The sequence below is a fragment of the Nicotiana tabacum genome, chromosome 17 (genome assembly GCF_000715075.1).
Source record: "Nicotiana tabacum cultivar K326 chromosome 17, ASM71507v2, whole genome shotgun sequence".
Lineage (NCBI taxonomy): Eukaryota > Viridiplantae > Streptophyta > Magnoliopsida > Solanales > Solanaceae > Nicotiana > Nicotiana tabacum.
In genome coordinates this window covers 125,832,592-125,892,029 of record NC_134096.1, presented here as the reverse complement: position 1 = coordinate 125,892,029, position 59,438 = coordinate 125,832,592, and the positions used below count along the sequence as shown (strand labels likewise).

Sequence of the window (59,438 nt, the reverse complement as noted above, 5' to 3'; positions counted from 1 at the left end):
AAAAAAACTAAAAAGCAATTTTCTAAAGCAATATTTTTGTAAAAACTAAAAAAACAAATATTTTATTTTTTTTTACAGTTTTTAGTTAAAAATATTTCAGTTTTTTCCATTTTTAGTTGCTTTATAAAATTATTTTTCAGTTTTTACAAAAATATTGTTTTACAAAATATTTTTTAATTTTTTCAAAGTAGTTTTTTTGTAAAAATTGGAAAAAAAAAATATTTTCGTTTTTTTGCAGTTTTTACAAAAAAAAAAAAAAAATCGAGTATGGGTAATGAGTCTTTTTAATTAATTAGGAGATATTTAGAATTGACCAACCAGAAGATGACACGTGTCCCTCCGTTTAAATGAGTGATATATTTGAACCCAAAGTATGACTACAGGAGTATAGATAACCCAATAGTATAACGAGGGGTATTCTTAGACCATTTTTTAAAGTAGAGGGGTATATTTGGCCCTTTGCCGATCATTCTATTACTAGTGTTAGAACCCATGCGATGCGCGGATAATTTAACAAAATATTAATCTTATAAAATTATGATCTAATATGTCATATTATTTTAATAAATATTAGTTATTATTTTATTATTTAATATAGTGTACATAAGTATAATAAAATCTATAAAAATCAAAGGATACAAAGCACTATAGTAATTAAATAAATTATTTATTCCTTATTTATTCTTTATTAAATTAGCAAGTACTTAGTACTATATATTTACTAATGTGACTTTTTATTAACTTGTCAATTGGCTTAATATTTTTATATTACTTCTGTTTTAATAGAGCATAAGTATATATTTTCTTATTTTGGAAATATTTTTTTTATACTTATGTTATCCTATACAAAATTCTTAAATTTTCTAAATTTATCAATAATTTTATTGAGTGTTATTTATTTATTAATTAAAAATATAAATATTATAAAATTATCTTTATCCATCTCTTTTCGTACATTCTTTTTTAATATATTATTTGATTAGTTTTCTCATTTTATATTTTACTGAAATTTTCTTAGTATGGAATTTCTTTTTTATACTTATGTTATACTTTTCAAAATTCTTCAATTTTCTAAATTTATCAATAATTTTATTTAGTAATATTTATTAATTAAAAATATAAATATTATAAAACTATCTTTATCCCTCTCTTTTCATACATTCTTTTCTACTATAATATTTGATTAGTTAGAAAGGTAGTTTATTTTGTCTTAACAATGCCACTTGGCTTTTTATGATTTTTGTCATAATATAGTGCATTTGCTTCTGCTATTCTATATAGATAAATTGCCCTATTTTTGCAGATTATTAAATTGGCACTCTATTAGTAGATTTTCCAAAAATCCTATGACAAATTAGGATAGTTACAATAAAAATTAAAATTCTTACTTTTTCGAACATGATGAGGTATATGATACAATAGAATTTATGCTATATAATAACTTTGCTAAAGCTTATACTATTTACTATGACGATACAATATACGTGATGCTAAAATTTTAATTTTTTTGAAGATTAACTAAAGTTTATTGTGACACGGTAAAGTTTCTTCAGTTGTGTCAAATTGTTTGCATCAAATCCTTATATTCTTTTTTATTCTCAATTTTATTTTAACAACTCATTAGTCAATCACAACCTTATTTATGCACAAAGACATGCAAAGCAAGTTCAAAATCATGAGTGTAACTTGCTCTAAAGTTATTGCACATTCTCACTAAAATTACACTAAAGAAGATTTCTAGTCTAAATTTTAAATCTAACCAGTTCATTTTTTTAAGGATAAATGTAACCAATTCCTTATTAATTGGCTTTATAACATATCACATTATTGTTGCCATGTTGGATCTATTATTCTTTTCTTTTTCAACTTGGATCTATTCTCATTCTCGCCTCTATTTTTTTTTTTTTTTTTTTTTTGGCTACTGCTCATTCTAATATACATGAGAATATCTTTATAATTTCCATTCTTTCAAAATTGGCGCCAATATTTAGCCGTGATTTGTATTTCAAATCAACTGTTTTCAGTTTGTAATGTACTTAAGTATGACCTATTTTTCCTAACAATTAGTCAATTTGGATTAGTTTGCATGAACACATGTCCTCTCACCCATTTCAAGACTATTTCTTAATTTTCCTTTTGTAGTTATCATAGAAAAAAAAAGGTATTAAAAAAAAGAGGCTATCTAAATTTCGATTTTTTTTGTAACGACGACTACTTAACTTTAGAAAACTTTTTTTTTTCTTTTTTCTTTTACTCTTATACATGGTGTGGTACCTTTTAAATGACATATATGACAAAAATTGGATCAAGTAGTACCTTATAAAGCTATAATTTCCAATCATATGCTTTTCGGATCCAACATGCCTGCCATGTGATCTACCCAAAGTTGTTGAATTTTTTTTTTCGCGGATTAATTATTTTTATAATATCAAAGGTTTCCTGTCTTAGAACTAAATTGTGATTTGTGATTTTATTATTTGTTGCAATATATATATATATATATATATATATATATATATATATATATATATATATATATATATATATATATATATATATATAAATTAAATTTTTTTTCTTTCATAACACATCTCTGCCTTTTACGTGGCTCTTCTTTGTCTACTTTAACAATACGTTTCTCATATAGAAATGTAATATCTTTTTTTTCGAATATTGAGTCTGAATTTGCCGTACCTTATCAATGTAAAAGTATTATTAACACTGTGAGCACCTAATTTTTTACTATATTTGAATTTTTATCACCTTCTACTATGTAAATATTTTCAGAATTTAATATATATGTTTTAACTTTGTTACACACACACACACACACACACACACACACACACACACACACACATATATATATATATATATATATGTGTGTGTGTGTGTGTGTGTGTGTGTACACACACACACACACACACACACATATATATATATATATATATATAGAAAAATTATTAATAATTTAAAAGGTCAATTATTACTATTAGTATTATTTTTATTATTATTTTTATCTTTATTTTTAAATAAAATGAATTAAAAACCGAAAATAAATAAAAATTAATTATTATTATTATTTTAATTTTTTAAAAACAAATTTCGGATGGGAATTAAAAAATAGGAATAGTAGAAATATAAAATTAAAAAGTAAAAGTAAAAGTAGGTAGAAATTGTTTAATAAAAAAAGTAAAAGAAAGTGGAAAATTAAAAAAATAAAAGTAAAAGAATGTGAAAATTTAAAAAATAAAAAGTAAAATAAAGTTGAATTAAAAAATAAAAGTAAGGGTATCTGATTTTTTTTTTAAAGTAAAAGTAAGTGAGAAATAAAAAAAGAAAAGTAAAATAAGTGGAAAATAAAAAAAGAAAAGTAAAAAAGTGAGATTTTAAATATATTAAAAGTAAAAAAAGTGAGAAATTAAAAAATAAAAGTAAAGGAAAGTGGAGAATTATGTTTATTTAAAAATAAGAAAAATGGGAAGTGAATCTTTTTAATTAAAAATAAAAAATAAATAAAAAATAAAATATAAAAATCTGAAAATTCCGATTTTTTTTCTATAAATAGAAGAGAAATGTGAGGAAAAAAGGGAGAGAAGAAAGAAAAAAGAGGGAGGAGGGAATTGAGAGAAATTTATTTTCTTCTTTTAGAATAAGGGAATTTCTACCCGTGTCATTCTTTCTTCGTTTTTCTTTCGAAAAAACCAGCAGCTTCACCACCCAAAAATAACTTTTAAACCTCCATAGAACAACCCTTTTAATACCATAAACTACCATCCAAAACCAGTCGAAACAATGAGGTTTTTAGTTGAGGTCGTCGGCGAGTTTTGATGCTCCGTTTGAAGTCTTGCGTGCGGTCTGAATGAGTTTAAGATTCAAAGCTGTTAAATTGTAAAGTTTCAGATTCAACTTTTGAGGTCCACTTCTTATCTTGTTTTGATTAATGATATGAGTTGCTTCTTTTTCTTTTGGTGTTCTTTGGTGTTCATTTATATCTTGAATGAATGAAATTATTTTCTGTTAAACATACCAATTTTTGAGCTTCCTCTTTGTACATTTATTTTAGTTCATTAGCATGTTCTCTTCAAAAAGGATTCATGTCCCATGAATGGTTTAATGAAATTTGCTAATTGGTAAGTGAGTTGTGATTATTCATAAATAAATAAAAAAACTTATTGAAATGGAAGCTCAAGCAATGTTATATCTCTATTTGGTTATTTAGTCCTTCATGTGTTAATAAACGAGCTTTAGTAGTTCCATCTTTGTTTTAAATTAAGCTGTCAATTATCTAAAGTATAGAGTTAAGTTGTTAAATAAGTTTAACTAGAATTATGTCACTTATGAAGATCCAATGTTTAGGCCTAGACTCATCGGTTGTTGAAGGAAGTAGAGTTGTGAGGTTACTATAAGCTAATGAAGAAAATGATTTTATTTTTGGGCCAAAACTTGAAATATGCTAGGCCCATTAATCTCATACAATGACCCCTTTTTGTAGTTCTTGAATAATTAATTTAATCTATTTCATACTTTTCTACAATGATATACTCTTATGGCTTTACAAATCTCAAATTAGTTTAAGACAAATAATTCATAAACTCCGTAGCTTGCTTTAGGCGTGATTAATAAATTATCGTGGCTATGAGTACGGTTCTCGTGGCATGATTATGATACGTAAATCCCAATTCGAGTGCGCATTTCACGCGATATGACCATAATTTCAAATAATAATAATAAACATGTTGTAAATCGCTCGTGCGTTTCACGTGGTGCGGTTTGCAATGTGTACCAAACGACAAGTGTACGACATCGTAACTTGTTTAAGAAATAACTCCATAAATACTAAAAATCGATTTAAATACATAATTAAAAGCGGTAAAAGGTAAAATGCACAATAGGTTTAAAACAAGTAATAAATCAGATAATTAAAAAGTAAAAAAATAATATTTAAAAAATCAGATAATTAGGCCAAGTATTAATTGTTAAGTGACCGTGCTAAAACCACGGAACTCGGGAGTGCCTCACACCTTCTCCCGGGTTAACAGAATTCCTTACCCGATCTTCTGTGTTCGCGGACCATAAATAGAGTCAATTTCCTTGATTTGGAATTTTAAAATAAATCGGTGACTTGGGACACCATAACTTATTCCAAGTGACGACTCTGAATTAAATAAATAATCTCATTTCGATTAAGGTCACTTTAATTGGAAAAACTTCCTGCCCTACCCTCGGGAAAAAGGAGGTGTAACAAACACAAATATGTATCAAAACTTTATTTTTGATTCCAGAGCAAAAACGAGAAAACTATCTTTTTTAATAGTCTAAAGAACGAAAATATATAAATAGAAATAGAAGGAAAACAGAGAAGGAAAAAGTATTCTTCATATCTCTCTCAAGGGATAACGTGGCCCCTTCAAGAATATTTAGATGAAACAATGAAAAGGAAGATATGGTGACAATTAAATGAAAATGATTCCTTGTGATTCCAAAAAACAACAAGAAGAAGAGATTGCTAGAAAGAAAATTAAGAGGCAAAAATCAAGAGAATTGATGAGATTTTGGTGTGGCAAAAAGAGATAAAGGTAGAGACAAATGAATGGTGGCCAATTTGACAACTCGTTTTGTGGGTTCTCATTAGATTAACACTTACTAGAATTTCGTTTTCATTTAATCTGTAATACTTAACAGTATCTATCTGGATTCATCTACCAGCATACTAAAATGTGTTACGTGTCATGGAATCCTTTTGAGTTAAATTTGGGTTAGCACAGCACAGAAAGTGGTCTCTTCTGTTTGTATGCTAAGGAGTGTGACAATTTTTTAAACTATAAATGTAATTTTATTTGTGATTGCAAGTCAATTATTATTTTTATAAAATTACCAACGAGTAATGCTTATATTAAAGAGTACGTATAATTATTTTATAAGTTTTCTAATTATGTAAATATTGTTTATACTAGTAAAGCATTTTTTTTTTATCTATTTAAAGTTCTGAAATAACAGACATGACAATTGTAATTGATGTCTAGATACTATACTTCTATAATTAATTAGTTATGACTCCAAGAAAAATGTCCTTTTTTTTGTTTTTTTTTTGTTTTAGCAACTGAATTCACAAACTCAGTTTTGCAAAATTTCAAAGAGATGTATGAACCGGGGTTCATTTTCAAATTGGGAAAATGTCCCTTTTCCCCTTTTCCTCCTTGTTTAGACACGTGTTTCTAGATCTAATTGCTACACATTTCAAACATAAAATACGTGTAATAGACACGAATCACAATCTAAATCCTTTGAATCAAATCGAATTTAGATTCAAACTTCAAACTAGTCGAACTTCGAACAACTTTTACCCACACCCCTCAGTTTTCTCATATTTTTTCCTGAACTAGGCAAAAATGTAGTTCATAAAGAGCACAATGACCGGTCAGAGGCGTAATTAGGATTTCAAATTTATAGGTTCTAAATTTTAATCGTCTTAAATTATTGAGTTCTAAATTAATAATTTATATATATTCAATACTATTTTTCAAGACAAATACAGAGTTCGAACTGGGTTCGACCAAACCCGCTTTCAATATTCTAGCTCCGCCCCGTGATGACCAAAATACAAAATTCAATACAACCTTCACTAACCCCGTTAGTTTCCTTTTCTCTTTTTTTTTCAGGTCAATTGATCATCCTTGGATCAATGTGAATTCGCTAAAAAAGTGAGGGGTTAGGTGGATTATGTGGTAGTGGAGAGTCCGTTTCGGAGTGCGTAGGTAAATGACTAAACAGAAATGGTGAACATTCACAAAGGTAGCATTAATAACAATAATTGTTCTGGATGTCAATGGTATAGGTGGATAAAAGTTGTGTGCAAGAGAAGTTCGAATTAAATAAGCAAGTTGGGACTTCAGCATATGACATTCGTTACTTTCTTTATTACTACCTAGTTCACTTTTATTTTGGCACGTTTTGACTTTTCACGTCTCTTAAAAAATAATAAATAAAATATATAATTTATCATGATACTCATACTAATTAATACATTTTTTATTAAATTTAAAAAAATAATTTAAATTTGAGTATAAATATTATAAGTATAAAAATAAAATAAAAATTATCTTTTCTTGATACACGTAAACCTTCCCGTTAAAAAGTTACTGGTATATTTGACCAAAACACAAATCTAGTGATTCAACAACCTCAATTTATCTCTCCAAGAGAAATTCTCTCTCTTTCTGTCTCTCATTTAAATTTGAAGTGTTTATTGTTTTTGATGGATTCCCATCCAAGAAAAAGTACCAATATAGCGTCTGACGCCAAACACAATGAAAGTAGTACTGTACTTGTTTAACCTTTTTTTAAAAACAACTAGCTTCATGTTTGCCATTAATGTTTGAACTTATATAGCATGAACTCAACGTACATTTTTTTTGGCATGACCGAATGAAATACATATATCTTCTTGACATTTTTCCATTACCCTTTGTTCAGCACCACCATTTTAAGGGCAGATAGGTGCAAATGATATTTCGTATTCATATAAGATTTAGGAAAAGACCGTACCCAAGAGATTTGATATAGATAATTTGACTAATACAAACATTAATAATTGTTTTCACGATTTAAACAAGTAACCCATAGGTCACACGAAGATTAGTAATTGCTTCAATGCTTCTTTTTAAGCACCACCGTTTTAGCTTGGTCGATAATGTGAAGTGTGAACTAAAACATTATAAGTGCAAGTTATATATTATATCTTGGCAAGGCTTCCATACTAGTACTAGTACTACTAGTAATGATGAAGTGCAGTCTCCTTTGAGTTACGCCTAGTATGGTAATGCCATATGACGCCTTCGGATGAGTGTAAAGCATGGGGAAGATAGCTGGATCTAAATTAAGCCAATTAGTTTAGGCTATTTATAGTAAGTTGGGAGGAAATATTCAGCTCTTTGGATCCGACTCAGGGCAACTACGTTTTAATAAAGTTAAAAAGTTAAATGATTAATAAGGTTAATATGAACCCGTCTCATACAAATTTCTCATTTTGTGTGTTGAGAGCTCCACAAGACGAGAAGAAATACTCTCGAATCTCTCCTATTCTTCTATTAAATTAAAGTATTATTTTTGTTATTCATTTTCTTTGAGTCAGGAGTCAAATTCAGGACCATCAAATGCAGTAGAGCTCTTTAAAGAGTGGGCTTGGGCCATCAGCTCATTATGAGGAACCAAACTATAATACAAGGTTTGGGTAATTTTTGAGAGATCTTTACACAAATATCCGTACACATTCATTGTTTACTTTTTCTAACCATATAAATAACGGCAAATGTCCAAATATACTTCTCTACTTTCGAAAATGGTCCAAGAATACCCTTCGTTATACTATTGAGTTATCTATATCCATGCAGTCATACTTTGGGTTCAAATATACCCCTCATTTAAACGGAAGGGACACGTGCCATAGTCATGTTGGTCAATTCTAAATATCTTCTAATTAATTAAAAAGACTCATTACCCATATGCGAAAAATAATTTTTTTTGTTGTTGTAAAAACTGGAAAAAAACTGAAATTATTTTTACTAAAAACTGAAAAAAAACAAAAATATTTTTTTTTCCAGTTTTTACAAAAAAACTGCTTTAGAAAAAACTGAAAAATATTTTTTAAAATAATATTTTTGTAAAAACTGAAAACAAAAAACTGAAAATTAATTTTCTAAAGCAATTTTTTTGTAAAAACTAGAAAAAACTGATTTTTTTTTACTAAAAACTGAAAAAAAAATCTTTCTAGTTTTTACAAAAAACTGCTTTAAAAAAAGCTGAAAAATATTTTCTAAAATAATATTTTTGTAAAAACTGAAATAAAATTAAAAAGCAATTTTCTAAAGCAAATTTTTTGTAAAAACTGAAAAAACAAATATTTTTTTTTTCCAGTTTTTAGTTAAAAATATTTCAGTTTTTTCCAGTTTTTAATTGCTTTAGAAAATTATTTTTCATTTTTTTTTTCCAGTTTTTACAAAAATATTATTTTTGAATTTTTCCCCCCAGTTTTTTAAAGCAAATGTTTTTTGTAAAAACTGGAAAAAAAAATGTTTTCATTTTTTCAGTTTTTTGTAAAAACAAAATTAGTTTTTTTTTCAGTTTTTACAAAAAAAAAAATTATTTTCGAATATGGGTAATAGGTCTTTTTAATTAATTAGGAGATATTTAGAATTGACCAACAAGACGATGACACGTGTCCCTCCATTTAAAATGAGGGGTATATTTGAACCCAAAGTATGACTGTAGGGGTATAGATAACCCAATAGTATAACGAGTGGTATTCTTAGACCATTTTCGAAAGTAGAGGGGTATATTTGGCACTTTGCCGTTATTGGTATTTTAAATTGATAATATATATATATATATATATATATATATATATATATATATATATATATATATATATATATATATATATATATATATATATACACACACACACACACACACACACACACACACACACACACACACACACACACACACACACACACGTCATTGTAAAATCGAGATAAGAAATATCGAGCTCGAGATCCGGAGATCGACCAATACCAAGACCGACCAAGATCGAGCTAAGAGACAGAGAGCCGTTGTAGCCGCACTTAGGGAGAGAATCTCGGCAGGAATTAAGGAAAAACTAATTAACTAATCTATCATGGGATCCTCACTATGTATTTTTTATTATATCCAAAGTAGGATTTTTTCACTATATTAAGAATGAGTATCATTTATGTAAGGGGCACATTGAACATCTAGAGAAGCAAACATTGATACACTCACATTTCAAAGATTATTACACTGATATATAATAGAGATTATCCTTTTTGAGCTTTGACATTGATTCATCTTGCTTATTTATAAATCATTCTCTACTCAATTTGGTTTGTATTTCATTCCTTTTTTACGGTCAATGTTCGATATATATTTCTACTTACTTTTTCGATTTGTACCAAGTTATACCACGTATCTTTAGAACTATGTATAAATTCAACTCTATTTATTTTTTTGGGTAAACCATATATATTATATCTCCGCCAACGGCTTATAATTTAAGAGGCTGGATGTACAACTATTTGAGTTACTTTTTCAATTCTTTTTGATTCATCCTTGGCTTTTGGATGTGAGCACACCTACAATCATAATGGCCTCTTCTACCCTTGAGCCGAGCCTAATTACGCTTTACAAGAATACTTTTGAAATTATAACATATCATGACAGTTGTATGATTATAGAGTAAAAAGAAAAAATTAAAATTTTTAAATACAAAAAAGATGTCATTCTTTTTTATATGAATTAAAAATAAATAGTATCATACAAAATGAATCAGAAGGTATACATATATTTTAGGAATTGAAATTGCATGTTGGACATTGCAATAAAGCTTTAATTTAACATGTAATAACATATTACTGTTTTAGATAACTCACTAATTCTATTATATAAAGTTATGTGTAATTATTTTCTTGGCTGAATTTATTAAGTAAATGTTTTTTACACCATTTGAATAAAACTTAAATCAGTGTTTTTTTTTTCTTCCCTTTTTCTGGACTTGGTTAAAAAGAGAGAGTAAAATAAATGCTCTGCAATTAAGCTCCATTCAAGAATGAAAGCTAAAAACAGCTTTCTTTCCTGGAAGCAGTAGCAGCAGTAGAAGACCTTTATCAGATCCGATATACGAACAAATCAAACCCAAAAATAGCAAAACCCTGCCGCCAAGATTACAGCCATGGATGCTTTGAGGAAGCAAGCTTTCAAGCTAAGAGAACAAGTCGCCAAACAGCAACAGGTTCCGTCATTTTTTGTTTCTTAATCTAATTTTCTTGTTTTTTGAGCTGCGAGAAAATGTATAATATCCTTGGAATTCTGGGTACCCTTTATGTGTTTCTTTTTGTAGGTAATCTTAATTCATAGCGATCATCTACTAGAACTATAAAATGGGAAAAATTCAATTTTGGGCTGTGAGAGACGAGCTAATTTTTACTGATTCATTTAGCAAAGTTCAATTTTGATCCAATCATATTTCTTCTTGATTCTCCAAATTGGTCTACTTTGAGCATAAGTTCTATGCACTAATGTAGAAAATATTTACACTATCAGGTCATTTATTAGCCAATTAAGTAAATCTCTTAATAAATATTAATTGGTAATCTGGTAAAAATGGTAACTAACCTGGTATCAGAGGTTAAAATTCACCGTAGAAAGAAATTAAGCTTTCAGTGCATATAACTTAAGTCCATCTTGGTTTAATGTGTGAATGGATACTTGAATTCTGAGAATCCCCACATTTGCATTATTAGAAAAGAAAAAGAAAAAAAGCAATGATAATGAAGCCCCCCACCTTTCTCAAGAATTCAACTAAGTAACTGACTTTTTCAGTGATGGTACAAGTTGTTTGTTTTCACAGTGAGTGTTATTCTTGTAGTGTCAGATATTGATTCTTACTTGCTAGTTGTTTTGATGCTTAAACTTCAGGCAGTCATCAAGCAGTTTAGTACAACTGGTTATGAAAGTTCAGATGTTATGGTCGTTGATGAGGTAGAGATGCGAGTACATCACCAACTGGACAAGTTGTATAAGTCTACTCGTGAAAAAAGGGTAAGGATTTTCACTGCAATGTAAATAAAGCCTGTTCACTGTCTACAACTTTTCTTTCCATTGGCATATTGGAACATTTGATGTTCAGTCATTTACTTAACTGTGAAATTCGCTACAATATATTCCAGAATGCAACTTATATATGCAGAAAAGAACTGCTGATATACTGTTTTAGTCATATCAAAGCCTTCACTTTTCTCTTCCTGCGTCTTGCCAACGCTAAAAAGTGAGTGATTTAGCTCTTTTAGTTGGAGGAAGAGCTTTATTTGGGCTTTAGTTACATCTGACTTACAAGGGTGTGGCCTAGTGGTCAATGAGATTCACAAAACGTCTAGATTTATTAAATTTACTTGGGAGTATATTGGAAAATATTTTATATTGTTCTCTAGTACACCGTAGAATATTTTGTATTTAACGGTAGAACATATATGTAGAATCATAGAAATATAGAATAACTACTTATCAAAAAAAGAAATTCAGAATAACTACTTACCATGTTTTACGTGTGGTTGCTGTCCAAGAATTTATTTATTTGATATCCGCGTCAATGTTCCATGGTCTGAAAATGCTGAACTAAATGGTCGCTTCTGTTGTGATTCTTAGCTGGCCTACATTTTTGCCCACTAAGGCTGAATTTGGCCTAGCTCAGCTGGTCATAATGTGCTTGGCTCATTGACAAGCATTCACTTTTCTAAATCAGCTTGAGCTTGACCTCGTTCAAGATATTTTTAGTAGGCTTGCTAGTCATTTTCGTTACTTCTTCTCCGACTACTATAATTTATTCTTGGCTTTTTAAGATGCATTTGATCTTCTTCTTAGACGAGCTGAGCATAATGATGTCAAGCTTAGCTTGTTGTATCAGCTCGAGCTAGGTGCTTTGTTATATGCATGAGACAGTGTGTATCTGTTGACAAGATAAATGTCATGCTTGTGGAGAGCATTATATTCCTAGATCTTGTCTTTTGTAGTTGTGGATCTAGGACTTGGCAAATTCATTTCATAATTCTGATCCGAACTCATTGTGTTTCCCTTTCTGTCTTAAGTTAGGATATCTCTGTTTGTATCTTTTTGCAGGATTTTCAGAAAGAGATTGTTAAGGCAGCTGAAGCATTTACAGCTATAGGATACAAGCATATAGAAGCAGGTAAAACTTTTGAAGGCTATTTTGTACAAGTAGTCATGATTCTTTGGCCGTATTTGGACGTTCGATAAAATAATGACTTTGTCTTCTGCTACTTCTAAAAGATTCTGGCACTCCTTTATGCCTTCTTTAGGATAAGACAAGATTATCCTTAACCTTGATGTTTATCTTTCTTGTTTCTGGATACTGCTGGATAGGCTAGAAGTTCTGGAGTTCTCAAACCTGCCTAGAACTCTATCCTTCTCTCTCCCATTTTCATGGGAGCGGGACATGTTTTTTATTTTTATTTTTTCTATTTTTTTTTTATTTTTATTTCAACTTATTTTATGGAGGTTTATGCTAGCCAGGAACTAAATTATCAGAAGATTGCTGCAAATATGGAGTTGAAAATCCCAATGACGAGGTGTTAGCTAAGGCTGCTTCTATTTACGGTGATGCTCGTAAGCATGCAGAAAAGGAGGTTGAAGATCTAAACAAACTGTTCTTTAGTCAGGTTGGTAAAATGTTTTTCCTCTAATGTGCATGTAACTATGAAGTATGACCAATTATCAGGAGTATTTCAAAGAAAGCTAATTACAAGCAAAGATATATTGGCTCATTTGTTTGTTAAAGTTGCATGAGTTAGATAGAAGTTTTTCCTCTAGACCTAAAAGTCAGTGGATTGCGGCTATCAATGCAGTAGTTTAGTTTTAGTCCCTGCCTAGCCTAAGACCCTGATATCCTTACACGAATAGGCTAATAGCCGCTTTTTCCTTTCCGGTGTTCTCCTTCAATATACGTGGCAAGAAGGATGTCACTTCCGTGTTCCCTTGTGCTTGGAGTTTTTCTCTTTAATACTGGTTTCTGGATGGTTTTCTGTAAGCATATGCGTCAGTTGCAAAGGAAAAATATAACCACCTACCACCCTATTCCCCAACCAAAAAGAAGGATAAATAACATATGTAAAGAATCATGGCTTGGTGCGGTATATGCGGAGTAATATTTGGCACTATCCACTATCAAATGGATGGGAAAGTTGATACATGAAGGTGCAAATACTTTCTCGTAGATGAACATATTGAAACATAACCTGGATAAAGTGAACTCATAAGTCCCTGCTTCCTGTGATTAACAATGTTGTGATGGCCTTGTCTGGATTCTAGTGCAGTAAATGAATTCAATCTTTTCAGTTCTTCCAAATGATTAATTGTGTTATGCCTTTCTTGGATTTTGCTTCAGTAAAGAAGTTTTTTCTTTTCAGTTATTACAAAGTTGCAACTATTTGGTGGAAAGATCAACCAGTATTCTCTCCAACTTATGTAATTTGTGGCATCATTTATCAGGGCTATGTAGCAAACTGGGTCCTGATTCTACTGCAAGATTTGTTTAAAAGAGGATGCTAGTGAACTTTTTGTCACATGAAACATACTTTTAGAAGATATTTCACTACCTTATTTTTCACTTTTCTTTCTGTTATTTCTGATGAATTTAGCTTTTATAAGGCTTTAAATGGGGTCGTGTCCGGAACCTACATTTAGGGTTACTGCCTTATTCCTTGTTAAGATACTGCACATTTCTTGATACAGGAAATTTGTTACAGTAAACCTGCATTCAGTACTTCATAGTTCAGCCATACGTAGCAAACTGAAATGAGTTTTTGGATTTCCAGGTACTAGAACCATTGAGAGCTATGGTAGCTGGTTCTCCCTTAGAGGATGCTCGTCATCTTGCACAGCGTTACAGTAAAATGAGACAAGAGGCAGAGATACAGGTTACTGTACCGATTATTTCTGTTCTTAAAAGACTGTTACTGTAACTGTCTGTTGATACTTGTCTTATTATCCAATTTGCACTGTCATCACATCCTTAGTATTGAATTAATCTTAAGCAGGCAGCCGAAGTTTCTAGAAGACAAGCTCGGGTGAGGGAAGCTCCCATCCCAGAGAATGTGGCAAAGCTGCACGCAGCAGAAACTAAAATGCACGAACTCAAAGCCAACATGGCAGTACTAGGTAAAGAAGCAGCGGCAGCATTAGCTGCTGTAGAATCACAGCAGGAGAGGCTTACATATCAGAGGCTTGTTGCAATGGTATATATGCTGGTGCAGATTTGCTTCTCATGGAGTTGATACTTAATTTTTTTCCCCATAAACAACCATTTTCAAACTGTGGTTAATGTGAGCATTGAAGGGGAGCCTTAGCGGAACTGGTAAAGTTGCTGCCATGTGACTAGGAGGTCACGGGTTCGAGCCGTGGAAACATACTCTTGCAGAAATGCAGGGTAAGGTTGCGTACAATAGACCCTTGTGGTCCGGCCCTTCCCCGGGCGTATAGCGGGAGCTTAGTGCACCGGGCTGCCCTTTTTTGGTTAACGTGTGCATTATCATCTGCAGGTTGAAGCAGAAAGGCTTTATCATGAGAGAGTTGCTGTTATTCTGGGTAATATTGAAGCTGAGGTGAGTGTTAATTATTTCTCCGGAGGTATGCTTTACACCTAGGTAATTTTTCTAACACGAGAATTTGCAATTTGTACAGATAGTTTCTGAAAAACAGCGAAAAGAGGCTGCTCCTCCTGTAGCCACACTTCCTGTAAACCCTCCAGCTCACTTACCTGAGAAAACAAAATACTTTTTGGCCGAGGTAACCTCTGCTTTAGCAACAGTTGTCTAAGTTGTCATAATCTTATCGCAGACTGATTTATTTTAACTATACCATTTGAAAGAGATCTCTGAGGAAAAGCTGATTGTGAATCAGGATGTATTGCTGGTCTGAGCTCTTTTAAACTGTGGTGCTCTAAAGACATTCTTATCAGAGTGGTTTTTACTGTTTTATTAATGAGTTAAGTATTTAATGAAGCATGGTCATAATTTTGTGCCTCTCAAACAGGCGGTTCATTCTTTTGAAGCTGAATCAGAAAAGGAGCTAAGCTTGGCAGTGGGTGATTTTGTTGTTGTTCGTAAGGTTGTTTATTTCATTCTAAAATTCTGTCCCTTCTTCTTTTGGCCCCTCTTTCTTAAGATATAAACATATTGATTATAAAGTTTAGACATAAACTCACTTATACATCTACTGGAGCATCATCCTTTGTAGTATCTTAAAACCCTTTTAAATTCCTAAGACTTTTCCAGTTTACCAGTAAAGATGATTGCTGTCACTAGTCCTCTGAAGTTCTGTCTTCCAATTTATCTGAAAAATAATTTAAGATATGCCCAACTAGAGGAAGTGGAAAGACAAAAAGCAAACAAATATAGAATACTATATAAATGAAAAAGGAAAACCGCAAGTCCTTAAACTCTCTTGTCCTGTATAGCTTTTTTATCCGACTTCTCAAAACTTGTAGAGTCCAATCAATCAAACTGTTGTTATTCTGAGATGTAATGAGATAGTGTAGACTCCAATAAAAGTAATCATGGTTAAATCTTCTATTCCTTCAGATCCATCTTGCATTAAAGAGTGCCTTCCTTTTCTAATTGCATGCTATGTTCAGGTAACTCAATCAGGGTGGTCCGAAGGAGAATGCAAAGGCAAGGCTGGTTGGTTTCCGTCTGAGTACGTGGAGAAACGACAAAGAGTACCTACTTATAATGGAGCGGGTGAAGTTTACTGAGGTTTAACGTCTTGGCTGCTAGTACTTGTTGACCTGTTGTCAGTTAAAACCATTTTGTTCATGCAGAGCTTAGAGTCGAGTGTGTCACATATTGCTTTCAATTCTTTCAGGCTTATACTGTGGATATAAAAAATTACAGAAAATTCTTTTGGTCCTTTTCCTTTTTTCCCATGGTCGTAGAGGTGTCATTACTGATCGGACAAAAGTGATATACAGCGAGTTAAGTGACCTCCTTCTCTGATGGTTGTGAAAATTGTTGTGGGAATTTGTGAATTATGAAAGAAATCACTGCTTGCTTATTACTGAGATCTGTAGAACACTAACAATGATAAAGGTTGCATATGCATTAGTTAGAAGGAATGCACCAAATCATGCTTTCAATAACATAGAACATGAAATATATAGGAGGGCCACCACATAAAGAATTCTACGTATCATTGATTGTTTTTGCTTCTGTTGTCTATCTATTCAGATGCACATAGTTATTGCTTCACGAGTCACATTTTAGAAAGAAAATCATATTGAATTTAGTATCCAAAATACTCATCTTATATAGTCCAGAACATAATGCAAGCATAGTTAAACTATTCTACTGCAATATCAAATACATAGTGGAAATATATCCAGAATCGGTTGTAGAGTTCATTGAGCAGCTATTTTGGAGTACTTTTCCAAAACAACATATATAAATAGCGATCATAGAAATCTTTCATGTTTACTTCTTGTTGTGTAAAAATTAATTTTGTATTTGAGTGCTTTTAGACTTTTGACAATACATGTATAGAAAGAAGAGAGCATTTTAAAATTTGATATGGGCATGCAAATATATGGATGTTTTGGCGGCAAAACTGGGAGCCCGCATGCTTATAATATGGGATTCTTTATTTATACGAGGTTGAGGTAGGCCTAACAAGTACTGGTGAGAGGTGATTAGGCAGGGCATGACGTTGCTTCAGCTCATGATAGAAGGGTGTGGAGGTCGATGATTAGGGTAGAAGATTAATATACAGTTGGAAGTTTCTCATTTGCTTACCAATAGTCTTACTAGCACGCATGTCTCTTCATATTCGTAGATCTTTATTCCGTCATGTGGGTTTGTTCGGCCCGAGTATTGTATTCCATGTTGTTACTAGTTGGTACTATTTATCCTTTTTCTCCTTTTTTCTTCTTCTCTTTTCCTTTTCTTGCTTTCCTCCTCCTCCTTATGTTCCTCCTCCTCCTTCTTCTCGCTCTTTCCAAGCCAAGAGTCTATTGGAAACAACCTCTCTACCTTCACTAGGTAGGGGTAAGGTCTGCGTACCCGCTATCTTCTGCAGACCTTACCTGTTGGGAATATACTGGATCTGTTGTTGTTGTAGGGACCAAACCTTACCTCCAAAATACAACATTAGATTGGTAGAGATCAATCTTCAAAAGGAGGAGCTGAAATAGGGACTAGAAAAATTAAATCATCCTATTTAGCTCAACCTATCCTACTCAACTTACAAAGAAAGTAGCTTTATCAACAAAACAATTAGATGAGAATATAAATGTTAAATGAGTGATCAATTGCACACAACATAAGTTAATCAGCTGAATAAATATGCTATAAGGAATTTGATCCCAATATAAATATTAAAAGAGTGAATTGCTGATTGCATGTATGTACCCCATAGGATTTGGTTACCACCGAGCAAGTTATTACTATTATTATTTTAAGAAAATCTCCATGCCTGATGCCGTGTAGTTGTAGAGTGTTACGTTTTTGGTAAGTTTGGTAATAAAGATATATATTTATCATAGAGTTGACAGTGTGAATCTCTTTTTGTTTATTAGTCTTAGTTTCCATTTATTAATTTCTTATTCATAAATAGTTTTTCTATGTTATGCCTAGCTCGTATTCCATTTTCCACCGCACCCTTTCTCTTTCACCCCTCACTCCAAAACCAAACTCTTTTACGATAAAAACTTAACAGTGTTCCCACTAAATTAATAGACAAATGCAGAAATGCTATATATGTTTGTACACAGACTTCTCATTTAACAATGATAAACTAGTAGTATGTGTTTTCTCCTCATTAAATCACTTAACTGTAATAAATTCAAATAATTTAGTGTAAATAGTAAATTTATACCACTCTTTTATAAAGGTAAATATTAATGTTGTCTACATAGACAGCCACACTCACACTCACACTCACACTCTTCTTTTTTAAGTCTTGACTTTCTCATCGTCACATTCTTTGCGTTGTCTTTCGTCCCTTTTCCACTTTTCTATAAACCTCTTCTATTTTGAAAATTAATTGATTTTTAATATTCATTTTCCTATCTTTTTCCTTTTCTAATGTACGTTATGTATTGTGTGAAGTTAATTTTCCCCCTCCTAGCTAAAGAAACAACTGTTTTAATCCTCAATAAATACTTGTAATCTTACGTAGGTCCTCTATTTTAGTTGGATTGTTAATTGAAACTAAATTTTCATGCATACTAGCAATAGTAATACAAAATGACAAGATATTATTATACATAGAGCGTTCCTTTGTTCAGGCAGTTTTCATCGTTAGAACATTATGCTTATTCAATGGAGTAGAGTGATGCTAAATTATGTAAATTATTTTTAAAACAGAATAAAAAAGAAGCTAAAAATCGGTACACTCTGTTACAACTCATACTGTCAAAAAGTTTCTAGAAGAGATATATAATTCTCTATTTTTTGTTTTGATGGATAAGCGAAGGGAAGAAAAAGATTTGGTATATAAAAATCCGAATATTACGCATGTAGTGTAAGGTAATACTCGAAAAATACAGTAAGCTACCGCTTAATTCCCGTGGTGTTAATCGTGCTATTTGACTATAATAATACGGTCAAAATTTTCTAGAAGAGATAACTATTTTTTCACGGATAGAAAAAATAACTAAAGAAGCGCCGCCCCCAAAAACAAAAAACCCTCCAAAAAGAAGAGAGAACTTTTCCGTGTTCGCGTTCATACGTTTAATGATGTGATATAGACAATCTATTCAAATACAAACATCAATTACACAATTTAAACCCGTGATCATAGGTCAAATAGAAATAACTTTACCGTTCCGGACTCTACTCCCCTAAAAAAAAAAAAAAAAAGCTAAAAAGCAGAAGAATAGCAGTTTGTTTAGAAATTTAAGTACATAAGTCCTAATTATACTTGGAGAAAAAGAAATTTACAGCTATAAATACGCTAAAATGGCACCTAAGATCCAAATTATCTAATTGAAGAGCTTACTATACTATTCTTGAATATTTGCGCAAACCACTTCTTTCTTTCTTTCTTCCCGTGACCACTTTTCTTCTTCTTCTTGGCTTTGAAGAATTTTATTCTTCAAAGCTTACTTTCTTATCTCTCCACTGTGTTATATCTTTAAAGAACCCTACATATATATAGAAGAGCACAACATCTTCACAAAGATTTATTAATCAATAAGGGATAGCGAAAAGGAAGAAAAATCCTTTTTCTATATTCCCCTCAAGATTCAAGAAAATGGCCGATAATAGTGGAGAAAAAATAGAAAAAGGGTCGAGAAAAGGAGATCAAGATCAAAAAGTGCCATTTTACAGGTTATTTTCGTTTGCAGATAGGCTGGATGTTACCCTAATGATCATTGGAACGATAGGAGCCATTGGCAATGGATTAACTCAACCTTTAATGACACTCATTTTTGGCCAGCTTGTTAATTCTTTTGGTTCTTCTTCTGATGATGATGTTGTTCACAAAATCTCAAAGGTACCCATTTTATTGAAATCTTTTCCTTTCCTTCTCGTCTCCTTTTTTGTTTCATTTGTATAAATTGTTTGTTTGTTCTCTTAATTTACTGGAAATATTTTTGTTTATTCTTGATATTCATCAGCTTTTTCATTTTCCTGTTTCGAAATAGTTTTATTTTATCCATTTAATCTGATGGTTTCATGCAGTTAAAGTTGCGACGTTCTAACCACAAGCATAAACCTAAAACTTGACTTCTAAGGTCTCATTCAACAGCATACATAAAAAGTTTTTATTTTCTTCTTTTGTGGTTGGGAGGGGGGAGGCATGAAAATCTGGTTTTTCTTAAAACCCTTCATCTGTTCTATTAAGCAATTGTAATTAAAATTTCAGAGAAAGTAGATAACTACATTCCACAAATTAGTTTTAATACTATATTTCATATTTGAAGAGAGTTGGTAAATGCGCAATCAATTTAACACCATATCTATATGTATTAAAGTTGATTCTATTTCTTAAAACTTATTATTCGTTGATATACGGTTGTTTCATTGTTTGATTACTCTACTTCATGTTAGATAAAATACTTGGAATGCATTTGTAAGAAGACCCTATTTTAAGTAATCATTAATTAGTATGTTTTCATTTTTATTGAAGAAGTGACAAGTTCCACTCATCTGACTAGAACCTATAGCTATTTTGCAGAGGTAAAATGAGATAGTGTAAAACTATTTAAACTTATATAATGTAAAAGTAAACTATCAGCTAATCACCTTTACAAGAATGATAAGAGAAGTATCCTTAGTGCTGCCTCGCATCTACTACTTTGGTCTTTTTAATAGACATGTCAATTTTGGATTTACAAGAGAATAACAATTAGAATTCACTTTTCGCCTTGTGGCAAACATAATTATGATTTTCTCATGTAGATTTCTATTTGGTTTTTGCTATGTAACGCAATCATAACTTTTTTGCTTATCTTAATTTCAAAATCTTTCAATTTTTCCTTTGCGAAATTCCCACTAGAAAGTGGGAAAGAACAAAAGCATATACCTATGAAATGTGCACTCTAATGTTTTGTCTCACGTCCCAATCAACATTGTGAATACAGTGATTCGTAAGTGGTATAATAACCAAAGCTTTTGACTAAAATGTGTTGCCTTTTCTCCTTTAACTTCTTCTTCTTCTCTCTCTCTCTTTTTATTTATTTATTTATTTATTTTAATTTTTTATTTCCAGGTTTCCATTTACTATGTCTACCTCGCTATTGGGTCTGGCATTGCATCCCTTCTACGTAAGTGTACACAACTTGGTTTTTAGTGTCAGTGATATTCTTGGTAAATACACAAAAGTAGTATATCTGTAGTTATAACATGAGTATAACTAAAACATCAAAATACCAAAAGTTACTCTTTTAATAAATAATACATAGAAATTCATCTAAAATATTTGTAATGTGTCCGATATTAATATAAATATAGTTGCACCAAATAAATGTCATAGTCAAAGGAGGCCCACTCATTAGCGGTAATTATTCAATGGATGTCTTTAAGAATATCGGTGCTTTGCGTGCATGTTTTATAAAGGCATAATAGAAGTAAAAGGACAAGTTCAATCAATTACTACCCCACCGTGCTTAGAAAAAAATGTTGTCTTGGTTTATATTATGATAGATATATATCTTTTGGATCAGTAAATTCCCAAGAAAAGGTAATTTCCCAAGATTAATTGTATAATCAATCTAAGTATCAGGAAAGTGTAAAATGAACCAGAAAAGAGAACTAGTAAATTTGAGTTCTTGAACTAAATAGTAATGGAAAGAACATGTGCACTCAATATTGAGAGCTTAATTGTTACTAATTAAACATTACAGAAATGTCATGTTGGATGGTTACTGGAGAGAGACAAGCGACTCGAATTCGGGGATTGTATTTGAAAACAATCTTGAGGCAAGACATTGCCTTCTTTGACACTGAAACTACAACTGGAGAAGTCATTGGAAGAATGTCTGGAGATACTATTCTCATTCAAGATGCCTTGGGTGAAAAGGTGCAGTTTCTTATTAATAACAAATGCTACTGCAATTGACTAATGTTTTAGTTTTCTTGCAATAAGAAAAAATAATCATAACAAACGTATGTTGAATGATTCCAGGTCGGGAAGTTCATCCAATTCCTGTCAACATTTGTTGGAGGCTTCATAATTGCCTTCATAAAGGGATGGCTTCTCTCAATAGTATTGGTTTCTTGCATACCTGCTCTTGTCATTGCTGGAGGAGCTATGGCATTGATCATGTCCAAAATGTCAAGTCGCGGACAAGTTGCCTATGCACAAGCTGGAAATGTAGTTGAGCAAACAATAGGAGCAATCAGAACAGTAAAGACTCAAAATAACTATCCAAATCTTTCTACATGTTTTTGTATTAAACGTGCAAATTTAATCTAAAAAACTTGTTAACTTTAGGTTGCAGCATTCACAGGAGAGAAGCTGGCGATAAGTAAGTATGACAGCAAACTAAAAATTGCCTGTGCTGCTACTGTTCAACAAGGGCTTGTTTCAGGCGTTGGACTTGGCACAGTCTTACTCGTCGTCTTCTCTACTTATGGACTAGCCGTTTGGTATGGTTCCAAACTGATAATTGAGAAAGGTTATAATGGTGGAGATGTCATCAATGTTATCATGGCTATAATGACTGGTGGAATGTAAGCATAAAATTCTTTGTTTAAAGCATCTTAATTTTTTTTGCATTGGAAAATTGGCGTAGGCTAAAGAGTGTGCCAACCCTTTTGTTTGTTCTCTTATCAATTTGCAGGTCACTAGGCCAAACAACACCATCATTGAATGCATTTGCAGCAGGACAAGCTGCAGCCTACAAAATGTTTGAGACAATCAACCGGAAACCTCTGATTGACACATCTGACACCAGCGGGATTGTGTTGGAAGACGTCAAGGGTGAAATTGAGCTTAAAGATGTGTACTTCAGGTATCCAGCCAGGCCAGATGTGCAAATCTTTAGCGGATTCTCACTTGTCGTACCTAGTGGAAAAACTGCAGCTTTGGTTGGGCAAAGTGGAAGTGGGAAGTCCACAGTTATCAGTTTACTGGAGAGATTCTATGATCCTGAAGCCGGAGAGGTACTCATAGATGGTGTCAATTTGAAGAAATTCCAACTCAAATGGCTAAGGCAGCAGATGGGATTAGTAAGTCAGGAACCTATCCTGTTTGCAACAACCATAAAAGAGAATATCAGTTATGGTAAAGAAAATGCTACTGACGACGAGATTAAGACAGCTATTGAACTTGCTAATGCTGCTAAGTTCCTCAACAAACTTCCCCAGGTAAAATATTTTCCCATTATTCCATATTCACACACATCCAATTAACTGTTAAATAAGCAAAGGATTCTGTAACTTTAAATTCATTCTTTTCATCGCGGCGATCTATAGGGGCTTGACACTATGGTAGGTGAGCATGGAACACAACTATCTGGGGGACAAAAGCAAAGACTTGCAATAGCAAGGGCTATTCTAAAGAACCCAAAAATACTTCTCCTCGATGAAGCTACAAGTGCACTTGATGCTGAATCAGAGCGAATCGTGCAAGAAGCACTTGAGAAAGTCATGGCGAATAGAACAACTGTGGTTGTTGCTCATCGTCTAACAACCATTAGAAATGCTGATCTTATAGCAGTGGTGAATGCTGGAAAATTACTAGAACAAGGTAAGAATTCTACAGAATGTTTACCAAGCTTTATTTTGTGTTTAACTAAGCTATAAGCACTTTTTTTCCCTCTCATCACGAAAATAGGAACGCATGCTGAGTTGATACAAGATCCAAATGGGGCGTATTCCCAGCTTGTGCGAATGCAAGGAGGAAATAGGGAAGAAGAGAACACAAAAAATATGGACCTTGATAAGGTGGATTTAACCACGGATTTGGAGAATAACTTGAGCAGGTCATCAAGTCAGCGATTGTCAGCAGTGAAGCGATCAACAAGCCACGGATCATCTAGACATTCCTTCACACTCAGCTATCCTGTTCCGGGGCTAATTGATATTCATGAAGCAGAAATAGGAGATGAGGGCAAGAAAAAAGAAGATAAAGGAAGCTTAGATAAACGAAAGAAAGTTTCCATTAGGCGGCTTGCTGAACTAAACAAACCTGAGCTTCCTTATTTGCTACTTGGATCGTTGGCTGCGATCATACATGGTCTGATTTTCCCCTTATTTGGACTCTTGCTATCAACAGCTATTAAAATATTCTTTTACCCACCACATAAGTTGCGAATTGAATCAAGATTCTGGTCACTCATGTACGTTGGCCTTGGTGTGGTGACTTTGCTAGTTGTACCTTTCCAGAACTACTTATTTGGAGTTGCAGGTGGGAAATTGATCGAGAGAATTCGTTCTTTGACGTTTAAGAAAGTAGTCCACCAAGAAATCAGCTGGTTCGATGACCCTGCAAATTCAAGGTATGTTAGCAAATCAATAAGCATTGAATTCTTCCCCTCTAACTTAACATAGTATCACAGGCTAAATAACTGAAATTTTCTCGAGTGCAGCGGTGCAGTGGGTGCAAGGTTATCAACTGATGCTTCTACAGTCAGGACGATTATGGGTGATGCACTGGCACTTATTGTACAGAACATAGCAACTGTAGTAGCCGGCCTTGTGATAGCCTTCACTGCTAATTGGATTTTGGCAATTATAATCCTTCTTGTGTTACCTTTAATTGGTTTGCAAGGATTCCTCCAGACCAAGTTGTACAAAGGCTTTAGTGCCGATGCCAAGGTTTTCCATTTTTCTCATCGCTAAATAAATTTCATTAAAGGTGCTTGAATATAATTTGAATAACCTTCTAGGTGATGTATGAAGAAGCCAGCCAAATAGCAAATGATGCTGTTGGCAGCATCAGAACAGTGGCATCATTCTGTGCAGAGGAGAAAGTGATGGACATGTACCAAAAGAAATGTGAAGGTCCAATGAAGCAAGGAGTAAAGATAGGAATTGTTAGTGGAGCTAGCTTTGGTTTTGGTTCTTTTATACTGTATTGTACAAATGCCTTCTGTTTCTACATAGGATCTGTCCTTATTCATCATGGATTAGCAACATTTGGCCAAGTTTTTAAGGTAAAAGAACTTAGTTTTCTCTTTCTTTTCAGCTCTTGCTTATCTGTATTTAGTTTCTGAAAGAAATCCTTATTATTGCAGGTTTTCTTTGCATTGACACTATCAGCTGTTGGAGTTACTCAAAGCACTGGAATGGCTCCAGATGCTAACAAAGCCAAGGATTCTATAGCTTCTATTTTCGACATTCTTGATAGAAAACCCAAGATTGACTCAAGTTCTGATGTTGGCACTACTCTAGCTGTTATTCGCGGAGACATTGAATTCAAACATGTGAGTTACAGATATGCAACTCGCCCGGATGTCCAAATCTTCAAGGACTTATGCCTAACCATCCCTTCTGGAAAGGTAGTTCCTAGTACTCCCTCTAACATTATAATAACGTGCTTTATCTTTTATTCGACTGGCTTAACATTTCGCTTCTCTTTGTAGACTGTTGCTCTAGTGGGAGAGAGTGGAAGTGGGAAATCAACTGTCATTAGCCTAATAGAGAGGTTCTATAATCCTGAATCAGGAGAGATATATTTGGATGGTGTAGAAATCAAACAATTCAAGTTAAGTTGGCTAAGGCAACAAATGGGCCTGGTTAGTCAAGAACCAATACTGTTTAACGAAACTATTCGTGACAACATTGCCTACAGCAGACAAGGGAATGCAACAGAAGAAGAGATCATTCAAGCAGCAAAATCAGCAAATGCACACAACTTTGTATCCTCATTGCCTCAAGGATATGATACATCTGTTGGGGAAAGAGGGGTACAGTTATCCGGTGGACAAAAGCAAAGAATAGCTATAGCGAGAGCAATACTGAAGGATCCAAAGATTCTATTGCTAGACGAGGCAACAAGTGCATTAGATGCAGAATCAGAACGTATAGTACAAGAAGCATTGGATCGAGTAATGGTAAATAGGACAACCGTGGTAGTAGCTCATCGCTTAACCACAATCAAAGGGGCTGATATAATTGCTGTTGTGAAGAATGGAGTCATTGCTGAGAAAGGAAGGCATGAAGTTCTTATGAACATAAAAGATGGAGTTTATGCATCCTTAGTAGCATTGCATATGACTTCAACCTGATTACTGAAATCAACATTATTTCTTCATCTTGTGACCAAGACTTAGATAAGGTCTCTTTTTGTCTTTCTTTTATTCCCACTCATATACATTTCTTTCTTTTTTCTTTTTCACTTTTTTTTTTCCCGCTTATGTTGCTCAAGTGTACAGTCTCTTGGGGTTATATGATTTGTATTTCAAAATATTGTCAAAGAACAATTTTACCTTTCTCGATAAAATTCTTTAACCCTTTGTTGGATTATGACATCACAACCATGTATAGCAGCAAAAGCATTTTATAGTAATTCATAATTTTCCACCAAAATGACCCCAATAACATCAGAATCTTAGCGAAGTAACGCAAACAACTAGTAGTATATTTAATCATATAGGATAATAACTTAAACATAATACAAATATAGGGATATTGAGGAGTTTCAACTTGCTGGATTCTCATAATTTTCAAATTCTCATAACATCCAAGTAGGATTTCTTATCAAGCTTACGAGCAAATAAACCTCTGAAATAATCTGTAGCTCCAATATTTTTGAACTTTGCCGGGTTTTCAGAGGAAATGATGCTTGGAGCAGGACCAATTTGTCCATCAAGTTTTGGACTGTAAAATGTTGCAATTGAGAGTCTTTCCTTTTCGTTGTTAACCGTTGCTCTATGCTCAATGCTACGGTAGGTTCCATTAGTCACTATCTGCAAATGTATACATACATATTAGTAAATACAGTTAGAGTAAAAGAAAAGGCCAATTTAGCAGATTAATTACCTCTAAGATATCACCAATGTTGACAATGAAGGCATTAGGAAGAGGACTAATAGGAATCCATAGACCATCTTTCTTAATCTGAAGTCCTTCCATTTGGTTAAGTTGAAGGAGAATAGTGAGGCCAACAGCATCTGAATGAGGAGAAAGTCCTATCACTTTCTCTGGTTCGGGACAGGGTGGATAGTAGTTCATCCTCATCGTTTGCATCCCTTCTCCAAACAGTTCCCTCATGTATTCTCCATCCATATTCAATACTTTTGCTATCAAATCAATTATCTTTAAAGCCAATGTTTTCAATTCAGCTGCGTATAGTTCAACTGTTTCTCTGCTTCAACACAACTACTAATTAGCCATCCTGAATTTAGTTGGCATGAGATAACTGCATCTCAAATCAACTCGGATTCAACATATATATGCACAATTGATAGTGCAAAGAATTTTAATGATACTGTATTTTGACGTGTTGTAGCAAGTAAAATTGCCTTATTTTTCATGTTACTAATTCCAGTTTATATCAACACTTACTTTTGGTAAGGTGTTTGGACAAGTTTTTATAAGGAAAAACAGAAGAAGCATAAGCAATTTTTGAGGTTACTGATTTCACTTTTTATGAATGCTTACCCATATTAATCATTTATGGGGAATACCTGAATAGTAGAGGGAGGTGGGGGAAGATATGTTGTTTTCTCAAAAAAGGAGGGAGGGTTGTCAAGAAGAAGAGATCAGCCCAGTCAAGTTTCTGGTCCTCAGAAACAACAAAAGCTTGTCCAAAACCATCCAAATCTCCATCCACTTGCTTCCACATTTTCTTTTGGTCCATTGGTAGGTTGAAGAAATCTTGAGTATCCTTCTTCACTTTCTCAACTAATGAACCACTCACACCGTGATTTATCACCTGTGTAATCATTGCAAACAACAATAGAAGGAATATGCAATTAAATTAAATTTTTGAGAATCTAATACGTCAAATTTGTACGTGTAAATATTCATATCTACTGTAAACCCTCCTAGCTAACGGTATTAGAATTAATAATCCCTGAATTATTTAGTTCTAATGCTTTGTGTTGAATTAAATGAGATTACGGGTAATCACTTATTTTTCCATGTTTGATTGGTGAGTGTAAATCTTTTTTAATGTTTTGTTAGAAAGTAAGAAAATATTTTTAGGAAAATAATTTTTTATGTTATTCTGTTCACCCCTTCCCCCAAGTCTTATGTTTTCTGTGCTCTCCCCCTCCCCCACCCCATATACCCAACAATTTACACAAACCAAAAGAACTTAATGTGTTACTTCACTTTTTTACGCAAAACAACGTTGAAATTTGTGCTCCATAGCTAAAAAGAAAACACTCTTTTTTTAGTTGCAAAAGAAATTACTCCTTCCACAATATGAAAATAAAGTACTAATTTTGTTGAAATGAGAGAAAATACTTTTTTTACATCATGAAAAAAATATTCTTTTTGTTGAAATGAAAGAAAATACTTTTTACTACATCATTTTGTTGAAATGAAACAAAATATTTTTTCTACATTACGGAAAAAAGTACTTTTTTTGTTAAAATAATTTTTTCTTTTATATTGTGAAAAGAAAATACTCATTTGTTAAAATGAAAAAATAATACGGCAAAGGGCCAAATATACTCCTGTACTTTCGAAAATGGTCTAAGAATACCCCTCGTTATACTATTGGGCTATATATACCCTTCCAGTCATACTTTGGAACAAATATACCCTTATTTTGGATGGAGTGCCACGTGTCAGCACCAGATGAAAACGACCCATTTCTTTTTTTTTTTTTTTACCCGACCCGTTTTAAAAACCCCACCACCCGACCCGTTTTAAAATTCAGTTTTTTTAAAGCATATATTTTGTAAAAATTAGAATTTTTTTTTGTAAAAACTAAAAAAAAAAAATTACAAAATATATATTTTAAAGTCTTTTTAGTTTATTTAAAATATTTTTTTTTGTAAAAACTGAAAAAAATATTTTTTAAAAAAATGCTTTAAAAACTGAAAAATATATATTATGTAAAAACTGAAAAAAAGGAATTTGCAAAATATATATATTTCAGTTTTTTCAGTTTTTTAAAGTATGTTTTTTGTAAAAATTGAAAAAAAAAGATTTTGCAAAATATTTCTATTTTTTTAAAACTAATGCATATGTAGTCCACTGATTTAGGAGAGTCTTTTTTTTTTTTTTTTCCAGTTTTTACAAAAAAAATACTTTAAAAAAACTGAAAAGACTTAAAAATATATATTTTGCAAATTTTTTTTTTCCAGTTTTTACAGAATATATATTTTCCAGTTTTTAAAGTATTTTTAAAAAAATATTTTTTTTTCCAGTTTTAACAAAAAACATACTTTAAAAAAATTGAAAAGACTTAAAAATATATATTTTGCAATTTGTTTTTATTTATTTTTTTTTCAGTTTTTATAAAAAAAATTCTAGTTTTTACAAAATATATGCTTTAAAAAAACTGAATTTTAAAACGGGTCGGGTGGTGGGTTTTTTAAAACGGATCGGGTAAAAAAAAAATGGGTCGTTTTCATCTGGTGCTGACACGTGGCACTCCATCTAAAATAAGGGTATATTTATTCCAAAGTATGACGGAAAAAGTATATATAGTCCAATAGTATAACGAGGGGTATTCTTAGACGATTTTCGAAAGTATAAGGGTATATTTGGCCCTTTGCCAAAAATAATACCTAGCTAGATAACGAAATAAAATAATTCGCGGATTACTTATTCCCGAATTGAAAATTTTAACTAAACGCGGGTAAGATAATCTTACATATATCTAGAGATTATTTTCTTTATCCTGGTACCCAGAAGCGGAACTAGATTATTAGCTACGGGTTCGGACGAATCTAATAGCTTTTGTTTATATGCGGTATTTCTATTAGAAGATCCATTCGAGTATATATAACTATTCAATTGCGAACCAAGTAACTAAGACGAGCTATGAATTCGATGGTAAATTCAGGACCATAAATTTTAAATCTTGGCTTCGCCCTGCTACTCCCAAATGACCCCTAACGATACTTGTGTACAATTATACAAAATTTTCAAATTTTTAATAGCAGAAAACCAAGGCCGGCTAGTAAAATATATATTCCACAAAAGAACCTGGAAAAATCCCCCGTCTTTGCAAGCAGAATCAAGCTTCTTCAATTCGATTTCATCTCCAAGAAGTAAGCTTTCCATGTTGATGATTGGGATATTATCAGAGAAACTAATAGAAGTAGATGATTTGATCGGAGAAAAATCTTGATCATCTCTCACGTAACGCGCCGGGACTTTTTCCGGTGAGTCTGTGGCCAGTTCTTGAACACTTGGCACAGCCAACGTTCCACCTAGCGTCGTTGCCAAATTTTCCTCCATCATTATAACTACTAGCTTAATTATAATTTTGCTCTTGTTTATTCATACACACAAATTTATATATAGTATCTTCTTACGTGTATGGTGGGGGTAGAATTAGGCACACCTAACCTCATCATAATATATAGAAGAATACGATATGAGTTTAATATATTTATATAATCAAATCATTTAAAAGATAATTATAATTACTATATTGTAATTTTATTTGTAAATAATTTAGGAAATACACATAAGTTATCTGTTATAATCAATTAAATTATACTTAAAGTGTTAAAAAATTTATACAGCAACAGTATGCAAAATCATATTCAAACATTGTTAAAGTTTTTTGTTTCCAAAAGATTGTCTGGATTCTGTTTGAAAGAACATTGACCACAAAACAAAACAAAAATATGTAGTAAACGTGCGTAATTGCTTACCTTGCAGGGCAAATGATAAAATGTTTTCTAGAAGCGGTTTGCATAATGTGAAGAGGAAAAAGTTACATGTGGAGGAGCCACTCTTTGCCGAGGAGAGTCAATTGATGTCGTTTCACTAGAAAATGACACTGCATAAATAGGTCAAATTGTTCCTAAAAATATTAGGTGGCATGTCACACCATAATCAAATTTCTCTGTTAACAGTATTTGCGAGTGTATTCACGACTTTCCCTCTAAAAAAAATTCAAAGGAAAAACAGGAGAGGTGAGGAATTGGACCCTTGTTAATAAGGTAAAAATTCATGTAGCCAACCAATTATTTTATATACATTTTATGTAGGAGCGGATTTACCTGGAGGGGTGTGGGACACATGAACCCATACTCCCGTCTCTAGATTTTATATTGAGTTTTTTTTTTAAAAATATAAAAATATTTGAGATCCTTTCATTAGATGTAATATTTAATAGAACTATGAAGTGCATTTATTTTTATTTATTATAAATAATGAGTTGTATCACTGACTTATCAAGTGTTACTGAAATGCGTCAATCATGTCTTTGTTTTTCCATATTCATATGTCAAGATTTCTTATATCTTTTTTGAATTTGAAATGGTATTTCGATAATTTAAAATTAAGTAGAATATATTATTATTTAGGTATCATCTTGATTTTTATGTTTAATTATTAAATTCAGTTAACCTTGAAAGTATATATTAACGAAAAATTATTGTTAGACAACTAAGAAAATAACTATCACGTGTTACTAAAAAAATTCTCCCATAAGAATATTTTAATAGATCATATGTTTTGTCAATTTTTTAATTTTTACTAAATATATATTCACTTATCGAAACTTTATCTATAACTTAAACTAAGTAAGATTAAAAAATATTTATGTAAAAAAATTCGAAAAATCAGACAAAATCGAACCAATCCAAATCGATATATCATAGTAAAATTAAACCAACTCGGTCCATATACACCCCTAGTTATTGTCATAGCAAAAATTTGATGGAATCAAGCCAAACGATAGTATAATGTATCCATACTTTTAAAATCCTAGATACGTAACAATTTTAAGTCGACCCATAACTAGTAGGTTGGGCAGGAGAAAACGACCTGAATATCATCTTTTTCCTATTGTTTGATTGCGTAAGTTGAGAAAGCATAAAATCAGCTCCCTCGATTCCACTATTATAATACTCTCTCTTCCAATTTATATTATTTAATTTGATCGACACAATGTTTTAAAAAAAAAAAAATTTAAATTTATGGTGGTAAACATATCATAATATATTTGTGTGGCTAAAATACTTTTAAAACATTTGATCATAATAAATATATAATAATATTTGTTTGGTTATAAAATTTATTATTACGAAAAAACAAAAAATTTAAAGTTATATTACTTTAAATATAAAAATATATCATTATTTGTGGAACAAATTAATTAATTAGAAAATAGTATCACATACAGGGGCTGATTTACCTTATGAGGTGGGGGTGCCACGCCACCCGTTCGTTCGCTAAAATTTTTACTATGTACATAATATCTCTATGAAGAAACGTATATATGAATAGAGTGACACCCAGAAGTCACAAAGTGAAAGTGAGTGCCATTAGTTCACGCTTCCCTTTGAAGGCTTTCCTTGGAGTAGCTCATTTGATTTTTCCTTTTTTCTACTTATTAAGATTTCTTTTATTTTCAGTTGAGCCCTAGGGCCTCACCTCTTTTCCTTTTTCGGTGCTTTCCCTCATTTTCTTCCTTTTATTACTTGCTAAGTCTCTCTTCTTCATTTTTTTTTGACTTTCAGTCCTCGTTTTGTTTCTATCATTATACCTTACTTTATGAACAATTATTTTCTATAGATAATTTAAATTGATTTTAAATAGCATATAATTTCTTTATTTTTAATGAAACGATATTAATTTATGTATTGGAGTATAGTTTGAGCAATATCTTCTATTGGGTTTTGAAAAAAAATTAAATGGCTTGATTGATAGTCGTTTTGAGTCGAATATCATAGGTTGAATGTTGAAGTTTTTTCTTTGAAAATAGTTGTCATATAACTCAAAAATTAAGATGGAAAAATAAATAAAGAACAATACAAGTAAATTAATCTAGTCAAACAAAGAATATATAGTATAGTTAAGCTACTCTTTAAGCAAATATTTATATTGGAGGCGCTCTTTCATGAAATGTTATTTTTCTTTTGCATTTTTATTTAGAATGTGTTTAAATTAAGCGTTAAAAATTTGAACTAAAATCGAACTTATTTGCTTTGTGAATGAAAGGCCTATTCAAATTAACAAAAAACTAACCGACCCGACCCATTATTCCTAATCTGTCTTTGTAGCTACTGACATGTATACTGAATGCATAACATGCTGGCACCCGCAACATTCAAATTCTGGATCCGCATCCGATCACGGTCACATAAGGTAGAAGTTGGAAGAAGTCGCAGGGAATAGTACTTTATAACTTATGGTTGAGAATTGAGATTTAAGAAATTTAGAACTAGCTAGTTTTTTAGACGGGTAAGGGTCTGATTTGCCCTTCTACTATCATAAATAGGCCTTATTTACCATCTGTTTAATTTTTCTATCAAAAATATCCTTACTGTTATATATTAGGTTCATATTTACCCCTTAAACGCTTAAAATAGTTACATTTGCCCTTCGTTATACTTTAGGATCATATTTACCCCTCTACTCTTCAAAAAGGGTTACATTTGCCCTTCGTTATACTTTCTTGACATATTTATCCTTACAATTATACCCTACATTTACCCTCATCTGGTAGATCGCCATGTTCCACATTTTTGTTTTCCTACATGGGACCTAATTGAATTTCTTTTCTTCCAATTTAAATATGGTCACTTATTTGAGATAATTTAACCTGCTCACCCAATTTAAATAAGACACACTAACTAAAATAAATGAAAATCATAATTCCCAATCCCCACCCCCCACCCCCACAAACAATAACTTTGAACTCAAAATCACTAATCTAATATAACTCACAATTATTGCAGTAACCAAAGTAAATTACAAGAAGTTGCACAACAATAGAGTTAATGAAGTCTTATTTAAATTGGGTGGGCATGTTAAATTATCTTAAATAGGTGACCATATTTAAATTGGAAGAAAAGAAATCCACATAGGCGCCATGTAGGAAAACAAAGGTGGGACATGGCGATCTACCGGATGAGGGTAAATGTAGGGTATAATTGTAAGGATAAATATGTCAAAAAAATATAACGAAGAGCAAATGTAACTCTTTTTGAAGAGTAGAGGGGTAAATATGATTCTAAAATATAACGAAGGGCAAATGTAACTCTTTTAAACGTTTAAGGGGTAAATATGAACCTAATGTATAAATATTTTTGATAGAAAACGTAAACGGAGGATAAATAAGACCTATTTATGATAGAAGATGGGCAAATTAGACCCTTATCCGTTCTCTAGATGTTTTCGTGGGTGATTCTCATGGTGTCCACATACGATTTCCCGACAACGGGAGAAGTTGTATCAATTAATTATTGATTAATTTAATAATTATAGCAATAAGAATTATTTTAGTATATTATTATACAATACGATGCATTCAAAGTAAATAACAAAAATGCCACTCTTTAAACAATAGCAAATGATATACTCAATTAGTTCAAATATTATATCCACAAAACAATACAATATACATAGTACGAAACTATACAATAGTAAAAACCCTCCAAACAAGTTGTAATAAAAGCAAATCATGATAATAATATTCAACACATAGGAGTGATTTATTTTATTTTATCTTTCATATTAAAGGTTTTACAGGTTATTTAATTTGCACTAGTGATTCTCATGGTGTCCAAATATGATTTCCCATCAAGTTTACGGGTGAAGAATCCTCTAAAATATTCATGGACATTTATAGTTTTAAATATCGGTGGAGTATCAGCAGTAATAAGGCTAGTTGCTGGACCTAATTCACCATCCAATCTTGGACTATGAAATGTTGCTATGGAGATCCTTTCTTTCACTGCGCTCACCACTGATCTATGCTCTATGCTTCTGTAAATTCCATTTGAAAATATCTGGAAAACAAATAAACTTATATATAATAAGCAGATGAATAGATTTAAAAGTGTGATTTCCAACACTTGATAAAATAAGAGGGAGGGAGATTGAATGGAGAAAGTACCTCCAAAGAATCTCCAACATTGACTACGAAAGCATTGGGGAGGGGTAAAATGGGAATCCAAATTCCATCTTTCCTAATTTGAAGACCTTCAGTTTCATTTACTTGAAGAAGGATTGCTAAGGCACATGCATCAGAGTGAGGGCAAAGTCCCATCACAAGATCTGGTTGTGGACAGGGTGGATAATAATTCATTCTCATTGATTGCATCCCTTTTTCAAAAAGGTTGTTCACTTCTTCTGCTTTAATCCCCACAGCTTTACCCAACACTTTCAAAACTTTCATGGCTAGCTCCTTTACTTCTTCTGAGTACGCATCAATTGTCTCTCTACATATTCCAAAAAGATGAAATTTATAAGATCTAATTTCGATGTAGGTAATTCGATCGGGTCAAATCAGAATCTAGAGTCCGTAAGTTCAAAACTAATATTATCTTCTAATATGTACTATAATACATAATTCAAGAAAAAAACAATGGTTCAGGTGAACCTAACAGTAGCAGCCGCCGTAGCTATGTTGGGCTTAAGCTTGTTAAAAGCTTAAAATAAAGAGTGAATGAAAAATGAAGGGAAAATGAAATATTTGAATTTTTCGCTTTGATAAAGCAATATTGGAAGAGGAAAAGAGTTTTGATGGTATATATACAATTGTTTTTCTTTTGGTTCTTAAAGAGTTAAGAAAAAGGCAAGCATCACGCCATCATCGTCGCTTGGCTTTCAATTGGTTAATTTTAATTCAAATTAGCCGTTTTTGTAACGATAAATTAATTTTCCTCCGCGTTTGATTTTTCCGTTTTATTTTGCGTAAATAGCCATTTATGTAATGGCCGTTTTTACGTGAACAGTCAAAACAGTAATTCTGAAGAGTTGCACCTCTTCGTTTAAACCCAATCTGTTGGCTATAAATAGCAGACCACTCCCTCATATTTTCCTTATGAAAATTCTAAAATCTCCTTCTTTCTTCTACATTATTTTAACTACAAAGAAAGCAACAGTAAGTGTGATTTGCTACAGATCATTGTGTTCGCTGAAATACTGGGGTTTGAAGTACCGCTACACTAGTGTGTAATCCGTTCTATCCTGGGAGAAAATAATCCACAACCACGAGTACTAGGAGGGGATTAAGTTCCTTTAGGAAATACTGTGAATTCAGTGGGCTCAAATTAAATTCTATTAATTCTACATTTCTATTTTTACGTTATTTTATTTCCAGAATTACTTTACAAATACAGATTACTAACAAGCTGAAGGAACTTTACTATATTCTGTATTTGTATTGTATATACTGTTCTGGAGACTAAAACATGTGTGGTTTTCTACTCCCAGTTTGGAAATTAAAGCCTTCGTGGTTTTCTACTCCATTTTTATCTTAACGTATGTTTTGTTTTATTTTATTATCTGTTATTTGGAGATTAAAATCTTAGTGATTTTCTACTTCGTTGGAGATTAAAATCTACGTGATTTTCTACTCCAGTTTATTCGATTTTAAGATATAAAAACTTCACTGTATATTAAACATTTGTTTGTGTCATCCTTTTACGGAAATGACGACTGAGAACGAAAATCAGGTTGTTCCTATGGTGACTGCCAATGCATCGACAAGTCGAACAACACCGGCATTGGCACCGACACCGATAGAAAAACACGAAAAATCTTCCGAGATTGATTTTAAGCGGTGGCAGCAGAAGATGTTCTTCTACTTGGCGATTTTAAGTCTACATAAGTTCATTAAGGAAGATGTTCCTGTTCTGCCTAACGAAACTCCATAAAATGAACGCTTCCTCGTGATTGAGGCATGGAAGCATTCTGATTTTTTGTGCAAGAATTATATTCTTAGCGGACTGGAGGACGATCTGTATAACGTCTACAGTAATATGTAGACGTCAAAAGAACTGTGGATTGCGCTTGAAAAGAAATAAAAAAACTGAGGATGCCGAGTTGAAAAGATTTGTTGCCGCAAAAGTTTTGGACTACAAAATGGTAGATAGCAAGTCTGTTATTACCCAAGTCCAGGAATTGTAAGTGATTGTTCACGATCTCATTGCTGAAGGTATAAGTCGAATTAATACTTTTGTTGAAAGTATTAATTATATTATTATTACTAATATAATTTTTATTGAAGGTCTTGTCATCAATGAAACATTCCAAGTTGCAGCAATGATTGAGAAGTTGCCTCCTTTGTGGAAGGACTTCAAAAATTACTTAAAACACAAACGCAAGGAGATGTCGCTCGAAGATCTCATTGTTCGGTTGAGGATCGAAGAGGACAAAGAAGCTGCTGAAAAGAAGGGTCGTGGAAACTCAACAATAATGGGAGCAAACATTGTTGAGGATGCTCCACAAAATAGGAAGAAGCCTTCTAGACCAAAAAGCAACCCAAGCAAGAAGCGATTCAAAGGAAATTGCTACAACTACGGGAAAGATGGACACAAATCTGCAGATTGCCGTGCTCCAAAGAAAGACAGGAAGAAGAGTCAAGCAAACATGGTTGAAAAGCACGAGGATATTGATGACTTGAGTGTTATGCTTTCTGAATGCAACCTGGTGGGAAATCCTAAGGAATAGTGGATCGATTCTGGAGCCACTCACCATGTTTATACTGTTAGAGAAGCGTTTGCTACATATACTCCCGTTGGACCCGAAGAGACGCTTTCTATGGGAAATTCTGCAACGCCCAAGATTGAAGGATGTGACAAGATATTTCTGAAAATGACTTCTGGCAAGATGGTGACTCTGAACAACGTCCTTCATGTTCCTGAAACTAGGAAGAACTTAGTCTCTACTGCACTTCTTGTCAAGAACGATTTTAAGTGAGTTTTTGTATCTGATAAGGTTGTAATAAGTAAGAACGAAATATTTGTAGGAAAAGGTTACCTCACTGAGGGCCTTTTCAAACTAAATGTAATGGTCATTGAGAATAATAAAATTTCAGCTTCTTCTTACTTACTTGAGTCAAATGATTTATGGCATAGACATTTGGGACATGTCAATTATAAAACCTTACGAAAAATGATTAATTTGGAAGTATTGCCTAAGTTTGAATGTGACCAATCAAAATATCAAATATGTGTGGAATCTAAGTATGTTAAACATCGTTATAAGTCTGTTGAAAGGAATTCAAATCCTTTAGACTTAATTCACACAGATATTTGCGACATGAAGTCAATACCATCTCGCGGTGGAAAGAAGTGTTTCATAACTTTTATTGACGATTGTACTCACTATATTGCTATGTTTACTTACTTAGTAGTAAAGATAAATCAATAGATGCATTCAAGCAATACAAAAATGAAGTTGAAATGCAACTTAAAAAAAAATAAAAATGATAAGAAGTGATAGGGATGGTGAATACAAATCTCCTTTTGAAGAAATATGTTTAGAATATGAAATTATTTACCAAACAACGGCCCCTTATACGCCCCAATCCAATGGGATTGCGAAAAAAAGAATCGTTCATTAAAGGAGATGATGAACGCGTTGTAGATAAGTTATGGTTTTGCACAAAACTTGTGGGGGGAAGCCATTCTTACGGTTAACCGGATACTAAATCGAGTACCCCATAGCAAAACGCAATCTATTCCATATGAAAAATGAAAAGGAAGGAACCCCAACTTGAATTATTTTAAAGTGTGGGGGTGTTTGGCAGAAGTGCAAGTTCCTAAACCCAAAAGGGTAAAGATAGGACCGAAAATCGTTGATTGTGTTTTCATAGGATATGCGACCAATAATAAAGCATATTGATTTCTGATTCATAAATTAAAAAATTCCGACATCCATAATAATACGGTTATAGAATCAGATAATGCTGAATTTTTCTAAAATATATATCCGTATAAAAAAAAATATAAGTCGATTGGTGAAAGATCTAAATAACATCGGGAAAAAACAAAAGAAAGTACGTCTAATCAGGAGGATCCAAAACGTAGTAAACGTCAAAGAACATCTACTTCATGTGGACCATATTTTGTGACTTTCTTATTGAAAATGAGCCTCGAACATTTAAAGAAGCTATGTCTTCTTCGAAATCATTATTTTGGAAAGAGGCAGTCAATAGTAAAATAAAATCCATATTGAATAACCATACATGAGAATTGGTTGATCTTCCTCCTGAAAATAAACCGTTGGGTTCTAAATGGATTTTTAAGAGAAAAATGAAAGATGGTGGCACTATTGATAAATATAAGGCAAAACTTGTAGTCAAAGGGTATAGACAACGAGAAGGTTTTGACTATTTTGATACATACTCTCCAGTTACAAGAATTACGTCCATACGAACGTTAGTAACATTGGCTGCGGTATATGGTCTTGAAATTCATCAAATGAACGTTAAGACGGCCTTCTTAAATGGAGATTTGGAGGAAGAAATCAACATGGAACAACCTGAAAAGTTTGTGGTTCCAGGTAAAGAAAAGAAGGTATGTAGACTTGTTAAGTCCCTTTACGGACTAAAACAAGTACCCAAACAATGGCATGCGAAATTTTACTAAACAATGTTGTCAAATGATTTTAAGATAAATGAATGTGATAAATGTGTGTACATTTAAAATGTTCCAAATCACATAATCATTGTTTGCTTATATGTGGATGATATGCTGATAATGAGTAATAACATTGCCAACATAAATGCGACTAAGTGTATGCTAACTAGCAAGTTTGATATGAAAGACTTGGGAGTTGCCGATTTAATTTTGGGCATTAAGATCCATAAGACTCCTCAAGGTCTGCATTGTCACAATCTCATTGCATGAAAATAGTACTTGAAAAATTCAAGCACTTCGATTTTAAAGTTATAAAGACTCCAATTGACGTGAATCTTGCACTAGCAAAGAACAAAGGCCAAAGCATATAACAATTGGATTATGCTCGTGTGTTGGGATGTTTAATGTATATCATGAATTCTACACGCCCAGATATAGCTTGTGCTATAAGTAATTTGAGTCGATACACGAGTAATCTATGTCAATCTCATTGGATGGAAATGAAACGAATTTTGAGATATGTAAAACATACCCAAGACTTTGCTTTGCACTACAGTAAATATCTTGCGGGTGATTGAAGGATACTGTGATGCAAATTAGATCATCGGTTCAACTGATTCTAAGTCCACAAGTGAATATATATTCACTATTGGTGGAGGAGCGGTATCTTGGAAGTCGTCTAAACAAACTTATATTGCCCGCTCTACAATGGAGGTTGAGTTTATAGCTTTAGATAAAACCTGTGAAGAAGCTGAATGGCTCCAAAATTTCTTGGAAGATATTCCATTTTGGCTCAAACCGATGACCCCAATATGTATACATTACGATAGTCAAGCGACAATTGGAAGGGCTTGGAGCGTTATGTATAACGAGAAATCTCGTCATTTACGACGAAAACATAAAATCGTTAGGCAATTACTCTCTAGAGAAATTATCACGGTTGACTGCGTAAAGTCAAACGATAATGTGTCGGATCCACTTACGAAAGGCATAACTAGAGAGGTAGTTGAGAAATCATCGAAGGGAATGGGACTATGTCCGAGGACAAGTCATTGTGGCGGTAACTCTACCTAGAAGACTGGAAATTCCAAGATCTAGGTTCAAGGAGATCAAACAAAGTCACCAATGACGGTTCAACATTGTCAACTAAAATTTTGGTCCATTCTCGTGATGAGACAATGTTCAGTACCAAGGATAAAGTATTAAGGCTTTTTAATGGTTTCGAAATTTGATACGGGGTATATCAAATAATGTATCTACGGGATGACACATTTAGGAATCACCTATGTAAGTGTGAAGTGTTAGCCGTTTCAAGGAGAATTTTGTAAGGCCAGTTCTTTAAGCACTTATGAAACCAGGCGATGTTCATGGCTGAAACGAACACAACACTGAGAATCAAAGACGGTTAAGGGTTGATTGTGTGACTTATGGTTGTCTAGGTATACGCCAAAGTTCGACGGTTCAAAGATATCAAATCTACTGATTGACCGAGTATATCCGACATAAGCTCACTACGAAAAGTTCAAAGGGAAACCTACTTATCCAGATGCAATTAATCCTTGCTTGCGAATCACATAGTTTTTCATGCATATTTCCGTGATATATCATTCCCCATTAACGTGGGGGATTGTTGGGTTTAAGCATGTTAAAAGCTTAAAATAAAGAGTGAATGGAAAATGGAGGGAAAAATAAAAATATTTGAATTTTCCTCTTTGATAAATAGACATTGTCCCATATTGGAGGAGGAAATTTTTTTTGATAGGTATATATACAATTGCTCTTCTTCTACCTCTTAAAGAGTTAAGAAAAAGACAAGCCTCATGTTGTTGCCGTCGTCGCTTGTTCGGCTTCAGCTTCGACTTCGGATTTGGTCAAATAATTTGATTGATTATTTTTTGGACCAAATTTATTTGTTACTATTAAGATTTACGTAATATTATTTTAATCCAAATTAGATATTTTTGTAACGGTAAATTAGTTTTCCTCCGCGTTTGATTTTTCTGTTTTATTTTGTGTAAATAGCCATTTGCGTGGCCGTTTTTACGCGAACGGTCATTTTGAAGACGTGCACCTCTTCGTTTAAACCCAACCTGTTGGCTATAAATAGCAGACCATTCCATCAGATTTTTCTTACGAAAATTTTGAAATCTCCTTCTTTCTTCTGCATTGTTTTAACTACAAAGAAAGCAATAGTAAGTGTGATTTGGTACCGATCATTGTGTTCGCTGAAACAGTAGGGTTTGAAGTATCGCTACACCAGTGTGTAATCCGTTCTATCCTGAGAGAAAATAATCCACAACCTCGGGTACTAGGAGGGGATTAAGTTCTTAAGGAAACACTGTAAATTCAGTGAGCTCGGATTAAAATTCCTCGGATTAAATTATGTTAATTCTACATTTATGTTCTTTACGTTATTTTATTTCCAGAATTGCTTTACAAATACATATTACTAACAGATAAACCCCTCAAATATATTCTTAACATGATGTGATATTGTACGGTGTCCGTTTTGGGCCAAGCCCACACGATTTTTCCGAAAAAGTCTCACACCATTAAGAACATTCAACTCCCATAAGTACTTTTTTTTAAAAAACTTTTCATGTGAGACTTTTTTCACACACATCTAACAAATATTCAGATGTTAGTTTTGTAACAAGTGTTAAATATTATGGTTGATTAATTGAGGACGACATTATAATACGTACCTAAATGAAAGGGAAAGCTTGGAAAATATAGGCTTCCTTAAATGTGTAGGCGAGGTCTTCAAGCAAAACATGTCTGCCCAGTCAAGCTTTTGATCATCAGAGACAAGGAATAGCTGCCCAAACCCATCTGTATCCCCTGGCAATTGTTCAAACTTCTCTTTCGCTTCCAATGGCAGATTGAAGAATTTTTGAATCTCAGATTTCATTTTCTCCACCACTGAAGAACTTACTCCATGATTAATCAACTGCAGTGTTAGCATATTGAGTACACAAATTATTCATATTGAATATATTCAGTTGCAACCTGTATAATCTCATAGTAATATATGATAAATAAAAAGGTTATAATACGCGTTAAATCCAAATAACAATAATTAGTTATCAGAAACTAGGAAGTATAGATAAGTACCTGAAAAAAACCCCAATCTTTGGCTGCAAAATGCAATTTCTGAAGCTCGAGATTCATTGAATGATCAGTAGAGTTTAATCGTTGCAAGTCAATGACTGGAACTTCCTTATCTGACGATGAAATTGAACGGTCCTGATCATCACGTACATATCGCGATGGAATCGTCACCAATTTCTGCTTTGCCAGTTCCTGAACAGAAGGAACTTTCATGGAATCTTCTAGCTCTCCCGTATGTGCTTCCATGGCGTTTCTCCCTTTTAGCTAGATCTCTCCACTTCTCTACTATTTTCTGATCCCAATTTGCATTATTCAACAAGGATTGTAAGGTTATGACTAGGAAGATCTAATCAGATTTTTGCGTTTGTGATTTGACAACTCCTTAAATCCAACCGGTCTATATTCTATATGACATGATTAATGCCACAAGATTCAAATGATATTTTTGTACATTACTCACATTTTTAATTTAATACTATAAAATCCATAAGTCTCACTTCTTTGGCTAGTCAAAATAAGACACTTTGATTGAAGCAGAGGGAGTAAAGAAAAATGTAATATTTTTAATTAGTAAGTTGAAGATTACTGTTAAGAATGTAACATCACCATATATATTGTAGGGTCATGTTGTACCCAAAATAATTGAACTTGTTTTGTTGAAGGATACGGAAAGGCTTCTCAACTTCTAAAAATATAGCACTATCGCGTACACATGCAACTATGCAAGTAATAACTTATTCCCAATTTCATGCGATACTTTTAAGACTAAAATAAAGCAAATACTCTGTGAACATTTGGATTAGTGTGTTGAAATCTCCACGGTAACTTTAATTAGGGTATAAAAAATTGTACACGGATAATCTTTTTTACAAAGAAAATTATTTGAGGTGAAATTTAGAGTGGCAAAGCACCTAACGCCATCAATTTGATTTTTTGACCATTATACATTCTAAGCAGTTCATATATAGTTCAGTTATATTCATGACACAAAAAAACATTAGTTCTATAATTTGATCTAACTATAATTGGTTTTTAAGTAAGTTAATAATGTAAAAATATGCATTGTTCTGCTAGAAGAAAAAAATTAGAAAAAAATCCAGGAAACAAGAACCCGCCTACCATTCAACGGCTAACTGTCATTCCTCTCCCACTCTGAAACAAATTCAAGGAAACCAAACTCCCATTCAATAATTTTTTTTTTTCTTTTGAATTGAAAAGCAGAAACTTCTTTTCCAAATCATCCTTAGAAATCCGAGGAAATGGTGCCTAAAATTAGCAAGCTCAAGGTTTCAGAAAAAGCGAGGAAATTAGTATTTCCTGAAATGCTTGGTAGCTTAGTGGTTGGTAGAGAAGAAAGAAATTACATTATGGGGTCTGATAAAAGAGATGAATCTACCGGTGAAGAATTACGCACTTTTGAGCCTCATGGGTTTGCTCTAAAACATATGATTAAGGATCAAACTAATGATTTTGACGAGGAGCTTAGTGTTCCCCAAAAGACAAATAGGAGTTTGGGAGCAATTGTGCACGCCTGCATTAATGATGATGATGATGAAAAAAGATCTGATCTTGAATATGAGGTGAGACTGGTAATCATAATTTTCATTACTATGCACTAACAGTATAAAAATGTTTATACGATCAGGTCACTTATTAGGTAATTACCGGTAAATCTTTTGACAAACATTAATTTGTAATATGTATAAAATAGATAATTAGTATACTATCATAAGTTAAAATTCATTGTTAGTCAATGTTTAAAATAAAAACAAAAAAACTAGCCCGATGCACAAAGTCTTGCAGCAATGGTAGAGTTGTCTCTGTGTTGTGACCTATATAAGAATTTACAATTCAATTTATAGGAAATAAAAGGTGAGATTTGAAGTGTGATAAATAGGTACAGATCACCTCTAATCAAGAGCGAAAACAATGATACGGCATTTCTTATTATATATGTATAGTAGCTTAATGGTTTTTCCAAATATGCGGTTTCTAATTTTTCTTGTCTGGGCGTATCAATATATTTGTCGTTTCTCTAATTATTATTTATTGGTGGTGTTGCACAGCTTTCTGAGAAGGAGATTACTTTGGAGAAGTTGCAAAGAGTTGCCAGTTCAGGTATTCCAAACGGAGGGAGTTTGCGAGCAATAATTTGGAAGGTTATTATATTACCTGTACTAATATTAATAACATGCATGCTCCATTAGTATAAGCATTTTCGCAAACATACAACTAATATGACCTGATAGAACTAAATGGTGAACTAGATATGGGATTAAGCTGACGAAAGAGTACGTATCTTTATTAATGAAAGTAGAAGAATATAATCTTAAATCCAATTTGTCATAATTTTTCATCTAAAAGAATCTTTATTCATTCTGAGATTCCATACTTACTGCTTTGCTTGTTGAAACTTATGTCATGCTCATGGGAGAGTAATTACTGAATGTGTTATTGACTATTTATTAGTCCTTTTGCTCTATGTCTATATATGCTTCAATTTGACATAATGAATTGCAGCTATTGTTGGGGTATTTACCGACTTCTCCTGACTTATGGGAAAAGGAGTTGACTGAGAGTCGATTAAAATATGCTAAGCTCAAAGATGAGCTTTTACTAAACCCTGTAAGTTTCCACTAACCTTGTAATTTATGGTCTTAGTTTTGTTGTTTATTATGACTGTATATCAAATAACACTCTTTAATCTAGACAGTCAGAATTGTCAAGGAGAAAAGATAAAAGCTTGAGATTTCTTGGACATGATACTAACAGCAAAGTCAGTGAGGCCCTTGAACGCTACAACATCTCAAAAGAGGATCATCCGCTAAGCTTAGGTAAAACTAGTATATGGCATCAGTACTTTGAGGCAAGTACCTACCGCACTGTGTGTTCTTCTGCAACCTTTTTCTCTCACTGAAAACCATTTTTATGACAGTAGTGGTGTTTCTAGTTTACAGAAATTTCAGATCAAATAGACCGTGATTTGCAGCGAACTCATCCAGATTTAGAATTCTTCTCAGGAGACTCACCACTATCTAGGAAGAATAGGGTAACATTTTACTTGTCTTTGTCACCTCCTGATATTATTATGTATTACTGCTCTTGCAAATCATGGTGAGTCTGTGATGCCTTTTTTCTTTCTGACTTTACGTATGCTTTGCAGGAGTCGATGAGAAATATTCTTCTTTTGTTTGCAAAGTTAAATCCGGCAATTAGTTATGTGCAAGGTATGAATGAGGTCTTGGCCCCATTATACTATGTCTTCAGCACTGATAGTGATGAGCACAATACTGTAAGTGTCTTCCTCAAATTTGTTCATTATTTAAATTCGTGCCTTCGCCAACTCTTTCTCAGAACCCATAAATAGTAGAAGAAACATTTGTTTTTCCACTATGCAGGAAGATTTAGAAGCAGATACTTTTTCCTGTTTTGTTATACTAATGAGTAGCTGTGTGGATCACTTCTGTCAACAACTAGATAGCAGTTCTGTGGGTATCCACTCCACTCTTTCAAACTTGTCAAAGTTATTAAAAACCAATGATGAGGAATTGTGGCACCATCTTGAATATAAATCAAAGGTGAACCTATTCCTTAAGCACTGACAAATTATTTGCATTTAATCTTCTGGTCTAATTACTTCCTCAAATTATTTGAGAGTTGCTTTTATGTGCAAGTAAACAGGTTGACCCGCAATTCTATGCGTTTAGGTGGATCACTCTGCTTCTTACTCAGGAGTTTAGGCTGCATCACATCCTAAGGATCTGGGATACACTTTTAAGCAATCCCTTTGGCCTTCAGGTTATTCTCCCTTCATTACCAACCAATTTGGACTACAACATATAATGTGTGTGTGTGTGTAGATTTAGAGGGATGACCTAATAATGTCACAGAGTGAGAACTAGATAAGAACCTATCATCTAATTCCAGGTTCATTTTACTGGTGGCTGAATACACCACTTGTAATGTGTCATTTGCAGGAAATGCTTTTGAGGATCTGTTGTGCTATGCTCATGTGTGTCAAAAGCAAACTACTGAGTGGTGATTTCGTTGACAACTTAAAACTTTTACAACATTTCCCTGAACTAGATGTTGAGCGCCTTCTCCAGATAGCACAGAGCATGACTATTGACACGTCGTTCCTTTCAGCTGTGTAACTCGTCCAACTAAACAAGCCATTGCTCAAACACAAAAAATATTAGTTGGAACTTCATACACATATGCCTTTCTTTTAGCTTGTTTTAAAAAATCAAAATTGAAGTTTATGTTATCCTCCTTTCTTTTTGCTCTTTGATCCTTACGTGGAATTTAAATTCTATCCTGGCTTTTTATGTTTTGTATTAAAGTGTAAATTTATTTTTTTCTCTTTACGTTTTAATTGCTCCAGCTAAGGAAAACAGAGATTGTACTTGCTTCAAAAAAAATATAGAAATACACAATACAATACAATACAATACAATACAACACAACACAATACAATGCATTATAAAACAATGGGTATGATGGGTAACAACCATCCAAACAAGTTGAGTATCAAATGCGACCTAGGATTCGTCATCCTTAGTCTCTACCTTAAAGCGATCAATGAACGATTTTCCATCAAGTTTTCGTGCAAAAAAATCCTGCAAATATTTTTCAACACGAACATTTTGGAATTTTGCAGGATTATGTGGTCCAATGAGGGTGTGTGCAGGACCTAATTCAGAGTCAAGGTTAAAGATATAGAATGTTGCAAGAGATAGCCTCTCTTTGTTTGAGTTTACAACTGCTCTGTGCTCAATGCTCCTATAAACACCATTGCTCACTATCTGCCAATTCAATTAACACATTTTCCTAAATTAAATCCTTTCAAGAAAATTTAGAAGTTTGAATATCTGAAGTAAGAGATGAAAGGGAAAACAAAAGCAAGACTTAACAGCTTTAACAAGGAAAATCTTATTTACCTCCATCATATCGCCCACATTGACAATCAAAGCATTTGGGAGGGGTTTTACAGGAACCCAAATACCATCTTTTCGAACTTGGAGACCTTCAGTTTCATTAAGCTGGAGAAGGATGGTGAGGGCATCAGCATCAGAATGAGGACTTAAGCCAATGGTTTTGTCTGGCTCAGGGCAAGGAGGATAACAATTCATCCTTATTAACTGCATACCATCAGTAAATAGATCTTTCATTTCATTTTCATCCATCTTTAAAGCCTTTGCCAATTGACATAAGATGCTTATTGCTAGGCTCTTGAATTCTTGGCACTGTGCTTCCATTATGTCCCTGCATTTCGAAAATATCCAATCATATCATACAAACATTGAAAGAGAAAGAGAGTGAAGATCAAGGTGCAAGTTAGAGGATAATACTAGTTCTAACAAAAAGTATAGAACACGCACTACTAAAAAACTGTCAAAATCTGTCCAGAGCATATCCATCGAAATTGGTCGGAAAAAAATACCAACCGAAGTCGGTCGGAAACAAAGTAAATTGGTCGAAAAATTCAAATAACAAAATGTACATAAAAATACCAACCGCAATCGGTTGGAAAACGTGATCCCACAAAAAAGAAAGTTTGTTTTATTTGACACAATTGAAATTTCCGACCAACTGTGATCGGAAAATGGTAAATCTTTGACCAAAGCCTGGTCAGACTTGCATACTATCTACAAAAAAAATAATTAATTAAAACAATTATAGAATACCGACCGATGTCGGTCGGTCGGTCGGAAATTCTAATTTATTTTTCACGCCCCGTGTCAATTTTTTTTTAATAATAATTAATTTATTTTTTCCCGCCCTGTGTCAATCGGCATCCAACACGCTATAACACATTTAAAAGCAAAATGTATAGTGCTATAAGATGTAGTGCTATATTAAAACTTAAGTTGTAGCAACAACATATACTCGCACGATTGTAATATATATACATATTACAATTTAGGATATACAAAATTAATTAAATATTGAATATTACAATTTAGATGTTAAATCAATTAAATATTATGTACATATATGTATATATACATACACAGATAGGATATAGTGTCCATATAAAATTAATTTAAAAAACCACATACGCGCACACACACATATATACAAAAATTAAGTATTAAATATTATTTATTTCAAAGTTATTTATATAAATTGACAAAAACCGACCGATTTCTATCGGTATTTTCATTAAATTAATATTTTAAAAATTTTAAAATTAGATTTCCGACCGATTTCGGTCGGAAATGTGGTGTCAAACGGTCAATTAAAAACTTAAATGTACCGACCGCAATTTAAAATTTTAATATAGGCTGCCACAGACGGGTTTTTTTTTCCCATTTCTCTCTTTTCTCTTTCTCTCATTCTTTCTTCCATAGCTTCTAACCCTTCCCAAATCCCATCCAAAATCAACTCATCACTCCCTTCTCACCTAAAATTAAACCCCCCACCCACTTCGTCTCCCTGTTCTCCATCGGTTCCACCCCTGTCGCGCCACCACTGCCGTGCCACCCGCTGCCGCTCCGCTCCAAAAATCATACCCCTCTTATCTCTTTGAAGGTTAGTTATCTATATTTGTTAATTTTAGTTGTTTAGATTCTTTCAATTGTATAAACTAGGGTTTACAATTTAGGATTTTGGGATTATTTAAATTGATTTATAATTCTTTAGATTTAGGACTTACTCTTATTGATTTTGTTTTGATATCATGTAAGGTACTTGGCTTAGCTAATTTAGAAGATATTATGTTAGAAGGTTATGATTATACTTTTGCTTAGCTAATTTTTATTTGTTTCAATTTTATTGATCACGATTTAGGGCTTATTAAACTATGAACTAGGGCTTATTAAATTATAATTTAGGGTGTATTAATTATGATTAATAGTAAGTGAGTTAGTCTAATTGAATGGCTTAACTAATTCAATATTCTAGCGAGTCTAATTATGTTTAATGGTAGGGTTAGAACAATATTGTACTCAAATTAATTGCACTCAAATTATTTAAATATTGTACTTTGTAACTAAAGTTTATTATGTAACTTAATTCTATAAATTAATTTGAATAGTCAATTAATATAACATGTAATTTATTTGTTCTTTGTGTAGATGGAATATCATAGTTGGATGTATAATAGAAATTATCCTAATCGTCGATTTTTAAGGGAGGAATTTATAGAAGGGGTTAAGGAATTTATTAGGCATGCAATGTCACTTGAACCGTTTCGGATTAGAGGGATGATTAGGTGTCCTTGTACGAAGTGCAAGTGTTTGAATTTTTTGGGTTCGGAGGATGTTACGACTCATCTTTATAGAAAGGGGTTTATGGATAATTATTTTGTGTCGACTAGTCATGGAGAGGTTGATGGTACTGATGGTGTATTTCATAATGTAGTTGTTGGTGAAAGTAATAGGTCGGTGGAGAATAACGTTCAACATCCTAGATACCATGAAATGGTTGCGAATGCTTTTGGGATGCACTTCGAGTTTGAAATCCTTGAAAGTATTGAACAAGCTCCTAACAAAGAGGCAAAATATTTTTATGAACAGTTAGAGGCCGCTAGTCGTCCACTAAGTGAAGGGAGTATTCACTCTCAGTTGTCTATTGCGGTTAGAGTATTAAGTATCAAATCAGATACAAATATTTCTCAAGCAGGAATGGATTCTTTCATTGGCCTTATGTGTGAATTAGTTGACCCAACTTTCAACATACCTGAAGATTTTTATAAGGTTAAAAGATTGGTTTCTAAGTTAGGACTCTCGTCTATGAGAATCGATTGTTATGAAGATGGTTGCATGTTGTATTATAAGGGTGATGCATATTTAGAAAGTTATAAATTTTGTGAAAAACCTCGTTTTAAGCGGGTTTCCAGCAGGCAAAAGGTTGTTGTGAAGTCGATGCATTATTTACCTCTTATTCCTAGATTAAAGAGGTTGTATGCATCGATGAGTTCCGCTCCTCATATGAGATGGCACTATAAAAATAGAAGGTCGCCCGGTATTATGTGTCATCCTTCAGATGGGGAAGCTTGGAAGCATTTTGATAGGACGTATCCGGATTATGCTAGTGAACTGAGGAATGTTCGGTTGGGTTTGTGTGCTGATGGTTTCACGCCATTTTCTGTTTCTGCAACACCATATTCATGCTAGTCAGTCTTTATTGCGCTGCATAATCTTTCGCCTGAAATGTGTGTATGACTAGTCCATATATATATTTAAATTGTGTTATTCCCGGTCCCCAAAATCCAAAGAGTTTGATTGATGTATATTTATAACCTCTTATTGATGAGCTAAAACAGTTGTGGTATGATGGAGTTGAGACGTGGCATATCAACTAAGCAAAATTTCAACTTGCATGCTAATTTAATGTAGACCATTAATGATTTTTCTGTGTATGGAATGTTATCTGGGTGGATAACTGCTGGAAAGTTAGCATGTCCTTACTGCATGGAAAATGGTAAAGCGTTCACTTTAAAACATGGCCGAAAGCAGTCATGGTTTGATTGTCATCGTCAATTCTTGCCAGTTGATCATGAGTTCAGAAGGATGAAGAATACATTCAAAACGAACGCAGTTGAACATGATTTGCCACCTCCAATTTTGTCCCGGTGAGGAAATTTGGGAGAGGGTTCAGAACTTCACTAAAGTTACCGAAGCCCTACCTTCTAGATTTTCTGGATATGGCGTTGCTCATAACTTGACAAAACAGAGCATATTTTGGGAGTTGCCATATTGGAAGGATAATCTTCTCCGACACAATCTTGATGTCAATGCATATTGAGAAGAACTATTTTGACAATTTGTTCAACATAGTGATGGATGATAAGAATAAGACAAAAGATAACCCGAAGGCTAGACTGGATTTACAAGAATATTGTAGGCGACCTGAATTATATTTGCAGTCTACGAATAATGGTAAGGTGTTCAAGACCAAGGCTAGCTACACATTCACTTTTGAATAAAGACGACAAATTTGTGAGTGGGTTACAAACCTAAAGATGCCTGAGGGATATGCTTCGAACCTGGAAAAATGATATGTTTAAAAGAAAGCTGATTCATATGAAAAGTCATGACTGTCATATCTTCATGAAAATTTATTCCCTATTACATTTTGTAGTTTGCCTGAAAGTATCTGGAAACCCATCACAATGATAAGTCTGTTCTTCAAAGACTTATGTTCAACCACATTAAGGGAAGAAAACCTATTTCAAATGAATCGGAATATTCCTGTAATCAGTAATAAGCTGGAAGTGATTTTTTCGTGTGGTTTCTTTGCTGTGATGGAACACCTTCCAATTCACCTTGTACACGAGACGCGACTTGGATAGCCGGTTCAATACAAGTGAATGTATCCATTCGAGAGGTAATGATCAAATCTTGATTCATTCTTGTAATTTTCTTTAACGTTATCGTCTAATATGAAAATGTGCAGGACTATCGGCAAGTGTAAACGATTTGTTAAACAGAGGAATATGATTGAAGGATCCATATGCGAAGCCTATCTTGCAAAGGAAACTGCCCATTTTTGTTCTTACTACTTAGTCAGTCATGTGCCATGTGCTAGAAATAGGCCAAATCGGCACAATGTCATGATTGAGAATGATCCATTATATCCACCAATGTCCATATTCAATCAACCAGGCCGAGGTTCTAAAGATCGATCAAAAAGGGGCCTAAGTAGTATGGAGTACAAATCAGCTTCAAATTATGTGTTGCTAAATTATCCGGAAGTTCAACCCTTTCTTAAGTAAGTGTTGACGTAAGATTAATTTACATGGACTACTATTTAATTCGGTTGATGTAACTAACAAAATTTCAATGTGTCGCTCAGTGACTTTGTGAGTCAAATTGGCCATGATGCTGTATATTCTACATTTGAGGCATGATTTAAAGAGTGTGTAAGTGCATCTTACATACTTTCTCACATGTGAATATACATACTTGGCCACTTGTGAATACACTTGCTCACTTGTGATTGATTTAACACGACATGTAGGTCAATAATCTAAACTACGGTGTTAATCAATTTTTGAAAGATATATCTTGGGGACCTGCACCTACATTTACAACTATGTCTAAGTATTTTGTGAATGGTTATAAATTTCACACCGAGGAATGCTCTAAGTATAAAAAAAAGCAATAACAGTGGGGTGTGTGTCAAAGGTGGTGAAGGTAACCAGGATGGGAAAAATGATTATTATGGCGTGATCAAAGAGATTCTAGAATTATCATATTCAGGTTGGCCAAATAAGAAGATCATACTTTTTCGATGCAAGTAATTTGACCCAACACCTAGAAGAGGTCTAAATGTACACTTGCAATACAACATAATTGAGGTTAATAATAGAGGGAGTATGATCGCTATGATCCTTTTATAATTGCAGAAAAAGTTAGGCAAGTGTATTATGCTCCATATCCATTGCGGAGGGATAAGGTTGATTGGTTGGTTGTAATCAAAACTAAGCCTGTTGGTGGGGTGAAAGTTGAGAATGTGCTAGATATTACTTACCAAAATGATACCTCAAGTGTTAACGAAATGGTGGATGATCAGTTAGAAAAATGACTTGGAGCATCCTCAACGCATATTAGAAGAAGTTAATATGGAGGAAATAACCATCATAGAAAATGAGGACGAAGAATCACCTGATGAAAATGAAATAAGTGAAGAGGAAGAATTTTCGGACGAGGAAGGATACTTCGAAGACGACTAGCATGTTAGTTTTTTCAAGCGCTCTCAACTTATATAGATGTATTTTCTCAATTCTAACATTTTCTTTAATTTATGCAGATGACTGGTAGGGGTTGAGGTAGGTCTAGGAAGGATAAGAGGCCTATTGATCTGAGGATAGTGCTACACCCTCGCTTCCTTCCACTCCACACTTGCATCCCTCCGCTGCTGATGGACGGCAACAATCTTCTAGGCACACATCTTTTCCACCACATCCATCTACTCATCAGACTACCTACCATTCGCTCTCCCAGTAATATTCTTACCATTCTCCACCACAGGGCTATACCCCGCTTCCTCCACATGATCTTGCATATAGTTATATGGGTCCATCGAGTCAGCAGTCACAGGTCCATGTGGTGATGCGCCCGTCATCTGCTCAATTTGATTCACCACCAGCTGGATCACATCCATCTAGATTACAGCCACCCAAATCGCAGCAGGGGTTTGGATTGCAGCAGGGGTCTAGATCGCATCCATCTTCATCAGCGACCCCGTCTCCCCCTCCACGGAGTTCGTCTCCTAGAATTTCTAGACTTCGCCTTCGGGATAGTAGCGCTGAGCCAGATGCCTCCCCTTCTACGCACGCTTCAGATTCACCGGTGGATGATGATCCAGAGGAAGTGCGGTATGATCGTTATCATAGAATGATCATTAGGCCTGAGGGCAATAGGTAAGATTTATTTATTACTTCTTTATTTTTGTTGAATTATAATAACTAGTCTTGTTTATTTAATGTAATTGCTATATTGCAGGTTCATACCTAGTCATCAGACTACAAAGATAATCACTAAAGCTCTTGGCCGGCTGTATGATGCACACTATGCGACTTGGGGTGATTTTCCACCGAAGCTCGTGGAGCAAATCTTCAACCAATTTAAGATTTTAATACAATTCTTATCTATTTAAGTAATATATTAACAATATTTTCATCTAATGTTACCCACTTCATTTGCAGACTAATTGTGTCTGGGAGGACCGGCATAACAGTTCCATTCTTGCAAATTTTGAGTTCAAATACTGTAAGAGACTATCTGATTCCTTTTGTTCTGCTCGGAAGAAGAGCAAGAAGCCTTCATGGGTTCTACCGCATTTATGAGAGGGTCTACTGAGGCAGTGGACCACTGAAAAATTCGAAAAGAGGAGTGAACAGGGAAAGAAGGCTCGAGCATCTGAGAAGAGTGGCTCCTTGCACTGTGTGGGTGCAAGGAGCATGGGGACTGCGAGAAAACTACTATTAATTCCTTAAAATATTTAAATCTATTTTTATCGAACTATATTTATATATTTTAATTTAGCCAATATTTTTTATTATATTTGTAGGGAAAAAAATATGGGAGGAAGATGACTCATGATGAGTTCTTCATGGAGACTCACATCCGGAAGAAGAAGGCGCCGACATATCCAAGTAGATGGGTTGAGGACCGGGCGGAGACCACATATGTAAGTTTAATAACTACTATAACTTGAAATTAATATTTATAATATTATATAATTAATAATTTTCTATCTTCTAAATAAAGAATCGCTATAAGACTATTGTGGAGGAGTACAGTCAGAGCTTGCCACCGAATGAGCAAGGCGAGCGACCTTCCATTTCAGACAAAGAAGCGCAGAAGATATGGTTGGATGTTGTCGGTGGTCCTAAAAAGGGGATAGCATACGACCTTCCAGAGAGATTATTTCGGCGCTACAGGGTTGGATTGCAAGGTATAGGGACTTCCGCCCAGGGCGGCGAGGCACTTGATAGGTCGACTCTCTCGGCTATGGAAAAGAAGATCTCAAAACTGTCAGCAGAGCTTGAAGAGGCAAAGAATAGAGAAGAAAAGAGAGATAAACAATTTGATAGCCTTCAAGGTCAGCTAGAAAAGAGGGACCAACAATTTAATGTCCTTCAAGATCAGCTGACCAATCTTCTTGCTAGTGATGCTTTCCCCATTCCTCGGTCTCGTGAGTCTTCCCCAGATGCTAATCCTTCTCGTCGTGATCCTTCGAACAATGCCAATGATGAAGCTTCTAGTAGTGAAGATGGAGATGATGCAGTACAAAACACTCCTTGAATGGTGTGTATTGCTAAACAAAGTCTTGAACTTATGAATATTTAGTTGGAATAGTTTTGAATGATGACTGTATTGTTTACTTTGTTATTGAACATTTGTATTGTTGTTGTTGTGGTTGGCGTTGTTGTTGTGTTTGTTATTAGCGTTGTTGTAGTGGTAGGCGTTGGTTAATTGTTGTTGTTGTTGGTTAATTGTGGTTGAATGACAGCAATATAATGCTGCCATTATAGGATGGTTATTGGTTGTAATTGGCAGGTGGTGTAGCTTAAAAACAGCCATATTCTGCCAGGTTTTTACCCAAAAAACCAATCGATTTCGTTCGGTAATTTCAATGTGCAATTTGCATAAATTTGAAATTACCGACCAAAGTCGGTCGGAAATAAACTTTTTTATTTATTTATTTATTTATTTATTTTTTAATAATTTCGGTCGGTAATTTCAAATTTAAAAAGAAATAAAAAATTATCAAATAATTATATTTCTAACCGAAATCGATCGCTATTTTAAAAAAAAAAAAAAAAATTAAAAATTATATTTATTTTCCCGGCAAAAAATGTCAGATAAAGTGGTCAAACTTGGTTGAATTAACCGACCGACTTCGGTCGGAAATTGCAACCGTCTTCGGTCGCCACACGTTAGCGATCACTATTTTTCGACGAATTAAAATCGGTCAAAAATCGGTCGGTTTTCCTTTATTTTTGACCAATTTCGATTGGTTTTCTTGGACGATTTTTGGCAGTTTTCTAATAGTGACATCTGGTCAATTAATCTCAACTCCAAGCATTAAGTAACAAGAATATTATGGCTTAAGGTACATGTGTAGTTGAGCACGAATAGAGTTACACAAACACGAAAAAAATCGGGAACCTCCGCCATCAATCGTGACCATCATTTATCACAATTATCAGTTGCCGTCATTAACTACCACCATCACCACTAGCTATTATGTACCTACAACCACTATCAACTATACCACTGCGGGTCAACGTCCACAGCTACCGTTGTAAGCCATCACCACCAGTGACATATTATAAGTTTATTATTTCTAATAATTTTTAATGTAGTATTAGATTAATTAGTTGTTTTATTTGAATTTATATTTTCAAATTTTCAACATGACAAATTTTACATATTCAGATATTTAGCTCTTAGTAGAACATCTTAATATTCAAATTTACACATTTTAATCTTAAGAAAGATAAATGGGACCTTACTACATAATGGCTAGCTGCACTACTAGAAATTCGGCAAAAACCGACCAAGGTCGACCGACCAACTTTGGTCGGTCAAAAAACCGGCCAAAAAATCAATCAAAGTTGGTCGGTTTTTCAAAATATTTTATTTTTTAATTTTTTTTTACGAAACCGACCAAAGTTGGTCGGTTTTCTTTAGCGCAAAAATGCGGGAAACTATTTTTGAGTCCCGCAAAATTTATTTTTCAAGAAACCGACCAACTTTGGTCGGTAATTTTATTTTTTAATAAAACCGACCAACTTTGGTCAGTTATTTTCGTGCAAAAATACAATTAAAGAGTATAAATCAAATAAAAGACTGTCTTAAAACAAAATGCACCAATGATCTAGTGGTAGAATAGTGTCCTGCCACAGTACATACCCCGGTTCGATTCCCAGATGGTGACTCTTTTGATTACATAATTAAAAAACCGACCAACTTTGGTCGATTGTTTTTGCAATATTTGTTTTTTGAATTTAATTGATCGACCAACGTTGGTAGGTAATTTCCTACCAACTTTGGTCGGTATGCCTTTCCGACCGTCAAAATACCGTCCACACATAAATGGTCGCGTTTTGGTCGGTAGTTGGCCATAAACGACCAACTTTGGTCGGTTTTTTTGGTCGATGTTTAGCGAATTTCTAGTAGTGCTGTTTATAAATTCTTATTTCCCAAAAGAATTAAATGGCCATTGCACAAGCAAAATACGACTAGCAAATAGTATGTATATCTTGTAAGTATATTATTTCATGTTTCTTTTTTTCTTTTGCATTTCGCATTCTCTTGTAACTATTGTAAGAGAACCATTCTAATCCATTTGAAAGGCTAAACTCAGAAATTTCGTGTGATGAGAGAGAGAGAAAGAGAGAGGTACCTAAGTGAGATAGGGAGCTTGGGGAATAAGTGAGGTTTTCTCAAATGGGTCGGGAGAGTGGTCATGTAAAACAAGTCAGCCCAGTCTAATTTTTGCTCTTCAGAAAAAACAAAGGCTTGCCCATATCCTTCAACATCCCCTTCTTCTTGCTCAAACTTCTTCTTCTCTTCCAATGGTAGATCGAAAAATGCTCGGATTTCTGACTTCACATTCTCCACCAATGATGAACTCACTCTATGATTCACCAACTGCAAGAAACGAGTATTAAAAATATTGTTAAATTCTGTTGTAACATAAGTATTTTCTTTGGGTGGTGGTTGTTGATGACTAATGAGGGCGGATATGCCGTCCAAGTTACGGATTTGACAGAACTCAATAGATTTAGCTCAGATCTTATATTTATATCAATAAATCTACTTAATATGTATAAATAATTTATCAAGATAACAAAACGAAGATTATGAGTCCAGAATTCAAAAAGTTTTTGAAATCCTGGATCCACATTCATTTTTGGTACAACTATCTCCATTTCCTCTGCATTGACACGATCAGTACTACTACCGGAGTGAAATAATGGATCTAAAGAAGAAAAGAGGCTAGACTATATTAGTAACAAGCAAAGCTTGTAACCATTTCTCTACAACTTAAAATCTTAAAATGAAGGGCATTTGATCATTGAAATTAATATAGGTACCTGGAAAAATCCCCATTCTTTGCAAGCAAAATGAAGCCTCTGAAGCTCTGAACCATCATTTCCAATTGCGAGCAGTTTTTCCATGTCAATGACTGGAACTTGAGGCAATATGGAAGAGGAATTGGATGTCAAAACAGGCGTTTCGATATCATCACGAATATATCGTGGCGGAACGGCTAGTTGTTGCTTTGCCAGCTCTTGAACGCTAGGTACTTTCAAACTGCTACCTATCTTTCTCGAGCTTGCAGCTTCTTCCATCGATAAATGAGGTTTTAGATAGCAAACGTATAGAGGTTGTGCTAGGATATCTTTACAGTCGACAAAAAATCAAAAAGTCTATAACTTTCTCCTAGCTCCTAGTACACAGATTTTCTAGACTATAAATATATATGAGAGATTTTCCAACGTTAATTTTTGCCGATTTTAATTTACACCCCATTGAGTCGCTCAACCCTGTCTAGTTCTCGTCTAGGAAACTTGAATACATAAAATGTTCAATGTCAACAAACAGCCAAAACCAGACTTATAAAATTCTTTAAGCTATAGATTCCATTTAGCTTCTTTATCAATTCCCTAGTACCAAGCCATTTATTTATTAATGTTTTTAGTCTTACAAATTTTTTTTTGTCTTAGGTATTACATTGCAGCCGGCACGCAACTCTATTTGATTCTCTAAAACAAAATGACAAATTGAGGTAATGTACGTGACCCAAATTAAGAAAACAATTTTTGTAGTTTTCAAAAAATTCCGAGGGCATTTGAAAATTGAAACAGTTAGATATTGAAAGTCGAACATGACAGATATTGTTCCCAACATGAAATGCAATTTCATCATACATAGAGTCAGTCACTTAACTAACTGCTCTAAAAGTAAAAAATGAAGATTATTCCAAGTCTAAGCAGTCTATCTATTTACATACATGAACTGTTTCATTTTGGGACATCTCAAAATGTTTGACATTATACCGCTAGTAAATTTTTAGAAAACTTTACATAACTGTAACAATTTAAAAGAAATATAACAAATTTGTAGCATAAAATCAAATATTACAGTTGTGGCAGGAAAATATTTATATTTGTAGCACACAGTTCCATTAAATTAAGAATATTAATTATTAATCTCTAAACATAAGCAATTTGAATGGAAAGTAAATAATTTTTTGTACAAAAATCATGCCTTTTTTTCTCTTTATCTATTAGTTTTCCTTCTTTTTCTTCATCTTCTAAATTTAATTTTCTGCCGAAACCAATATATTTTCTAAATTTGTTCCATTCATT

The 59,438-nt window shown here is 33.3% G+C and overlaps 8 protein-coding genes across 11 annotated transcripts; 5 read left to right on the top strand and 3 right to left on the bottom strand.

Annotated features, from left to right (window-relative positions):
• Positions 1-10,568: 10,568 nt before the first annotated feature.
• Positions 10,569-16,647, top strand: LOC107761786 (SH3 domain-containing protein 3). Its single transcript, XM_016580062.2, has 10 exons — positions 10,569-10,810; positions 11,497-11,619; positions 12,694-12,763; positions 13,108-13,253; positions 14,409-14,510; positions 14,631-14,828; positions 15,132-15,194; positions 15,274-15,378; positions 15,625-15,699; positions 16,226-16,647. Exons 1-10 carry the CDS (start codon positions 10,751-10,753, stop codon positions 16,343-16,345), a joined length of 1,062 nt encoding a protein of 353 aa, XP_016435548.1. The 5' UTR covers positions 10,569-10,750; the 3' UTR covers positions 16,346-16,647.
• A 2,913-nt stretch (positions 16,648-19,560) lies between these two features.
• Positions 19,561-26,478, top strand: LOC107761787 (ABC transporter B family member 9). The gene is made up of 12 exons (XM_016580063.2): positions 19,561-20,082; positions 21,301-21,355; positions 21,935-22,110; positions 22,216-22,437; positions 22,525-22,763; positions 22,874-23,399; positions 23,508-23,781; positions 23,869-24,532; positions 24,623-24,851; positions 24,923-25,189; positions 25,271-25,534; positions 25,619-26,478. Exons 1-12 carry the CDS (start codon positions 19,840-19,842, stop codon positions 26,261-26,263), a joined length of 3,804 nt encoding a protein of 1,267 aa, XP_016435549.2. The 5' UTR covers positions 19,561-19,839; the 3' UTR covers positions 26,264-26,478.
• A 117-nt stretch (positions 26,479-26,595) lies between these two features.
• Positions 26,596-30,463, bottom strand: LOC107761788 (oxoglutarate-dependent flavonoid 7-O-demethylase 1). The gene is made up of 4 exons (XM_016580064.2): positions 30,144-30,463; positions 27,665-27,912; positions 27,018-27,342; positions 26,596-26,944 (listed from the first exon to the last, which is right to left on the bottom strand). Exons 1-4 carry the CDS (start codon positions 30,399-30,401, stop codon positions 26,702-26,704), a joined length of 1,074 nt encoding a protein of 357 aa, XP_016435550.2. The 5' UTR covers positions 30,402-30,463; the 3' UTR covers positions 26,596-26,701.
• A 4,013-nt stretch (positions 30,464-34,476) lies between these two features.
• LOC107761789 (oxoglutarate-dependent flavonoid 7-O-demethylase 1-like) lies at positions 34,477-43,090 on the bottom strand. Its single transcript, XM_016580066.2, has 4 exons — positions 42,605-43,090; positions 42,196-42,440; positions 35,017-35,341; positions 34,477-34,909 (listed from the first exon to the last, which is right to left on the bottom strand). Exons 1-4 carry the CDS (start codon positions 42,845-42,847, stop codon positions 34,655-34,657), a joined length of 1,068 nt encoding a protein of 355 aa, XP_016435552.1. The 5' UTR covers positions 42,848-43,090; the 3' UTR covers positions 34,477-34,654.
• Positions 43,091-43,731: 641 nt separating this feature from the next.
• Positions 43,732-46,916, top strand: LOC107761790 (uncharacterized). Its single transcript, XM_016580067.2, has 9 exons — positions 43,732-44,181; positions 44,668-44,760; positions 45,122-45,226; positions 45,315-45,467; positions 45,552-45,650; positions 45,765-45,893; positions 46,000-46,179; positions 46,283-46,399; positions 46,579-46,916. The coding sequence occupies exons 1-9, from the start codon at positions 43,861-43,863 to the stop codon at positions 46,753-46,755; spliced, it is 1,374 nt and encodes a 457-aa protein (XP_016435553.1). The 5' UTR covers positions 43,732-43,860; the 3' UTR covers positions 46,756-46,916.
• A 186-nt stretch (positions 46,917-47,102) lies between these two features.
• Positions 47,103-58,741, bottom strand: LOC107761791 (protein SRG1-like). The gene is made up of 4 exons (XM_016580068.2): positions 58,161-58,741; positions 57,467-57,714; positions 47,542-47,866; positions 47,103-47,406 (listed from the first exon to the last, which is right to left on the bottom strand). The coding sequence occupies exons 1-4, from the start codon at positions 58,416-58,418 to the stop codon at positions 47,143-47,145; spliced, it is 1,095 nt and encodes a 364-aa protein (XP_016435554.2). The 5' UTR covers positions 58,419-58,741; the 3' UTR covers positions 47,103-47,142.
• On the top strand, positions 48,917-55,469 carry LOC107761792 (uncharacterized). Of its 4 annotated transcripts, XM_075235038.1 has the most exons (5): positions 53,769-53,972; positions 54,055-54,134; positions 54,258-54,321; positions 54,623-54,742; positions 54,823-55,469. In XM_075235038.1, exons 4-5 carry the CDS (start codon positions 54,644-54,646, stop codon positions 55,357-55,359), a joined length of 636 nt encoding a protein of 211 aa, XP_075091139.1. In that variant the 5' UTR covers positions 53,769-53,972; positions 54,055-54,134; positions 54,258-54,321; positions 54,623-54,643; the 3' UTR covers positions 55,360-55,469. The 4 variants fall into 4 exon arrangements, with proteins under 4 accessions (XP_075091138.1, XP_075091137.1, XP_075091139.1 ...); XM_075235037.1 differs by lacking the exon at positions 53,769-53,972 and adding an exon at positions 48,917-49,135 and having other exon boundaries at positions 54,258-54,742; XM_075235035.1 differs by having other exon boundaries at positions 54,258-54,742.
• Positions 49,142-53,736, top strand: LOC142171635 (uncharacterized). The gene is made up of 2 exons (XM_075235034.1): positions 49,142-53,285; positions 53,360-53,736. The coding sequence occupies exon 1, from the start codon at positions 49,681-49,683 to the stop codon at positions 50,719-50,721; it is 1,041 nt and encodes a 346-aa protein (XP_075091135.1). The 5' UTR covers positions 49,142-49,680; the 3' UTR covers positions 50,722-53,285; positions 53,360-53,736.
• Positions 58,742-59,438: the final 697 nt, after the last annotated feature.

Coding starts and splice junctions, on each gene's coding strand:
- LOC107761786 (XM_016580062.2), top strand. CDS start 10,751: ATGGATGCTTTGAGGAAGCAAGCTTTCAAGCTAAGAGAACAAGTCGCC. Junction 11,620..12,693: donor AGTCTACTCGTGAAAAAAGG/GTAAGGATTTTC, acceptor ATCTTTTTGCAG/GATTTTCAGAAAGAGATTGT. Junction 14,511..14,630: donor GACAAGAGGCAGAGATACAG/GTTACTGTACCG, acceptor AATCTTAAGCAG/GCAGCCGAAGTTTCTAGAAG.
- LOC107761787 (XM_016580063.2), top strand. CDS start 19,840: ATGGCCGATAATAGTGGAGAAAAAATAGAAAAAGGGTCGAGAAAAGGA. Junction 24,533..24,622: donor GATGACCCTGCAAATTCAAG/GTATGTTAGCAA, acceptor TCTCGAGTGCAG/CGGTGCAGTGGGTGCAAGGT. Junction 25,190..25,270: donor CATTTGGCCAAGTTTTTAAG/GTAAAAGAACTT, acceptor TTATTATTGCAG/GTTTTCTTTGCATTGACACT.
- LOC107761788 (XM_016580064.2), bottom strand. CDS start 30,401: ATGATGGAGGAAAATTTGGCAACGACGCTAGGTGGAACGTTGGCTGTG. Junction 27,913..30,143: donor AAGACGGGGGATTTTTCCAG/GTTCTTTTGTGG, acceptor ATGATTACACAG/GTGATAAATCACGGTGTGAG. Junction 27,343..27,664: donor CACCTCCCTCTACTATTCAG/GTATTCCCCATA, acceptor GTGTTGAAGCAG/AGAAACAGTTGAACTATACG.
- LOC107761789 (XM_016580066.2), bottom strand. CDS start 42,847: ATGGAAGCACATACGGGAGAGCTAGAAGATTCCATGAAAGTTCCTTCT. Junction 42,441..42,604: donor AAGATTGGGGTTTTTTTCAG/GTACTTATCTAT, acceptor CTAACACTGCAG/TTGATTAATCATGGAGTAAG. Junction 34,910..35,016: donor ATGTTGGAGATTCTTTGGAG/GTACTTTCTCCA, acceptor TTTGTTTTCCAG/ATATTTTCAAATGGAATTTA.
- LOC107761790 (XM_016580067.2), top strand. CDS start 43,861: ATGGTGCCTAAAATTAGCAAGCTCAAGGTTTCAGAAAAAGCGAGGAAA. Junction 44,761..45,121: donor TGCGAGCAATAATTTGGAAG/GTTATTATATTA, acceptor AATGAATTGCAG/CTATTGTTGGGGTATTTACC. Junction 45,227..45,314: donor ATGAGCTTTTACTAAACCCT/GTAAGTTTCCAC, acceptor TAATCTAGACAG/TCAGAATTGTCAAGGAGAAA.
- LOC142171635 (XM_075235034.1), top strand. CDS start 49,681: ATGGAATATCATAGTTGGATGTATAATAGAAATTATCCTAATCGTCGA.
- LOC107761792 (XM_075235037.1), top strand. CDS start 54,644: ATGACTCATGATGAGTTCTTCATGGAGACTCACATCCGGAAGAAGAAG. Junction 54,743..54,822: donor ACCGGGCGGAGACCACATAT/GTAAGTTTAATA, acceptor TTCTAAATAAAG/AATCGCTATAAGACTATTGT.
- LOC107761791 (XM_016580068.2), bottom strand. CDS start 58,418: ATGGAAGAAGCTGCAAGCTCGAGAAAGATAGGTAGCAGTTTGAAAGTA. Junction 57,715..58,160: donor AAGAATGGGGATTTTTCCAG/GTACCTATATTA, acceptor CGTTTCTTGCAG/TTGGTGAATCATAGAGTGAG. Junction 47,407..47,541: donor ATGTGGGCGATATGATGGAG/GTAAATAAGATT, acceptor TTGAATTGGCAG/ATAGTGAGCAATGGTGTTTA.